Source organism: Oncorhynchus clarkii, chromosome 18, assembly GCF_045791955.1.
Source record: "Oncorhynchus clarkii lewisi isolate Uvic-CL-2024 chromosome 18, UVic_Ocla_1.0, whole genome shotgun sequence".
Taxonomy (NCBI): Eukaryota; Metazoa; Chordata; class Actinopteri; order Salmoniformes; family Salmonidae; genus Oncorhynchus; species Oncorhynchus clarkii.
Genome location: NC_092164.1, coordinates 50,730,496 through 50,801,216, shown reverse-complemented (window position 1 = coordinate 50,801,216; position 70,721 = coordinate 50,730,496). Strand labels below are relative to the sequence as shown.

Below are 70,721 nucleotides of genomic sequence, written 5' to 3'. Positions count from 1 at the left end.
GTCATGGCGTTCAACCAACGTTTTCCCCCCTCCATAAGGCCACGAAGCAATTCCTCGTGCCTACCTATGGTGGCTACTTGGGAGGAGATGACATTGTGCAGCTGCCCCGGGTCTGCTGGGTCAGTCATGGCCGGTTCGCACTATCAGGTTTGAAGGTAAGATCCAGATGCAGACAACGTTGATTTGACAACAGTTTAATAATCCAACAGGGGCAGGCAAAATACAGGTCAAGGGCAGACAGGGGTCAGTAATCCAGAGGTGGGGCTAAGGTACTGGACTGCAGGCAGGGTCAGGGTCAGGGGCAGGCAGAGTGGTCAGGCAGGCAGGCTCAGAGTCAGGACAGGCAAGGGTCAAAAACCAGGAGGGCGAGAAAAAAGAGACTGGGGAAAAGCAGGAGCTGAAACAAAAATGCTGGTTGACTTGACAAACAAGACGAACTGGCACAGACAGATAGAAAACACAGGTATAAATACACAGGAGATAATGTGGAAGATGGGCGACACCTGGAGGGGGGTGGAGAGAAGCACAATGACAAGTGAAACAGATCATGGTGTGACACCCTCTGTGTTCTGTTAGACAGGTAACTCTATATCCACAATATAGCAGGGGGTGTAAAGCCATAACACATTTTCCAGCAGCAGACTATGATCAATAAAGTCAAAAGCCGCACTGAAGTCTAACAAAACAGCCCCCACAATCTTTTCATCATCAATTTCTCTCAGCCAATCATCAGTCATTTGTGTAAATGCTGTGCTTGTTGAATGTCCTTTTCAATAAGCATGCTGAAAGTTTGTTGTCAATTTGTTTACTTTAAAATAGCATTGTATCTGGTCAAACACAATTTTTCCAAAAGTTTAAAAAGGGTTGTTAACAGGCTTGTTACAGGCTTGTTAACAGATTGGTTGGCTATTTGAGCCAGTAAAGGGGTCTTTACTATTCTTGGGTAACGGAATGACTTTTGCTTCCCTCCAAGCCTGGGGGCACACACATTCTAGTAGGCGTAATTTTGACTGTGTGTTGTAGAGAGATCTTGGCTGTATTACATCCAGACAGAGGTTCCTGTCAGTTATGTCTGAATGGCAATATATTAACTGGACGCGGTGAAACACCACTTCCCACTCATTTCAATGGGTGGAAGTGGAGAGGGTGAGGCGAAGGTGGCATGGGAGGCAGTGAGAAAGATAAACTTTTCCCAACTTTATGCAAATCACCAGCGGCAACCACTGGGCGATGACCAATCATATAGAGTGGTTCCCATGACGAATTTGACGCTATGTGACCCAAGGCTGGGGACTTTCTTCAGCAAGGATGGCTGACAAAAATACTAGGATGGAAGCAAATGTAAGTGATTATAACATCATAACAAATCATGCAAAAATGTACAGTTGACAGGAATATGTTAGTTATTGTAGAGACAAACGATTCTGCATATTTTCTTTATCATAAAATTAATTTATGAAAATTGTGATTTAGCAAGCTAGCTGACTAGCTAACATTAGCCAGCTAGCTGGCTAGCTTTATTGGTCTTGTGACATGAGTATGAAATTGTAATTCTAGTTGTTTAATGTTTTAGGGACTCCTGAAACAACCAGCAAACCAGGCTGTCGTCTTGTGAAACAGTGGATGTACAGTGCCTTGCAAAAATATTCATCCCCCTTGGCATTTTTCCCATTTTGTTCCATTACAACCTGTAATTTAACAATTTTTTTTTATTTGAATTTCCTGTATGGACATACACAAAATAATCCAAATTGGTGAAGTGAAATGAAAAAAATGACGTTTAAAGAAATTCTAAAAAATAAAAAACAGAAAAGTGGTTTGTGTATATGTATTCACCCCCTTTGCTACGAAGCCCCTAAATAAGATCTGGTGCAACCAATTTCCTTCAGAAGTCACATAATTAGTTAAATAAAGTCCACCTTTGTGCAATCTAAGTGTCACATGATCTGTCACATGATCTCAGTATATATACACCTGTTCTGAAAGGCCCCAGAGACTGCAACACCACTAAGCAAGGGAGACCACCAAGCAAGCGGCACCATTAAGACCAATGAGTTCTCCAAACAGGTCAGGGACAAAGTTGTGGAGAAGTACAGATCAGGGTTGGGTTATAAAAAAATATCAGAAACTTTGAACATCCCACGGAACACAATTAAATCCATTATTAAAAAATTGAAAGAATATGGCACCACAACAAACCTGCCAAGAGAGGGCCGCCCACCAAAACTCACGGACCAGGCAAGGAGGGCATTAATCAGAGAGGCAAGAAAGAGACCAAAGATAACCCTGAAGTAGCTGCAAACCTCCACAGCGGAGATTGGAGTATCTGTCCATAGGACCACTTTAAGCCGTACACTCCACAGAGTTGGGCTTTACGGAAGAGTGGCCAGAAAAAGCAATTTCTTAAAGCAAAAAATAAGCAAAAGGCATGTGGGAGACTCCCCAAACATATGGAAGAAGATACTCTGGTCCAATGAGACTATAATTTAGGTTTATATCCATCAAGGAAAATGCTATGTCTGGCGCAAACCCAACACCTCTCATCACCCCGAGAACACCATCCCCACAGCAGGGGATGTTTTTCATCGGCAGGGACTGGAAATTGGTCAGAATTGAAGGAATGATGGATGACGCTAAATAAAGGGAAATTCATGAGGGAAACCTGTTTCAGTCCTCCAAAGATTTGAGACTGGGATGGAGGTTCACCTTCCAGCAGGACAATGACCCTAAGCATACTGCTAAAGCAACACTCAAGTGGTTTAAGGGGAACATTTAAATGTCTTGGAATGGTCTAGTCAAAGCCCAGACCTTAATCCAATTGAGAATCTGTGGTATGACTTAAAGATTGCTGTACACCAGCGGAACCCATCCAACTTGAAGGAGCTGGAGCTGTTTTGGGCAACAATCCCAGTGGCTAGATGTGCCAAGCTTATAGATGCATACCCCAAGAGACTAGCAGCTGTAATTGCTGAAAAAGGTGGCTCTACAAAGTATTGACTTTGGGGGTGTGAATAGTTATACACTCAAGTTTTTAGTTCTTTGTCTTAATTCTTGTTTGTTTCACCCAAAAATATTTGTAATGTTCAAAGTGGTAGGCATGTTGTGTAAATCAAATGATACAAACCCCCCAAAAATCTGTTTTACTTCCAGGTTGTAAGGCAACAAAATAGGTAAAATGCCAAGGGGGTGAAAACTTTCGCAAGCCACTGTAAAGAATCTAGCTAGCTAAAGCATTAACTGCAAATTGAATGTACAATTTAAGCTTCCCTTGCTGATATTTGCCATGCAATGCAGATAGATGAAATAACGTAGATAGCTATGTTCTTGCTTATTGTGAAGTGGAGGATAAAATCCCTGTATGCCTATGGATGTGTAGTTAGCTATCTAGCAGATCTGTGTATGTACCCACACGTTTGGTATACATATTAGTTCAGAACCTAGATATGAAACTCAGATATCATAGCCAGTTGTATCAACTTCAAAACAGTCTGAATATCATTACATTAATGAAGCCTATGGATTGAGTAGAATATAATATAACTTTGTGCCATGGATGCAAGTCATATATACAGTGGGTCAAAAAAAGTATTTAGTCAGCCACCAATTGTGCAAGTTCTCCCACTTAAAAAGAGGAGAGAGGCCTGTAATTTTCATCATAGGTAAAATTCAACTATGACAGACAAAATGAGAAAAACAAAATCCAGAAAATCACATTGTAGGATTTTTAATGAATTTATTTGCAAATTATGGTGGAAAATAAGTATTTGGTCAATAACAAAAGTTTATCTTAATACTTTATTATATACCCTTTGTTGGCAATGACAGAGGTCAAACGTTTTCTGTAAGTCTTCACAAGGTTTTCACACACTGTTGCTGGTATTTTGGCCCATTCCTCCATGCAGATCTCCTCTAGAGCAGTGATGTTTTGGGGCTGTTGCTGGGCAACACGGACTTTCAAATCCCTCCAAAATGTTCTATGGGGTTGAGATCTGGAGACTGGCTAGGCCACTCCAGGACCTTGAAATGCTTCTTACGAAGCCACTCCTTCATTGCCCGGGCGGTGTGTTTGGGATCATTGTTATGCTGAAAGACCCAGCCACGTTTCATCTTCAATGCCCTTGCTGATGGAAGGAGGTTTTCACTCAAAATCTCACGATACATGGCCCCATTCATTCTTTCCTTTACACGGATCAGTCGTCCTGGTCCATTTGCAGAAAAACAGCCCCAAAGCATGATGTTTCCACCCCCATGCTTCACAGTAGGTATGGTGTTCTTTGGATGCCATTCAGCATTCTTTGTCCTCCAAACATGACGAGTTGAGTTTTTACCAAAAAGTTATATTTTGGTTTCATCTGACCATATGACATTCTCCCAATCTTCTTCTAGATCATCCAAATGCTCTCTAGCAAACTTCAGACAGGCCTGGACATGTACTGGCTTAAGCAGGGGGACACGTCTGGCACTGCAGGATTTGAGTCCCTGGCGGCGTAGTGTGTTACTGATGGTAGGCTTTGTTACTTTGGTCCCAGCTCTCTGCAGGTCATTCACTAGGTCCCCCCGTGTGGTTCTGGGATTTTTGCTCACCGTTCTTGTGATCATTTTGACCCCATGGGGTGAGATCTTGCGTGGAGCCCCAGATCGAGGGAGATTATCAGTGGTCTGGTATGTCTTCCATTTCCTAATAATTGCTCCCACAGTTGAGTTCTTCAAACCAAGCTGCTTACCTATTGCAGATGCAGTCTTCCCAGCCTGGTGCAGGTCTACAATTTTGTTTCTGGTGTCCTTTGACAGCTCTTTGGTCTTGGCCATAGTGGAGTTTGGAGTGTGACTGTTTGAGGTTGTGGACAGGTGTCTTTTATACTGATAACAAGTTCAAACAGGTGCCATTAATACAGGTAACGAGTGGAGGACAGAGGAGCCTCTTAAAGAAGAAGTTACAGGTCTGTGAGAGCCAGAAATCTTGCTTGTTTGTAGGTGACCAAATACTTATTTTCCACCATAATTTGCTAATTAATTAATTAAAAATCCTACAATGTGATTTTCTGGATTTTCCCCTCATTTTGTTTGTCATAGTTGAAGTGTACCTATGATGAAAATTACAGGCCTCTCATCTTTTTAAGTGGGAGAACTTGCACAATTGGTGGCTGACTAAATACTTTTTTGCCCCACTGTATGTCCTAACCGACTTGCCAAAACTATAGTTTGTGTGGAGTGGTTGAAAAACTAGTTTTAATGACTCCAACCTAAGTGTATGTAAACTTCTGACTTCAACTGTATGTGCATGTGTAGCATGTGACAATAACAGGATCATATTAAGGATAGCATCACAAATGAATACATAAATACCACTTGAAGCTTGATGATGAGTTGATCATGTGAATCAGCTGTGCAGCGCTAAGACAAAAACAAAGAATTGGCACTCCTTTGAGTCCTCAGGACCAGGACTGAGAACCACTGCTCTTCATATGTAGACACGATTTCATAGCTGTCTTTATCTGAGGACGGAAAACCTCACAAGAAACAGACTTCATTATAGTCAAATTACACCGAACTGAATATTATGTTACTATTATCTCCGTCCTCACTTATAGGGACAGGAACTACACAAAAGTACCTGCCCTGTCCAGAATAGCCTACTCTCTCACTTTGACAGTTGGGGCTGCTATCCTTTCACCCTCCTCCATGGCTGTTAGCTCGCTACCTATAAATGCATTTGGAGTTTGTTTTTTACAGTGGTAAATACATCAAGATAGCTAGCTAATATGAAGTTAGGTAGCTGGTGATATTTAATTAACTTATATCTATCTATACAGTATGCGAAGTTTGCTAGATAGCTAGCTAGCCAACTATCTGTCTCATTTGAGTTTTAGATGATATTACTATTGAACTATGTACCCATTTAATAACCAGACCATACAAACGTGATATGATGCATTTTTGACACACGATCCAACATGCTGCGGTCAGCACGCCCACCAGCGAGTCACAATGGTGGGCGTGCTGGAGCGACACGCAGCAATTTACAGCTATCTAGTATACATGCACCACTAATCCTTATGAAGGACTTCCTGGCAGAAGGGGGTAACCCGACCAGTCAGCAGCAGATATACCAGTTAAATAATTGCTGAAACGTTGCTTGATTATATATTGTTTAAGGTTAATATCAATAGTGGGTAGGTGCTCAGTATATATAATCAGTATCCTACAATGGTGTTTATCACCAGCGTTGTTTGGCGTGATGGTAACACATTTACGTTTTGATTATACGACCGGAGTTCGAATCGCAGACAGCGTCATGATTCATGAAATCTCATTCTAACCAATAATGGGGCGTGTTCATTATAAATACATTGTGATTTTGTTTGCAGAGCACACAGGCTGGCAGTTTATCGCCAGTTCACACTATGGGCACAGGGGAGAATTGAACGAGGTGAACGCCGTCTCATCCCTGCGTGTGTCGTTTCTTCCATAAGGCACGCAACGTAGAAACAAAGGCATTTACATAGGGTTTGAATAAAACCAGTTAATTTAGTAAATCTAGCCTGCTGTAATTTTTTTTCAAGACCTAATGCCGGCACCTTATGTAAAAATAGTATTAGTTAGCTTGTCCACTATAACAACTGGTTCAAGCATAACCAGATAAACTTGCTTTGAAGATAAAACGACTTTCAACGCGCACTAAACCCGTGTCCCTGTGGCTATAGTGACTTCAACTAGCTTTGGCTGCCATCTATTGGAAAGGAATGGTAACTACACTGGGCAGCCAGTTGGCACAGTCAAAGTAGACTTTAATAATGTATGCCATTTAGCAGACGCCTTTATCTAAAGCAAACTGGGTAGATGGTGGTGGAAATAGATCACAGAAACAGGATTTCAATTTTGATATCATGGATGGTCAGTCCTTGCATCTATAGCTCTGTCTATACATTTGAGAGGAGCTACATTTCTCCAGCCCCATCCCTCAGCGTTTTACTGAAAGAGGAATAGGGAGACACTTTGTTATTGCTTCTACTGCAGATTGCCACTTTAAGAAGTTAAAATGCAGATTAAATACGCACAAATATATGTTACTGATACTATAAATGTCCCATCACTCAGACAGTTAGTGAATACACAGCATCGAGCACAGCATACAACCAATCAATCAATCAATCAATCAATCAAATGTATTTTACAAAAGCCCTTTTTACATGAAAATAATAACCACAGTGGTTATATAGGGTGCAACAGTTCAGCACCTCAGGAGCAAATGGCTTTTCATAGCTGAGCATTCATAGGTTGAGAGAGAGTCGAAACAGCAGGACCGGGACAAGGTAGCAGGTCTGTTGAAACAGCAGGACCGGGACAAGGTAGCAGGTCTGTTGAAACAGCAGGACCGGGACAAGGTAGCAGGTCTGTTGAAACAGCAGGACCGGGAAAAGGTAGCAGGTCTGTTGAAACAGCAGGGCCGGGACAAGGTAGCAGGTCTGTTGAAACAGCAGGACCGGGACAAGGTAGCAGGTCTGTTGAAACAGCAGGACCGGGACAAGGTAGCAGGTCTGTTGAAACAGCAGGACCGGGACAAGGTAGCAGGTCTGTTGAAACAGCAGGACCGGGACAAGGTAGCAGGTCTGTTGAAACAGCAGGACCGGGACAAGGTAGCAGGTCTGTTGAAACAGCAGGACCGGGACAAGGTAGCAGGTCTGTTGAAACAGCAGGACCGGGACAAGGTAGCAGGTCTGTTGAAACAGCAGGACCGGGACAAGGTAGCAGGTCTGTTGAAACAGGTAAAAAAAATGGAAAAACAGTGGGAAAACAATTCCACTCTGATTCCCTTTATGGATGGGTGTATCTTTTAATTCGCTGTTGAATGGCCTGGTCCTTCCCCATTTTTGGAACACCAGGCCGCTCCCCCAAAGTGATCCATAGTATATTTTGGCTCGCACTGTGATGATTGTGATTCTGAGCTCTCAGGTTCACACAGCGAGTTCTGGTCTTCACTGATCTCACTCTCCGTCAGCTCCATCTGTGGCATATAGGGGCAGGACTCGGTTGTATACTGATGGTTGTGAGCACAATCTAGCTGGGCCCGAGCCCTTTAGTGATGGTCCTGGTGGACCTCTTCTCCACTGCAGCACAGGAACACTCTGGCACCCAGTGGTCAGTTTGGCATGCTGTACTAACCGTTCTTTCCTGTTGGTAGAAAATAATTAAGGCGGTGTCTTGAAATAAACAATAGCCTTAGAAATAACATGGATTTGAATGTACCTCCTCTGTCTCCTGCACAGTCTCCTCCAGGATGAAAACCTTTTCATGGATGAAGATGTCATCCTGAAAACACACAAACGTTTTGTTAAGACAACTGAACCCAAATATATCAGTTGGCATTAACAAGCTACCTGTCTTGTATGGTTTACACACACACACACACACACACACACACACACACACACACACACACACACACACACACACACACACACACACACACACACACACACACACACACACACACACACACACACACACACAGGGACATTTACTTTTCAGCAAACATTAGCTATGTCAACTTCAGTCTAGCTAAATGAGGTGGAGCTATCAAAACATTACAAATTCAAATCTGTCAACAAAATGTATTACAGTACTTGACTATCTGAGGTGGAAGGTCGCTACAGTAACTACCTAATAACAGGAGTACACGGATAAACTATGTAGCAATTTTAGTTGCAGTTGAGTTGCTTGCTAACATTATTTGCTGGGAGATGTTACACAAAACACTACAGACGCAATTAGCTAGTTTCCTAGAGTTGTAACAAAGTTGTCCAGTGTCTAATGCTAGCCTAGTCAACAACAGTCATGACAGCAGTCGCATTTGCTTCAAATCAAATCAAAGTTTATTTGTCACGTGCGCTGAATACAACTGGTGAAATGCTTACTTATAGTCTCTAACCAATAGTGAAAAAAGGTATTAGGTGAACAATAGTAAAAAGACAGGCTATATACAGTAGCGAGGCGATAAAAGTAGCGAGGCTACATACAGACACCGGTTAGTCAGGCTGATTGAGGTAGTATGTACATGTAGACATGGTTAAAGGGACTATGCATAAACAGTGAGGGAAAAAAGTATTTGATCCCCTGCTAATTTTGTACGTTTGCCCACCGATGAAGAAATTATCAGTCTATAATTTTAATGGTAGGTTTATTTGAACAGTGAGAGACAGAATAACAACAAATGACTTAGTATTTGGTGGCAAAACCCTTGTTGGCAATCACAGAGGTCAGATGTTTCTTGTAGTTGGCCACCAGGTTTGCATACATCTCAGGAGGGATTTTGTCCCACTCCTCTTTGCAGATGTTCTCCAAGTCATTAAGGTTTCGAGGCTGACGTTTGGCAACTCGAACCTTCAGCTCCCTCCACAGATTTTCTATGGGAATAAGGTCTGGAGACTGGCTAGGCCACTCCAGGACCTTAATGTGCTTCTTCTTGAGCCACTCCTTTGTTGCCTTGGGTCATTGTCAGGCTGGAATACAGATCCACGACCCATTTTCAATGCCCTGGCTGAGGGAAGGAGGTTCTCACCCAAGATTTGATGGTACATGACCCCGTCTATCGTCCCTTTGATGCGGTGAAGTTGTCCTGTCCCCTTAGCAGAAAAACACCCCCAAATCATAATGTTTCCACCTCCATGTTTGACGGTGGGGATGGTGTTCTTGGGGTCATAGGCATCATTCCTCCTCCTCCAAACACAGCGAGTTGAGTTGAGCTCCATTTTGGTCTCATCTGACCACAACACTTTCACCCAGTTGTCCTCTGAATTATTCAGATGTTCATTGGCAAACTTCAGAAGAGCATGTATATGTGCTTTCTTGAGCAGGGGGACCTTGCGGGCGCTGCAGGATTTCAGTCCTTCACGGCGTAGTGTGTTACCAATTGTTTTCTTGGTGACTATGGTCCCAGCTGCCTTGAGATCATTGACAAGATCCTCCCGTGTAGTTCTGGGCTGATTCCTCACCGTTCTCATGATCATTGCAACTCCACAAGGTGAGATCTTGCATGGAGCCCCAGGCCGAGGGAGATTGACAGTTATTTTGTGTTTCTTCCATTTGCGAATAATCACACCAACTGTTGTCACCTTCTCACCAAGCTGCTTGGCGATGGTCTTGTAGCCCATTCCAGCCTTGTGTAGGTCTACAATCTTGTCCCTGACATCCTTGGAGAGCTCTTTGGTCTTGGCCATGGTGGAGAGTGTGGAATCTGATTGATTGATTGCTTCTGTGGACAGGTGTCTTTCATACAGGTAACAAACTGAGATTAGGAGCACTCCCTTTAAGAGTGTGCTCCTAATCTCAGCTCGTTACCTGTATAAAAGACACCTGGGAGCCAGACATTTTTGACATGTTTTTCTGGATTTTGTTGTTGTTATTCTATCTCTCACTGTTCAAATAAACCTACCATTAAAATGATAGACTGATCATTTCTTTGTCAGTGGGCAAACGTACAAAATCAGCAGGGGATCAAATACTTTCTTCCCTCACTGTATGATGAACAGAGAGTAGCAGTAGCGTAAAAGAGGGGGTGGTGGGTGGCGGGACACAATGCAGATAGCCTGGTTAGCCAATGTGCGGGGGAGCACTGGTTGGTCGGCCCAATTGAGGTAGTATGTACATGAATGTATAGTTAAAGTGACTATGCATATATGATAAACAGAGAGTAGCAGCAGCGTAAAAAGAGGGGGGGGGGGGACACAATGCAAATAGTCCGGGTAGCCATTTGATTACCTGTTCAGGAGTCTTATGGCTTGGGGGTAAAAACTGTTGAGAAGCCTTTTTGTCCTAGACTTGGCACTCCGGTACCGCTTGCCATGCGGTAGTAGAGAGAACATGTAGAGAAATGTAATCTCCATATATGGCCAGCTATGTAAACTTTAACATTGAATTATCCTGCAGTAGATGTGGTTCAATTGGTAACATACATTTTTGTCTTCTAATGCCTCTTAAGGGGAAAGTAATCTAAAAGTAACTGAATGTAATCAGATTACCTTACTGAGTTTGGGAAGTCCAAAAGTTATGTTACTGATTACAATTTAACAGGTAACTAGTAACTGTAATGAATTACATTTAGAAAGTAACCTACCCAACCCTGTATAAAAGTGATAATGCCCTTGAAGCCAGTGTTTGAAGGATATATTGGCACGGTTTGCCGGTCCTCGATGACAACACCCAACACGGCTTCTCGGCATTATCACTTATTTATACTTCAAATGGAGCAAACTTTGTTAATAACATGTATTAAATCATATGAAATAATGTCTATAAAAATAAGTTGATTCACCCATATAAGTATACCTGGATGCACAAACATTGTTTTCTTTGTTTGGGCTAATGGCTAGGCTAGGCTAATGGCTAGGCTAATGGCTAGGCTAGGCTAATGGCTAGGCTAATGTGGATTCTAGGCTACCTGTCACATAGCAGTGGTAATGGCATGCAATTCACACCTCCAACGTAAATGTAGATAATTAGCATAACTCTTGATGCTCCGCTCTGTTTTTCCGCCAAAAAATCCTTTGGTCATTGAGCAGCCTTGCTGCATGAGCTCAGCGGTTGAGACCAAGGGCCCAAGGTTCCAGTCTGGAAGCACGCTTTTGACTACACCTACAGTATTGCTTCGGTGCTGCAGTTTAACTGAATCATGGCTGAAAAAGACAATTCCAATAGAGACAATCCCACAGAGAAGTCAAATTCCAAAATTATTTAAATTGTCACCAAGGCCGATTTTTTGTCATCACTCACAGTTGAAGATATTAGCATTTTATATTCATGCTCTAAGATTATGACCCCAGCTGGGTCTGGTCTACTTAGTTCATTGACTTTCATTGAACTTTCATTGAACCAGAAAATAACTTTTGAGAGGGGTGTCTCACTTTCTCTTCTGTCTCTGGATACCTTTTTTGGTCTATGCGTGAACCGGTAGAGTTCGCCCATTGGTTGTTGCATCGCCTCGCCTTAATTGAGGAAAGCGCCCTATGTGTGTACGCGTGTGTGTTCTGACACTTCACAAAGAACATCATGAATATTCACACTGGGTTATAAATATTTAAATCCTCCATTCAGGACACCCAAACCTCTCCCTTTTTTGGGCTCAGGAAAATAACTTCACGTGTGGTGTGTGTATTTAAGGATAGACACTTTCTCACCACTTTATTTCCCTTAAAACCTTCTGTGGGATATGCACATTGGCAAACAGATGATGAACCTTTGCTAAAGCCACTTCTCTCACAGCCTTTAGCTTCATGACCACAGGCAGAGGGGAAATGTCAATCATATCAAGCCTGATTGAATACTCATGGTCAAGCTCTTCAACTTGTTCTCTCCACCCACCAGCTACCATCCCATGTACCAGAATGCTGCAATTGGCGAGGACACTCACACCACTGTTAAGGCTTCAGGTTCTACCAACAAAATACAACCTAGCACTCTGGTACCCTGCAAACCATGATCCGTTTTGTATCTTACATGAGTCAAATGTAATGGAGTCTGTTTCACATATTGTTAGTGGTTGCTGTTCATACAAGGACTTATACATCGTTAGACATGACCGCTTTGTCAACCTGATAGCTAATGAGGTGAGATAGGCAGTAACACCATCAGTGCATATTCCTGCATGTTGATGATGTTTTCTTGTATACCAAATATGTCAGATGTTGTTGTTGCTGTGGGGGAGGCTGGAGGGAGGTGCTGGAGGGAGGCCAGAGGGAGGGGTTCAGATAGTGTTGTTGTGAGGGAGGCTGGAGGGAGGTGCTGGAGGGAGGCCAGAGGGAGGGGTTCAGATAGTGTTGTTGTGAGGGAGGCCGGAGGGAGGTACTGGAGGGAGGCCAGAGGGAGGGGTTCAGACAGTGTTGTTGTGAGGGAGGCTGGAGGGAGGTGCTGGAGGGAGGCCAGAGGGAGGGGTTCAGATAGTGTTGTTGTGAGGGAGGCCGGAGGGAGGTACTGGAGGGAGGCCAGAGGGAGGGGTTCAGATAGTGTTGTTGTGAGGGAGGCTGGAGGGAGGTGCTGGGGGGAGGCCAGAGGGAGGGGTTCAGATAGTGTTGTTGTGAGGGAGGCTGCTCTGTGTCAGGTGTCATGGGTAGCCTTTCTGAATGGAGAAGAAGTATCTTTCTGTATCCATGTGTCCATACTGTATATCAGTGGAGGCTGCTGAGGGGAGGACGGCTCATAATAATGGCTGGAACGGCGAAGGAAATGGCAATGTATTTGATACCATTCTACTTATTCTGCTCCAGCCGTTACCACGAGCCCGTCCTCCCCCAGTTGAGGTGCCACCAACCTCTTGTGTTGTATATCCATTACCTATGAAATGTTTGAATCCTTCTCAACTGTAATGTGATTTGTGGATTCATAGAAAATATTTAAAATGTTTGTGTAGGTCAATGGCTTCTCCCACAGGTCCACATTTTTCAGGTTTACAGTCATCCACCATGTTCAAGATCCTTCTGAAAAATCAAAAGATGAGTGGAGCTGGATTGGACACCCTTCAGAAACCGACCACCATCATCACTCGCAGTCCTGCCCACTGGTTGAACCAACGTTATGTCCACGTCATTTCAATTCAATTACATCGAACCAACGTGGAATAGACGTTTAATTGACATCTGTCCCAGTGGTTGAAATGGAACCCACAGGGAAGAAGAAAGAGAGGGCGACCCAGAAACCCAGAAAGTCCAGGCAGAAATGGCTGAGAGCGACCTCAACTGGTGTGACCTGGGAAAACTTGCTCCAAACCGAGATGCAGGACAATTGTCAACAGGCTTAAGTCAAGTACGTCTGTGTGTGTGTGCACATGCATGCGTGCGTATAGAAAGAAGGAGACTCCACTTCACTTTTAGTACAAAATAAAGTAGTTTTTATTTAGGAAGTAGAAAAAGACAACATTCATACATTTTATTTTAAAAAACATTGGCAAACTCAAACCTTTTCAGAGATAGTTGAGGTGCCTTTTACAGTATTAGTGCAAACCCTTTATAAGAGTTTAAGAGTCCTTCAAGTTACTCTGCATTTGACCTTTGGATCACCGACAGCAGCATAGTATAGTCCCACCAAGGACCCAGATGAATTACGATAGTTGCACCTCTGTGATTGCATCAGAGTGGATTGTCTTCATGTTAGTTGAGGATGAGGCACATGATGAAATTATACAGTACATCAGGTCTCACAGCCAATGACAGAGCTTATTCCAGCTGACTACAAGATGGCTGCCTTCTGGAACAGTACATTCTGATTGCTTCTTATCTGAAGTGCAAGTGATGATGAGGATGTGCTATTTGTATGCGTTACAGTTATATGGGACAGTATGTGTGTGTCTATGTGTGTCTCCATCCTACACGTCAACAGGCCTGTGTGTGTTGTGTGTGTGTCTGTGAGGACAGCAGGCGTGCAGCAGCACCTTGCGTATGTCTCTGTTCCTCAGGCTATACAGCAGAGGGTTGAGCAGAGAGTTCCCCGCAGCCGGCACTAACGTAGCGTACGTATACAGGGGCGAGCTAGATGCGTCGCCCAGCAAACCGTAAAGGGCGAAGGGCGTCCAGCAGCTGACAAACACTCCGAGGACTAACAACAGCCGAGATAGGCCCTTCCCCCGGCCCCCGTGCTTGCTCTTGTACGATTGGTCGTCAGGCAGGAAGTGCCTCTGCGTGGCAATGGCATGGGCGTGCCGCCTAGCGACGCGGCAGATCCCGGTGTATAGCTGCAGCGTTACCATGATGACCAGCAGGAAGCCGCCACAAAGCAACGACAGGTACGTCCGAGTCAGGGGTCGCGCCACGGAACAGGATGTGATGTCATTGAGGCAGTGCCACCCCAGCATTGGGCCCAAGCCGATCAGACATGACCCCAGCCAGACGAGTGCCAGCAGACCAGCGGCGCATCGACGCGAGTGGCAGGAGCCGTAGGTGAGGGCGTGGCTTAGCGACAGGTAACGGTCCAGCGCCACGCCCATCAGGCTGAGGAGGGAGGCGGTCAGTGATGTCGCCAGAAGCCCTGACGTCATCAGATCTGACCAATCCGTGGGCTCCACACAGAACAGGAAGAGGAAGTGCAGGATCAAGGCCACGCCCGCCAGCAGGTCGGCCAATGCCAGGCTGGCGAGGAGCAGGAAGACAGGAGCACGGAGAGAAGGTGTGGCCAAGATGGCCGCCACTACGATGGTGTTCTCGGACACAATGAGGGTTCCGGAGACGCACAGTGCCACTCCCCATAGGCTGAGAGAAGAGGCCTCAGGAATGGTTGTGGGATCTGATTGGTCCAGCTGGGAAAGGGGCGAAGTCATCCCTGAACCTGAAGACTCCTCGAACCAGATGTCCGAGTCATTCTGGGTCATCATGAGTCACACACACGACACCTGAGAGAGAGCGAGAGAGAGAGAAGACAGAGATGTTAACAAACAATGTCACAGACTAGTAGCAAGTCTCCCTCTCCCTCTGTTCCTGCATGTGGTTTGTTATTGTTAATTAACAGCAGCAGACAGACACCCTGCACTGGGGCTGCATCTACTCTACAGTAGCTTCCTCTCCTCGTCTCCTCTCCTGCATCTCAATAGTCTACAGTGGCTTCCTTTCCTCGTCTCCTGTCCTGCATCTCGATAGTCTAAAGTGGCTTCCTCTCTTGGGTCTTAGGCCACTTCGGCATCTGCCAAAAGGTCTGAGCATTTATGGCACAGGAGGTAGTGCACTTGAACCACAGTGATACATACTGGTTCATCTCAAAGGAGAGACTTTGCATGCTCCTCACATTACTATGGGACCATTCCATTTCATTGCCTGATATCTACTCTTCTCTCTCCAAAGTGTGCACTTGTTCACTCCCCTCAAGAAATGTAAGAGATATATGATGACGAAGCCCTGTCTAGCCTATATGTATGTGTAGCCAATGCTTTTAAATATACAAGGGGGAGTGAACGAGTACACACTCCAGATAGAAGGTGGAGAAGACAGAATTGGAATGCAGCCCTTCTGGTGTCACTTCTCCACTCTTCTCCTACAGTGCCTTGTGGTGTGTTGTGTAACAGATGCCCACTAGCTTGGAAAACCATGTCCTCATGCTTTATCTCTGATATAAATTGAGGTTTACATACACTGCCCCCACACACAGACTGACAGACAGACAGACAGACAGTACAGAAGATCTTACCTTCTAACAAGACCTTGATCACGATTCTTTCAAATCAGCTCTGTTGACAGAGAATCCAGGAAACTGTGATGCCGTGATGCTGTCTGTGTCCAGCTTGTCTCGTGGTATATCGATGGTCGGTAATATCTCAGTAAGGCTTGTCTGTCCCCATCAGAGTAATAACATATCCTCCTTGCGAATAGGTTGTCTCCGTTTCTCCGGTGGTGAACACCGGAATGACTGGATGGATCTCCTGCGCGAATGTTCCTTCACTAGGGAAGGTCTGACTGACGTCAGTCATGGCAGGCTTTAGCCAATGAGGCGCTCGGAGAGACGGGAGTGTGGGGTGGGATGGGGGGGCTCCTGTAGAGTAATTTCATTCAGAAAAATGCGGCAGCTTCCCGCCCCTCCCACTGCGGCTTGCCTCGCGCGCAACTTTTCCTTAAAAATTTCGGACAGGCGCTTCCGAAACTCTCGCATGCACGCACGCACGCGCACACACACAAACACACACGCACACACACACCGCAGTAAATATTACTGTAAGTGTAAATGGTTGAGAGCGAGAAAAGGGCGTAGAGGGGGGGGTGGCTCGCAGCGTAGTGGGGCTCGCACCTAGAGGAGCTGTCCAAGGTTCTGAAACGTAATTGTATGCTAGAATTTGCTTGCATAATCGATTGTTGTCATTTATTTTTTGGCAGTATTGAATAAGACTATAAGAAAACATTTGAGGTCATAAGTGTAGTTGTCTCTGCAGAATTGGAAAAGTAAACAGAAACGTGTACGTCATTCAATAAGCAAGAGCAAAATAGGATCTCAGTGCGTGAATAGCCTACATGCAGTGTACTAAGGTGAGTCACTGGCTAAGCACCCTTTGTCTCGGGATGAATCATACATGATAATTTCTTGACCTATATGCGCAAGGCATAGTTCTGAGATATTGAGCATCAAAGTTTTCACATCCCAGAATTCAAAACTGTTTTGTAGTGTTTTGTTTTTTCTCAAAGGTACCTAAAGTGCAAAGTATCAAAATCTTGTAACATTTGTAATCCGTTTTTTTAGGGGGGGTGCAATCACAGATCGATCCTGGCCCCCGAAATGTCAGTCTAAGTTCAGCTATAAGGTTCTATATGACACTTCTGAATTGGACATTAAGATATTAAGACAACTGTAGCTATTTGAATACATAAATGATAGAATAACACTATTTTACCAATATAGAGTCAGAGCACATTATTAAGAAATGTATTATGATCGTCAGACGAATTACTGTCGTCACTGAACAAGCACGTGACAACATCAACTTTCTAGTTTTTCATTTTTTCACTTAAAATGTATTTTTTCAAACATCTATCTTCACAGATATATGAAGAACCATCTAAAGATCAATTAAATCTGACTATACAATTGTTTTTTTTAAATGTCAGATAGAACCTTATAGTCCCAAGGTCTCGCGTAGGCTATATATCTATCTCTCTCTAGGCCTACATGGCCTTGGGTGTTTTGAAAAGCACGAAATTGAACATGTATAGGCTTACTATCTATTTTGAAACATGAACAGCTGATTAATGTTGATTGGTTAATGATGTAGGCTATCTGATGAGAGATGATTGATAGATATATCTGGGAAACCCGGTCATGGATGATTTACCTGGCAACTGAGATTCTCGGTTTCCCCGGTAATACAAAACAGCGTGCGTGGGCTGCAGTGGTTGCTGCAATGTGTCTACGTGATTACGCACGGGCCACGGCACTGCGCAGAGAGGGGGACCCTCGTTTTCTCGTTGACATAGAACCATGTAAGGAAACTGACTTCCGGTTCTCTTTGGGAGAAATATATAGCATTACGTCATTTACACATTAGAAGGAAAAACTGAGAGAGGGAGACGAGGGAGAAGGAGATATTATAATTCAGCCACTGAATATGACACTGAACAAAAATATAAAGGCAACTTGCAATAATTTAAAATATTTTACTGAGTTACAGTTCATATAAGGAAATCAGTCAATTGAAATATATTCATTAGGCCCTAATCGATGGATTTCACATCACTGTGAATAGATATGCATCTGTTTTTCACAGATACCTTTAAAAAAATGTAGAGGCGTGGATCAGAAAACCAGCCATGCAGTGTGACACATCTCCTTCCAATACCGTTGATCAGGCTGTGGATTGTGGCCTGTGGAATTTTGTCCCACTCCTCTTCAAAGGCTGCTCGAAGTTTCTGGATATTGTCAGGAACTTGAACATGCTGTCATACATGTCGATCCAGAGCATCCCAAACATGCAATGGGTGACATGTCTGGTGAGTATGCAGGCCATGGAACAACTGGGACATTTTCAGCTTGCAGGAATTGTGTACACATCCTTGCAACATGGGGCCGTGCATTATCATGCTGAAACATGAGGTGAGAGCAGCAGATGACTGGCACGACAATGGGCCTCAGGATCTCGTCAAGGTATCACTGTGCATTTAAATTGCCATTGATAAAATGCAATTGTGTTCGTTGTCTGTTATGCCTGCCCATACCATAACCACACCACCACCACGGGGCACTCTGTTCACAACGGGGACATCAGCAAATGGCTCGCACAGTTGAAAATGAGGTTAATCCGTGAAGAGCACACTTCTCCAGCGTGCCATCGAAGGTGAGCATTTGCCCACTGAAGTCAGTTACGACGCCGAACTGCTGTCAGGTCAAGACCCTGGTGAGGACGACGAGCACGCAGATGAGCTTCTCTGAGATGGTTTCTGACAGTTTGTGCAGAAATTATTTGGTTATGCAAATCCACAGTTTCATCAGCTGTCCGGGTGGCTGGTCTCAGACTATCCCGCAGGTGAAAAAGCCGGATGTGGAGGTCCTGGCTGGACTGGTTACACGTGGTCTGCAGTTGTGAGGCCGGATGGAACTACTGCCAAAATCTCTACAATGACGTTGGAGGTGGCTTATGGTAGAGAAATAAACATTAAATTATCTGGCAACAGCTCTTTTATTTCAGCTCATGAAACATGAGACCAACACTTCTACATTTTTGTTCAGTGTACTTCAGCGTGTTGCACCACAGTAACCCGATGAGCTAAAGCCTAGGCAGCAACAAGGGGAGCTTACGCAAGTGTTCAGGTTTCAGGCGTGATTAACCTCCTAATCAGGTATATGTGGTTCACCGAACCACCTTTGTTACACTACCTTTTAACACCTAGATGGGATAGATAGAGAGGAGACAGGCAGTTAGATCTGTTCCTTACCGTCTGACTGCCCTCAGGTGGGATTTATTAGCTGTTAACGGGAAGCTCAAGCTCGTGCTCATATGACTGCGGAAATTCCTGGTTATCTAACAGGCACACATACTGCCTCTCCTCATACACACACACCCATACACACCTCTTTGACGCTCCAGCTCAAATCGATGTGTGAGAGGAGGGAGAGGATGGAGAGGAGGAGAAGGGAGAGGAGGAGAGGAGAGGAGGTTGGGTTGTGTGTGTGGGAGGAGTGTATGTGATGGAGAAGGCATGGGTTTGTATGAGTTGAAGGTGACAAGTGTTTATTGACTTAAAGCATTATTCATTGCAATGTGTGTGTGTCAATCAACATGTTAATTATACAGTTAGAAAGCAATGTATAGACAGGAATTAACAACACATTGTATATATACACCACATAAATACGCATTTGACAAAATACACATGTCCTTGTGTGACAGTGTCTATACAGTACCTGTAATATATGTGTCAGTATGATAATCAGCGTGTGTGGGCACACATGCCTGTGTGTGTGTGTGCACATTCCTGTGTGTGTGTGTGCGGGCATATGAGTGTGTGTTTGTGTGCCTGTGTGCGTGCTTGTGAGCATGCTTTTGTGTATGTGTCCTGGGGCTCTGAGGTAAAAAGGTGTCAATCTGTCTCAGTGGTGTGGGTTTCAGGGTGGTGGAGAAGGGGAGGGGGATGGCAAGGTAACCAAGTAGACTAGGGTCGAGTTACACCGGTTCCTGTCTCTCTCTTTCCCAAATGCAGATAACTCCTCTCCTCTTCATTTCATCTTTTCTAAAGCTAGAACCCCATTTATTTTTTGTTGAGTTTGAGGCCTCTGCAAGGGATCTACAACCAACTGAAAAGTACTTAATCTTACATTTGGAATGTTCTGAAACATTCTGGAACCTTCTGGAACCTTTTAGAACCTTATGATTGATCCCTGTTGACATCTTGAAGCCACCTGAGGAACTGAAGCTATTTTTTGTTTTTCTCTGACTAGTCTGTGGTCTCTACCTGTCTGTACTGGTCTTTGCTGGTCTGTACTAGTCTGAACTGGTCTGTAGTGGTCAGGATGCGAGGGTTAGAGCTAAAGGCCCTCGGTGCAGCGTTGCTGGTCCTTTCAGTGGTTATCACCTCTCATTGTCAGTCGGACTCTTCAGGTAGGTATGTGAGCATGTTTGTGTGTGTGTGTGTGTGGTCTGTCACCCTTTGAACTTCCTGACTCTCAACTTTGGCCCCTCTGTTCCTCTTGGCCCAACTTAGATTTATAGTATTGTTTCCAACCTTCCCTTGACTCCTTCCCTTGTCTCCTATTATTCATGACCTCTCATTTGAAATGACATGATATGTGTAAGCAAATGAATCATTGGTAGTTTGGCAAACAATGCTCAGACCCCCTAAATGCCTAGGGCTAAGCTCAATGAGTTTAGCTCAATGCCTAGGGTTTAGCTCAATGACTTTAGCTCAATGCCTAGGGTTTAGCTAAAATCGTTTAGCTCAATGCCTAGGGTTTATCTCTTTGCACTTAGCTCAATGCCTAGGGTCTAGCTCAATGAGTTTAGCTCAATGCCTAGGGTTTAGCTAAATGAGTTTAGCTCAATGCCTTGGGTTTAACTCATTGAGCTTAGCTCAATGCCTAGGGTTTAGCTCAATGCCTAGGGTTTAGCTCAACGGCTAGGGTTACACTCAATGCCTAGGTTTTAGCTCAATAACTAGAGTTCAGCTCATTGTCTAGTGTTTAGATCAATGCCGAGGGCTTAGCTCAATACCTAGGGTTTAGCTCAATGAGTTTAGCTCAATGCCTAGGGTTTAGCTCAATTCCTAGGGTTTAGCTCAATGCCTAGGGTTTAGCTCAATGCATACGGTTTAGCTCAATGCCTAGGATTTATATCAATGCCCAGGGTTTAGCTCAATCCCTGAGGTTTAGCTCAATCCATAGGGTTTAGCTCAATGCCTAGGGTTTAGATCAATAACTAGGATTTAGCTCAATAACTAGGGCTTAGCTCAACGAGTTTAGCTCACTGCCTAGGGTTGTAACTCAATGCCTACGGTTTAGCTCAATGCATAGGGTTTTGATCACTGCCTAGGGTTTAGCTCAATACCTTGGGTTTAGCTCAATACCTACGGTTTAGCTCAATGAATAGGATTGAGCTCAATGCCTAGGGTTTAGCTCAATAACCAGGGTTTAGCCCAATGCCCAGGGATTAGCTCAACACCCAGGGTTTAGCTCAATAAGCAGGGTTTAGCTCAATGCCCAGGGATTAGCTCAACGCTCAGTATTTAGCTCAATACCTAGGGTTTAGCTAAACACCCAGGGTTAGCTCAATACCTAGGGATTAGCTCAATTTCTAGGGTTTAGCTCAATGCCTATGGTTTGGTTCAATGCCTAGGCTTAAGCTCAATGCCTAGGGTTTAGCACAATGCCTAGGGTTTAGCTCAATTCCTAGGGTTTAGGTCTGTATTTGGGGATTAGCTCAATACCTGGGGTTTAGCTCAATGCCTAGGGTTTATCTCAATGCCTCGGGTTTAGCTCAATGCATAGGGTTTAGCTAAATGCCTGGGGTTTAGCTCAACGAGTTTAGCTCAATGCCTAGGGTTTAGCTCAATGCCTAAGGTTTAGCTCAATACCTACGGTTTAGCTCAATGCCTAGGGTTTAGCTCAATTCCTAGGATTGAGCTCAATGCCTAGGGTTTAGCTCAATAACCAGGGTTTAGCCCAATGACCAGAGATTAGCTCAACACCCAGGGTTTAGCTCAATAACCAGGGTTTAGCTCAATGCCCAGGGGTTAGCTCAACGCTCAGTATTTAGCTCAATGCCCAGGGTTTAGCTCAATGCCTAGGGTTTAGCTCAATGCCTAGGGTTTAGCTCAATAACTAGGGTTTATCTCATTATCTAGGGGTTTGCTCAATGCCTAGGGTTTAGATCAATGCCTAGGGTTTAGCTCAATACCTAGGGTTTAGCTAAACACCCAGGGTTAGCTCAATACCTAGGGATTAGCTCAATGCTTAACCTCAATGCCTGGGGTTTAGCTCAATTCCAAGGGTTTAGCTCAATTTCTAGGGTTTAGCTCAATGCCTATGGTTTAGTTCAATGCCTAGGCTTAAGCTCAATGCCTAGGGTTTAGCTCAATTCCTAGGGTTTAGGTCTGTATTTGGGGATTAGCTCAATACCTGGGGTTTAGCTCAATGCCTAGGGTTTATCTCAATGCCTGAGGTATAGCTCAATGCATAGGTTTTAGGTCAATGCCTAGGGTTTAGCTCAATGCCTAGGGTTTGTCTCAATGTCTAGGGTTTAGATCAATGCCTAGGGTTTAGCTCAACACCTAAGGTTTAGCTCAATGAGATTAACTTAATGCCTAGGGCATAGCTCAATGCCTAAGGTATAGCTCAATGATTAGGGATTAGCTCAATTCCTAGGTTTTAGCTAAATGCCAAGGGTGCCTAAATGCCTAAGCACATTGCTTAGGGTTAATCTCAATGAGTTTAGCTCATTGCCTAGGGTTTAGCTCAATGCCTAGGGTGTAGCTCAGTTCCTAGGGTTTTGGTCGATACTTGGGGATTAGCTCAATGCCTAGGGTTTAGTTCAATGAGTTTACCTCAATACCTAGGGTTTAGCTCAATGCATAGAGTTTAGCTCAATGCATAGGGTTTAGCTCAATGAATTGGGTTCAGCTCAATATCTAGGGTTTAGCTCAATGGGTAGGGTTTAGCTCAATGAGTTTAGCTCAGTGCTTTGGGTTTAGCTCACAGCCTAGGCTTTAGCTCAGAACCTAGGGTTTAGCTTAAATCCTACAGTGTCTAGGGTGTAGCTCAATGCCTAAGGTATAGCTCAATGCCTAGGTTTTAGATCAATGCCTAGGTATTAGCTCAATTCATAGGGTTTAGCTAAATGCCAAGGGTTTAGCTCATTGCCTTGGGTTTAGCTCATTGCCTAGGGTTTAGCTCAATGAGTTAAGCTCAATGCCTAGGGTTTATCTCAATAACTAGGGTTTAGCTCAATTAGTTTAGCTCAATGCCTAAGGTTTAGCTCAATGCCTAGGGTTGAGCTCAATTCCCAGGGTTTAGCTCAATATCTAGGGGTTAGCTAAATTCCTAGGGTTTAGCTCAATATCTAGGGTTTAGCTCAATGATTTTAGCCTAATGATTTTAGCTCAATTCCTAGGGTTTAGGTCAATGCCTAGGCTATTGCTCAATGCCTAGGCTATTGCTCAATGCCTACGGTTTAGCTCAATGCCTAGGGTTTAGTACAATAGCTAGGGTTTAGCTCATTGATTTTAGCCTAATGCCTAGTGTTTAGATCAATGCCTAGGGTTTAGCTCAATGCCTAGGGTTTATGTTGATACTTGGGGTTTTGCTCAATGCATAGGGTTTAGCTTAATGAATTTAGCTCAATACCTAGGGTATAGCTCAATGCATAGGTTTCAGCTCAGTATCTAGGGTTTAGCTCAATGAGTTTAGCTCAATGCCTTGGGTTTAGCTCAATGCCTAGGATTTAGCTCAATATCTAGAGTTTAGCTCAATGAGTTTAGCTCAATGCCTTGGGTTTAGCTCAATGCCTAGGGTTTAGCTCAACACCTAGGTTTTAGCTCAATGCGTAGGTTTTAGCTCAATGGCTAGGGTTTAGCTCAATACCTAGGGTTTAGCTCAATACCTAGGGTTGGCTAGGGTTTAGCTCAATGCCTTGGGTTTAGCTCAATGCCTAGGGTTTAGCTCAACACCTAGGTTTTAGCTCAATGCGTAGGTTTTAGCTCGATGCCTAGGGTTTAGCTCAATGCCTAGGGTTTAGCTCAATGTTTCGGGTTTAGCTCAATGTCTTGGGTTTAGCTCAATGCCTTGGGTTTATCTCAACTCCTGGGGTTTAGCTCAATGTCTAGGGTTTAGCTCAATGCCTAAGGTTTAGCTCAATGATTAGGGATTAGCTCACATCCTAGGGTTTAGCTCAATGCCAAGAGTTTAGCTCATTGCCTAGGGTTTATCTCAATGAGTTTAGCTCAACACCTAGGTTTTTACTCAATGCTTAGGGTTTAGCTCAATGTCTAGAGTTTTGCTCAATCCCTAGGGTTTAGCTCAATGCAGAGGGTTTAGCTCAATGCCTAGGGTTTAGCTCAATGCCTAGGGTACAGCTCAATTCCTAGGGTTTTGCTCAGACCCTAGGGTTGAGCTCAATGCCTAGTGTTTAGCTCAATCACTAGGGTTTATTTCAATGCTTTGGGTTTAGCTCAATGCCATGGGTTTAGCTCAATGCCAAGAGTTTAGCTCATTGCCTAGGGTTTATCTCAATGAGTTTAGCTCAATACCTAGTGTTTAGCTCAACACCTAGGTTTTTACTCAATGCTTAGGGTTTAGCTCAATGGCCAGAGTTTTGCTCAATGCCTAGGGTTTGGCTCAATATATTGGGTTTAGCCCAATACCTAGGGTTTAGCTCAACGAGTTTAGCTCAATGCCTAGGGTATATCTCAATTCCTAGGGTTTAGCTCAGTGCCTAGGGTTTAGCTCAATGCCTTGGGTTTAGCTCAATGCCTAGGGTTTAGCTCAACACCTAGGTTTTAGCTCAATGCGTAGGTTTTAGCTCGATGCCTAGGGTTTAGCTCAATGCCTAGGGTTTAGCTCAATGTTTCGGGTTTAGCTCAATGTCTTGGGTTTAGCTCAATGCCTTGGGTTTATCTCAACTCCTGGGGTTTAGCTCAATGTCTAGGGTTTAGCTCAATGCCTAAGGTTTAGCTCAATGATTAGGGATTAGCTCACATCCTAGGGTTTAGCTCAATGCCAAGAGTTTAGCTCATTGCCTAGGGTTTATCTCAATGAGTTTAGCTCAATACCTAGTGTTTAGCTCAACACCTAGGTTTTTACTCAATGCTTAGGGTTTAGCTCAATGTCTAGAGTTTTGCTCAATCCCTAGGGTTTAGCTCAATGCCGAGGGTTTAGCTCAATGCCTAGGGTTTAGCTCAATGCCTAGGGTACAGCTCAATTCCTAGGGTTTTGCTCAGACCCTAGGGTTGAGCTCAATGCCTAGTGTTTAGCTCAATCACTAGGGTTTATTTCAATGCTTTGGGTTTAGCTCAATGCCATGGGTTTAGCTCAATGCCAAGAGTTTAGCTCATTGCCTAGGGTTTATCTCAATGAGTTTAGCTCAATACCTAGTGTTTAGCTCAACACCTAGGTTTTTACTCAATGCTTAGGGTTTAGCTCAATGGCTAGAGTTTTGCTCAATGCCTAGGGTTTAGCTCAATATATTGGGTTTAGCCCAATACCTAGGGTTTAGCTCAACGAGTTTAGCTCAATGCCTAGGGTATATCTCAATTCCTAGGGTTTAGCTCAGTGCCTAGGGTTTTGCTCAATCCCTAGGGTTTAGCTCAATGCCGAGGGTTTAGCTCAATGCCTAGGGTTTAGCTCAATGCCTAGGGTACAGCTCAATTCCTAGGGTTTTGCTCAGACCCTAGGGTTTAGCTCATTGCCTAGTGTTTAGCTCAATCACTAGGGTTTATTTCAATGCTTTGGGTTTAGCTCAATGCCATGGGTTTAGCTCAATGCCTAGGGTTTAGCTCAATGCCTAGGGTTTAGCTCAATGCCGAGGATTTAGCTCAATGCCTAGGGTATAGCTCAATGCCTAGAGTACAGCTCAATTCCTAGGGTTTTGCTCAGACCATAGGGTTTAGCTCAATGCCTAGTGTTTAGCTCAATCACTAGGGTTTATTTCAATGCTTTGGGTTTAGCTCAGTGCCATGGGTTTAGCTCAATGCCAAGAGTTTAGCTCATTGCCTAGGGTTTATCTCAATGAGTTTAGCTCAATACCTAGTGTTTAGCTCAACACCTAGGTTTTTACTCAATGCTTAGGGTTTAGCTCAATGTCTAGAGTTTTGCTCAATGCCTAGGGTTTAGCTCAATATATTGGGTTTAGCCCAATACCTAGGGTTTAGCTCAACGAGTTTAGCTCACTGCCTAGGGTATATCTCAATTCCTAGGGTTTAGCTCAGTGCCTAGGGTTTTGCTCAATCCCTAGGGTTTAGCTCAATGCCGAGGGTTTAGCTCAATGCCTAGGGTTTAGCTCAATGCCTAGGGTACAGCTCAATTCCTAGGGTTTTGCTCAGACCCTAGGGTTTAGCTCAATGCCTAGTGTTTAGCTCAATCACTAGGGTTTATTTCAATGCTTTGGGTTTAGCTCAATGCCATGAGTTTAGCTCAATGCCTAGGGTTTAGCTCAATACCTAGGGTTTAGCTCAATGCCGAGGGTTTAGCTCAATGCCTAGGGTATAGCTCAATGCCTAGGGTACAGCTCAATTCCTAGGGTTTTGCTCAGACCCTAGGGTTTAGCTCAATGCCTGGTGTTTAGCTCAATCACTAGGGTTTATTTCAATGCTTTGGGTTTAGCTCAATGCCATGGGTTTAGCTCAATGCCTAGGGTTTTGCTCAATCCCTAGGGTTTAGCTCAATGCCGAGGGTTTAGCTCAATGCCTAGGGTATAGCTCAATGCCTAGGGTACAGCTCAATTCCTAGGGTTTTGCTCAGACCCTAGGGTTTAGCTCAATGCCTAGTGTTTAGCGCAATCACTAGGGTTTATTTCAATGCTTTGGGTTTAGCTCAATGCCATGGGTTTAGCTCAATGCCTAGGGTTTAGCTCAATGCCTAGGGTTTAGCTCAAAGCCTAGGGCTTAGCCCAATGCCCAGGGTTTAGCTCGATGCCTAGGGTTTAGCACAATGCCTAGAGTTTAGCTCAATGTTTCGGGTTTAGCTCAATGTCTTGGGTTTAGCTCAATGCCTTGGGTTTATCTCAACTCCTGGGGTTTAGCTCAATGTCTAGGGTTTAGCTCAATGCCTAAGGTTTAGCTCAATGATTAGGGATTAGCTCAAATCCTAGGGTTTAGCTCAATGCCAAGAGTTTAGCTCATTGCCTAGGGTTTATCTCAATGAGTTTAGCTCAATGCCTAGGGTTTAGCTCAATACCTAGTGTTTAGCGCAACACCTAGGTTTTTACTCAATGCCTAGGGTTTAGCTCAACGAGTTTAGCTCAATGCCTAGGGTATATCTCAATTCCTAGGGTTTAGCTCAGTGCCTAGGGTTTTGCTCAATCCCTAGGGTTTAGCTCAATGCCAAGGGTTTAGCTCAATGCCTAGGGTTTAGCTCAATGACTTGGGTTTAGCCCAATGCCTCGGGTTTAGCCCAATGCCCAGGGTTGATCTCAAAGCCTAGGGTTTAGCTCAATTCCTAGGGTTTAGCTCGATGCCTAGGGTTTAGCTCAATGAGTGTAGCTCAATGCCTAGGATTTAAGTGAATCCTAGGTTTTAGCTCATTTTGTATTTTTCTGTGTTACCCTCCCCATCTACTATTGGTTGTATTTGTTGGATGAGAAAACAATTTTTGCGACTAAATATTTTGTGATTAAAGTTCAATTTATCTTGAATGATTCATTGATTCCTGTTATGAGGAAAGCAGAGGTCCGCCCTGAGTGTGTTTATGTGTGTTATTCTGCACTGGCTGATTGATTGACAACTGTTGCCTCCAATAGACTGCTCCCAGGCTGAGTCATGTGACCTGTGTGTCGGAGACTCCACCCTAAATCTGACTGGCTGTGTCTGGAGGGTCTGCGGGAACAGTGAGACACATACACACACACACACACACACACACACACACACACACACACACACACACACACACACACACACACACACACACACACACACACACACACACACACACAGGTAAGACAACCCTCCAGGTCTTTACCAGATTATTAAATTATTCAGTGTGTCAGGATCTGACCCACACACACACACACCATCCCTCCTCTCTCTCGTAGGTAATGATACTGGGTGTGTATCTGATCAGGGTGATTCTCAGAACTGTAATGTGACAAACGACCCAGCCATGTGCACAGGTGAGTAACACACACACACACACACACACACACACACACACATACACACACACACACACACACACACACACACACACACACACACACACACACACAAAACACACACACACACACGCACACACAAAATAGACAATGTGAGTAAAAACTATTTGCTAAATAACAATAACATTGATTACATTTCCTTATGTGTTTTTAGTCATAGAGATAGCGGAAGAAGGTGAAGGGGACTCAGGTGAGATTAAACTCAACATTCCATCACTTTATCCATCCCTTATTGATCTCTCTATTATTACTCATCCCTCTCCCCCTCTCTCTCTCTTCCCATATCTCTCCTTCTCCCCCCCCTCCCCATATATCTCCGCCTGTCAGATGAGTCTCCTCCAGAGCCATCAGAGTTCTCCCAGGCCAGCTTTGACATGTCCAGTTTCATAGGAGGCATCATCCTGGTGCTGTGTGTGCAGGCTGGAGGATTCTTCGCCATGCGCTTCCTCAAGAAAGATACCACCTACGACCCCATGTGAGTGAGGGTGTGTGTGTGTGTGTGTGTGTGTGTGTGTGTGTGTGTGTGTGTGTGTGTGTGTGTGTGTGTGTGTGTGTGTGTGTGTGTGTGTGTGTGTGTGTGTGTGAGAGAGAGAGAGCAAGAGGCAATTAGGCAACAACAAATTCAATCCCTTTTAGACAACTTCCTGGACAAAACTTGTAATACTGAAGGTGTAAACCTAAAGGTGTAAACCTAAACCTAAACAGTACATTCGACCTCAGCTTCACTATCAAATCTAAAAATGTCAAACAGAAAACCCGAAGAAAATTAACAACAATGACAAATGGTTTGATGAAGAATGCAAAAACCTAAGAAAGAAATTGAGAAAACTATCCAACCAAAAACAGAGACCCAGATAACCTGAGCCTACGCCCTCACCATGGTGAATCACTAAAACAATACAGAAATACACTACGGAAAAAGAAGGAACAGCATGTCAGAAAAGATCGCAATGTAATTAAAGAACCCATAGAATCTAACCACTTCTGGGAAAATTGGAAAACGCTAAACAAACAACAACATGAAGCGTTATCTATCCTAAACTGAGATGTATTGATAAACCACTTCTCCAATCTTTTTGGCCCTATAACAAAGAACAAACAGTAAAAAAATATACATGATCAAATACAAATCATAGAATCAACTATTAAAGACTACCACAACCCACTGGATTCTCCAATTACTTTGAATGAACTACAGGACACCATACAAACCCTCCAACCCAAAAAAGGCCTGTGGTGTTGATGGTATCCTCAATGAAATGATAAAATATACAGACCACAAATTTCAATTGGCTATACTTAAACTCTTTAACATCATCCTTAGCTCTGGCATCTTCCCCAGTATTTGGAACCAAGGACTGATCACCCCAATCCACAAAAGTGGAGACAAATTTGACCCCAATAACTACCATGGGATATCCGTCAACGGCAACCTTGGGAAAATCATCTGCATTATCAATAACAGCAGACTCGTACATTTCCTCAGTGAAAACAATGCACTGAGCAAATGTCAAATTACCATATGACAGACCACGTATTCACCATGCACACCCTAATTGACAAACAAACAAAACAAAACAAAGACAAAGTCTTCTCATGCTTTGTTAATTTCAAAAAAACTTTTGACTAAATTTGGCATGAGGGTCTGCTATACAAATTGATGGAAAGTGGTGTTTGGAAAAAAAAGTGATGTGACTATCATTAATGTGATGACTGCTATTTACCGAATATTTACCTACTACGTTTACTTATTACTCAATTAAATTAATCATGTAACAATTAACTAATTCATAATTTGGAACACCACGGGAACAGTTGTTTACCGAGTTACTATCTCCTGAATTAAACTCTAAAGATTATCTAAATATCTCTTACATCAATTATAGAAAAATATTAATTATTACCTCATCAGTCACATTCTGAATGTCGCATAAACCTTGGATATCTGCACGAACTCTAACCTAAGTGATGAATCAGCGATACACAAATTGGCTTAATTATTTATCAACTGACTAAATCATCACACCAAATACGTAAACACACATACAATGAAAACAGGTCCCTAGTTGACTAACAAAAGCATGACCGTTTGGTTACGCAATGGAAAGGGAGGGACAAAGAGTCAACTTATCATACATATGGAAACTGTGCTCACTGTAAACAGAATACTTAGCACACTAACAACCACAGAAATGCAATATATATTTACGTGTAGATGTCTTTCTCTGTCGTCACCACTCGATCCATCTATGGGAAGTGGTTTGATGTAAGTCTCTGGTTTTCCACCATAGGTTACAATGTCCTTCTTAGTTGTAGACTTCTTTTCTTCTGGAGTGTTCTTTAGAATATGTACTTCAGATGTACCACACACAGTGTTCTGAGGGATCTATTTATTTAACAAGGCAAGTCTGTTTAGAGCAAATTCTTAATTACAATGACGGTCTACCAGGGAACAGTCGGTTAACTGCCTTGTTCAGGGGCAGAACGATAGGTTTTTACCTTGTCAGCTCGGGGATTCAATCTAGCAACCTTTCTGTTACTGTCCCAACGCTCTAACCACTAGGCTACCTGCCGCCCCTTCTTCTCTCTTGTCTTTGGTCAAAATGTCCTAGACTACTTCACATGCACGGCTGCAGACGGTGCATGTTTTAGTCTAGTTTACAAAGTTCTAAACATTTCAACGTGTGGACCACGGCCTCACATTCCCTGGTCTCAATGGTTGATTATTCAGGGTACAGCTAGGACCACAGCAACCCGGCATGTTTTGGTCTAATATACATTTCGTTAGAAAGTCCTTTTAAGCACTTTGGTCTTAGGGGCATTCCAACACGCCGACGCAGTGTCTGTGCTCACGTGTGCGTGGTTACTGACTGGGCCTATGTTTATATGAAAAGTCATTATCTCATTTAGAAGGCTAAAATCACATTGCTATCTTTTCAAAAATAGTTTCATATTTAATCATATAATTTCTACAACATGTAGCTGTAAATCTGACATATACAGTGTGAAAGCTCTTAATGTTACAATATTTCTGTTATAAGGTCTTGCTGATCATTTGAATGACATCACAAAATATACATTCATTTTCCATATTCCATCTCTCATCATTCGGATGTTGAAATATATTGTCCCAGTGTCCATTGTTTGATGGTAAAATGTTGGCGGCAAAGTCTCTCTGTCTAACAAAGTATTTTCGGTCTTCCCATACTGCAGAGCCAAAGGGAAAGTGTCTGCAAGGTATTTAAGTAATAAAACAGGCCAAACTCCCCCCCTCTCCTCTCCTGTTGGAGGGGAGGGGGCTATCCTCAAACATTTGCCAAGCTGATGGGTCCTGATGGGGTCACCAAGGAGAGAGAGTCATGACACATACGACATTATAAAATCCATCTACACAAACAACAAGTGTGCGGTTAACTTCTTGGTGACTGGGGGGCAGTATTGAGTAGCTTGACTGAATAAGGTGCCCAGAGTAAACTACCTGCTACTCAGAATATGCATATAATGCCTGCTACTAGAATATGCATATCATTATTATATTCGGATAGAAAACACTTTGAAGTTTCTAAAACTGTTTGAATAATGTCTGTGAGTACAACAGAACTCATATGGCAGGCGAAAACCTGAGAAAAATCCAACCAGTTTGTAAGTTTTCAACTAATAGCCTATCGAAGATACAGTGGGATATTGGCCATGTTGCACTTCCTAAGGTTTCCACTAGATGTCAATGAGAATTTTATCTTTAAATGGTGTAAAATACTTGAGGAATTTTAATTATGAGATTTTTGTTGTTCTGAATTTGGCGCCCTGCACTTTCACTGGCTGTTGGCGGGGTGGGACGCTACCGCCCCGAATATCCCAGAGAGGTTAAAAGTTATTTCCACAGGGCCGTGGGGTGAGACAGGGATGCAGCTTAAGTCCAACCCTCTTCAACATATATCAACAAATTGGCGAGGGCACTAGAACAGTCTGCAGCACCCGGCCTCACCCTACTAGAATCTGAAGTCAAATGTCTACTGTTTGCTGATGATCTGGTGCTTCTGTCCCCAACCAAGGAGAGCCTAGAGCAGCACCTAGATGCTTCTGCACAAATGCTGTCAAACCTGGGCCCTGACAGTAAATCTCAGTAAGACAAAAATAATGGTGTTCCAAAAAAGGTCCAGTTGCCAGGACCACAAATATAAATTCCATCTAGACACTATTGCCCTAGAGCACACAAAAAACTATACATACCTCTGCCTTAACATCAGTGCCACAGGTAAATTCCACAAAGCTGTGAATGAGCTGAGAGACAAGGCAAGAAGGGTGTTCTATGCCATCAAAATGAACATAATGTAACATTGTGTGCTGAGAGTTGAGAAGCAAGTTCAGGGAGTGAGTGTTTTAATAAACACAACATAATATAAAATAAGAAACACGAACAACGCACAGACATGACGATCCCGGGGATCAGAAGCGGACCAGTCACCTCTGCTGAGGCGTGGGAAACCTGTCAGTCCGGCTGAGATGTGGGATAATGGCGACCTAAAGCCCTGGAGAGAGAGCATACGTGATGGTACCCCCTCCCCGGCGCGTTCGGCTCCAGCCACAGGACGCCAACCAGGATCAGGAGCGGACCGGTCACCACTGCTGATGCGAGGGAACCTGACAGACCGGCTGAGGCAGGGGAGCATGGCAAACCGGCTGAAGCATGAGAACCTAATGAGCCGGTGGAAACAGGGGAGCCTGGCGATCTGTCTGAGGGATGAGAGCCTGTAGCGGTTCCCGGACCCAACGTCATTCCCGCTGATAAACAATCAAAAAACACTCCCTGATGCTTCCCTTAGGTGAGACGTTATTTTGTAACGTTGTTCGCTGAGAGTCGGGAAGCAAGTTCAGGGAGTGAGTGTTTTAATAAATAAACACAACATAATACAAAATAAGAAACACGAACAATGCACAGACATGAAACAGAAACAATAATGCCTGGGGAAGGAACCGAAGGGAGTGACATATATAGATAGGGAAGGTAATCAGGGAAGTGATGGAGTCCAGGTGCGCGTAACAATGGTGACAAGTGTGCACCATAACGAGCAGCCTGGTGACCTAGAGGCTGGAGAGGGAGCACACCTGACACATAAAATTCGACATACCAATTATGATCTGGCTAAAAATACTTTAATCAGTTATAGAACTCATTGCCCTTCATGGTTGTGAGGTCTGGAGTCCACTCACCAATCAGGAATTCACAAAATGGGACAAACACCAAATTGAGTCTCTGCATGCAGAATTCTGCAAAAATATAATCTGTGTACAACGTAAAACCCCAAATAATGCATGCAAAGCAGAATTAGGCCGATACCCGCTAATTATCAAAATCCAGAAAGGAGCCGTTAAATTCTACAACCACCTAAAAGGAAGCGATCCCCAAACCTTCCATAACAAAGCCATCACCCACAGAGAGATACACCTGGAGAAGAGTCCCCTAAGCAAGCTGGTCCTGGGGCTCTGTTCACAAACACAAACACATCCCACAGAACCCCAGGACAGCAGCACAATTAGACCCAACAAAATCATGAGAAAACAAAAAGAGAATTACTTGACACATTGGAAAGAATTTACAAAAAGAACTGAGCAAACTAGAATGCTATTTGGCCCTAAACAGAGAGTACACAGTGGCAGAATACCTGACCACTGTGACTGACCCAAACTTAAGGAAAGCTTTGACTATGTATAGATTCAGTGACCAAAGCCTTGCTATTGAGAAAGGCCACTGTCGTGACTTTACTTTCATTAATCTGATGACTGTTATTTATCTAATCAACTAACTGTGTTTAATCTTTACCCGATTAAATTAAACATGTAACTATTAACTCATTAGGATTTGGGGCACCACGAGAGCGGTTCTTTAAAGAGTTACCATCTCCCGAATTAAACTTTTAAGGTATATACCTATCACATCCATAAACAGTCAACTTATTAATCAGAACTTTGTATCCTCCTTGCATCTGCAAATACCCGGCCTTACTTATGATTCAATACTACACCAATTCAATTGGTTTAATTATTTATTTACTAGCTAACTAAAATATAAACATACACACTTAATACATTAGAAACAAATCCCTAGCGGACTGACACAATATGCCAGCTTCTTACAAAAGACATGTAGAGAGCGAGAGATAAAGACACTTAATTTTGGTACATTTTAGAACCTACTCTCAAAGTAATCATATACTTTGCACACAAACCACCGCCTGTTTGGAGTAAGAAATCATGAATGTATTTACATGTAAATGCTTTGTTTCACTGTGTATTTCTGATGGAACCAGGCCTTCTTGGAAAAGGTGTTGGACCGTTTGTGGCACGCTTGTAAAGCTCTGATTGTCCAAAAGGGGTCCCCACCCATCTCTTCTACTGTTGTTCTCCTCTGCTGTCGTCCGGTATCTGGCGACCCGTCGTGTAGTCCTGAACAGAGCTACAGTGCTCACTCTACTTTCACTTGCTTTGGAAGATGATTCTTTGTAGATAGGCTAGCCAGCCGTGTCGATGGCTCTCAGTGGGGTGAGAGTAGTAGAATGGTCCCACTTAAATAAGCTTTTCAACATATTTTACTTAGGACAGCTAATCAGCCATACCAGTGATTGTCTGGGAGGTGACTTCATCATCTCTACCTCGTGTTGAGATTTCAGAGTTCAAACCACTTTGGACGTAAGCTGCAGAGCAGCGTCTTTCTGGTCTGATTTGTTAATTCTTAACCCATCATTTTATACAGTTTATTCAAAAGGGGTGGTTCGTGTGGCTGACACTTTCTCTGACCTCACTTAATTGTGATTAATTACTTGTACAAAGTTATAGAAACAATTTCCTCTTATAGTTACTAAGATCACATCCCTCTCTAAACAAAAATACTTTATAATTGTTCCTATTTCATACACAACGTAGAGGATGGAAACTTCACACATATAGTGTCTACTTTTCAAGTTACAATATTTCCTTTATGACATTTTTAATGACATCGCAAAATAACAACCAACTGACGTTAGTGGTCTTTGGATCGCCTCTGTCCATTCCACAGGTTCTATGTAGAAATATTGTTCCAGTATTCGCTTTAGAACATGTTAGAGTTTTGGTGGAAAAATGTCTGTGAACATTTTTCCCTCAGAGATCCACAAAGAATCCACAAAGAATTCGAAAACACCCATATCTACTGGGTGAAATACCACAGTGTGCCATCACAGCAGCAATATTTGTGACCTGTTGCCACAGGGAAAGGCTCCCTAAATTTTATCAGCATATCGAATGCGCGACCCGGGCTGGCAAAACCCTGGATCATTGTTATTCTAACTTCCGCGACGCATACAAAGTCCTCCCCCGCCCTCCTTTCTGAAAATCTGACCACGACTCCATTTTGTTGCTCCCAGCCTATAGACAGAAACTAAAACAGGAAACGCCTGAGCTCAGGTCTGTTCAATGCTGGTCCTACCAATCGGATTCCACGCTTCAAGATTGCTTCGATCACGTGGACTGGGATATGTTCCGCATAGCGTCGGACAATAACATTGATGAATACGCTGATTCGGTGAGCGAGTTTAATAGCAAGTGCATCGGTGATGTTGTACCCACAGCAACTTTTAAAACCTTCCCCAACCAGAAACCGTGGATTGATGGCAGCATTCGAGCAAAACTGAAAGCGTGAACCACGGCTTTTAATCAGGGCAAGGCGAACGGAAACATGACCGAATACAAGCAGTGTAGCTATTCCCTCCTCTAGGCAATCAAACAAGCTAAGCGTCATTATAGAGACAAAGTAGAGTCACAATTCAACGGCTCAGACACAAGAGGTATGTGGCAGGGTCTACAGTCAATCACGGACTACAAAAAGAAAACCAGTCCCGTCGCGGACCACGATGTCTTGCTCCCAGACAAACTAAACAATTTACTTGCTCGCTTTGAGGACAATAAAAAAATAAAAAAACCTGTGGGCTTTCCGTCACTGCAGCCAACGTGAGTAAAACATTTAAACGCGTTAACCCTCGCAAGGCTGCCGCCCAGACGGCATCCCCAGCCGTGTCCTCAGAGCTTGTGCAGACCAGCTGGCTGGTATGTTTACGGACATATTCAATCAATCCTTGTCCCAGTCTGCTGTCCCCACATTCTTCAAGAGGGCCACCATTGTTCCTGTTCGCAAGAAAGCTAAGGTAACTGAGCTAAACGACTACCGCCCCGTAGCACTCACTTCCGTCATCATGAAGTGCTTTGAGAGACTAGTCAACGACCATATCACCTCCACCCTACCTAACACCCTAGACCCACTCCAACTTGCTTACCGCCCAAATAGGTCCACAGACGACGCAATCACAATCACACTGCACACTGTCCTAACCCAACTGGACAAGAGGAATACTTGTGTAAGAATGCTGTTCATTGACTACAGGTCAGCATTTAACACCATAGTACCCTCCAAACTCATCATTAAGCTCGAGACCCTGGGTCTCGACCCCGCCCTGTGCAACTGGTTCCTGGACTTCCTGACGGGCCGCCCCCAGGTGGTGAGGGTAGGAAACAACATCTCCACCCTGCTGATCCTCAATACTGGGGCCCCACAAGGGTGAGTTCTCAGCCCTCTCCTGTACTCCCTGTTCACCCATGACTGTGTGGCCATGCACGCCTCCAACTCAATCATCAAGTTTGCAAACGACACTACAGTGGTAGGCTTGATTACCAACAACGACGAGACAGCCTTCAGGGAGGAGGTGAGAGCCCTCGAAGTGTGTTGTCAGGAAAATAACCTCACACTCAATGTCAACAAAACAAAGGAGATGATCGTGGACTTCAGGAAACAGCAGAGGGAGCACCCCCCTATCCACATCGACGGGACAGTAGTGGAGAAGGTGTAAAGTTTTAAGTTCCTCTGCGTACACATCACGGACAAACTGAATTGGTCCACCCACACAGACAGTGTGGTGAAGAAGGCACAGCAGTGCCTCTTCAACCTCAGGAGGCTGAAGAAATTCAGCTTGTCACCAAAAACACAAACAAACTTTTACAGATGCACAATCAAGAGCATCCTGTCGGGCTGTATCACCGCCTGGTACGGCAACTGCTCCACCCACAACCGTAAGGCTCTCCAGAGGGTAGTGAGGTCTGCACAACGCATCACCGGGGGCAAACTACCTGCCCTCCAGGACACCTACACCACCCGATGTCACAGGAAGGCCAAAAAGATCATCAAGGACAACAACCACCCGAGCAACTGACTGTTCACCACGCTATCATCCAGAAGGCGAGGTCAGTACAGGTGCATCAAAGCTGGGACCGAGAGACTGAAAAACAGCTTCTATCTCAAGGCCATCAGACTGTTAAACAGCCATCACTAACATTGAGTGGCTACTGCCAACATACTGACTCATCTCTAGCCACTTTAATAATTAAAAATTGGATGGAATAAATGTATCACTAGCCACTTTAAACAATGCCACTTATATAATGTTTACATACCCTACATCACTCATCTCATATGTACAGTATATACTGTACTCTATACCATCTACTGCATCTTGCCTATGCCGTTCGGCCATCGCTCATTCATATATTTTTACGTACATATTCTTATTCATTCCTTTACACTTGTGTGTATAAGGTAGTTGTTGTGAAATTGCTAGATTACTTGTTAGATATTACTGCATGGTCGGAACTAGAAGCACAAGCATTTCGCTACGCTCGCATTAACATCTGCTAACCATGTATATGTGACATTTTATTTGAAATGGCAACCAGTGAAGAACAACACCATTGTAAATACAACCCATATTTATGTTTATTTATTTTCCCTTATGTACTTTAACTATTTGCACATAATATAACATTTGAAATGTCTTTATTCTTTTGGAGTGTAATGTTTACTGTTAATTTGTATTGTTCATTTCACTTTTGTTTATTATCTCCTTCACTTGCTTTGGCAATGTTAACATATGTCTCCCATACCATATGTCTCCCATACCCTTAAATTGAAATAAAAAAATTGAGAGAGAGAGAGTGTGTGTGTGTGTGTGTTTGCATCACAGTGATATCTAGAGAGCTGAAGTAATATAATAGGCTGAACAATAATCTCTGTCTCTCATTCTCTCTCTCTCCCCTCCACAGAGAGCAGCCAGCCTAGAGGAGAGGAGAGAGAGAAGAGGAGGACAGTGAAAGATGAAGGAGGGAGGGATGAGGGGGAGTTGTGACTCACCATGCTGTCACGATGCTTTGCATGACGTCAATCTACCATACTCCAGTGTGTGTGTTATACTTTTTTGTGTGTCCCAGATGTGCACCTGTCGGTCATTTTGTTTGTTTGACTGACCCTCCATTATGTTGTGTAACTCCTGTTTATGTGTGTGTGTGTGTGTGCCCATGTGTGTGTGTGCCCATGTGTGTGTGTGTCCGTGTGTGTGTGTGTCCATGTGTGTGTGTGCCCATGTGTGTGTGTGTGTGTGTGTGTGTGTGCCCATGTGTGTGTGTGTCCATGTGTGTGTGTGTATTCCCTTTTTTCCTGTCAGTTGGCCTAAATGCCTTCTGAATTTACAGTTGGCAAATAGTATTGTCTTAGAAGCTTGTAGTTATGTGAATGTGTAATGATTTTCAATCGTGTTTAAACATGTTCGTTAATTTGTGTTGTTGAACTGGTTTGGCTTGAGCTGCGTTCAGGAGGGAGGGATCTGGGATCTGTTCTGTTGTTGTGTTGTTTATGAAAATAAAGATCATGCAAAATAATAGGTTTATGTGAGTGTGTGTGAGAGAGAGAAATAAAGAGGGAGAGAGAGTGAGTTAAAAAGGAGTGTGTGTGTGTTTAGATGTGATGATACGGATATGAAGTGACATTGAGCTGGGTCTGGGTCTGGGTTCCTCAACATGGGGCTAGTAGAGCTGGGTGTGTCTGTGTGCCTCAACATGAGGATAGTAGAGGGAACAGAGCCTGGATCGGGGAACAGTTGCCAGGTTCAGTTGGACAAAATGTAGAAAGTCCAGTTGGTACCTCCCTGTTTCATTCCATTTCAAAACACTTTATCCCATTTAGTGCCCACTGAACATGACCCAGTCCTGGTGCTATTGGTTGGTTGACTGGTTGGTTGATCAGTGGGTGGTTGGTTGGCTGGCTGGCTGATTGGCTGGTTGGTTAGCTGGTTGGCTGGTTGGTTGATTGGATGGCTGGTTGGGGCTGTTTTGGGTTGTTCAGACAGAATGTAATTTCTCGACTGATTGGTTATAAAACCTCCCAACTCAGTGAACTGAAATCCCACAAACAAACTGGCTGTCCTCCAGTTCTACTGACAAAGAACTGAATGCTGGACTCTCTCTCTCTCTCTCTCTCTCTCTCTCAAAATCACACATACAAACACACACACTGACAAAAGGCTTGGTGGTGGAGTCACACACACACACACGCACGCACGCACACACACACACACACACACACACACACACACACACACACACACACACACACACACACACACACACACACACACACACACACACACACACACACACACACACACACAAGCAGTCTCTCTTCCTCTCATTCTGAAACACACTCACACTCTCTTTAAACAACAAAGACTGTCAGTACACAGTGTTCTGTACTGGTGTAGCTGTGTTTGTGTGAGACTGTGTAAGTGTATCGATTTCTCTGTGTGTTTGAGACTGTGTAGGCTTACCTATGTGTGTTTAAAAGGTGGGGCAGCTACTGTAAAGTACCCCACCTAGCCATATGGCCAGATATCTCTGAATGAAATGTTCTAACCTCTATCAAATACAACTATTTCTCTCTTTCTCTTTCACACACACACACACACACACACACACACACACCTTTTCATCAAACACAGCACGATACTGTCTGATAACCCTTATCATGATGTACCAAAAAATATACACACAGCAAGCCACATCAGCTTTGTCTCTACCACCCTATTCAATTTCCCTCTCCTTTCCGCAACTAATTAAACTTTTACTATGTTTATTCAAATATTATGAATAGAGTTCTGGGGTGTTGTGACCACCACAGTTGAGACACTGTGTTTTTCTTATGCAAATGCAACTAAGCAAATTAACCGGCTCACACAAACTGCTCCTGTCGGATCCGATTATTGATTATTATTAAGCCTACGCCGATTTCGCGTAAATAAAGAGCAAGATACGAGTAAGCATATGTATAGGCTACGTGTCTACAACATCCCATTATATAAATGTGTTGTAAACTTCGTATAACACTCTAATAGCCTACAGGTTTATCTGATGTTATTTATTTTTTAGCTCCAGTTCGTGTTTTGCATCCTGCCTGAAAGAGAAGGCGTGTTCGCGTTTATTCAGCAGTCTACCGTGTCGCGTCAACCTCGCCAAGTTCCACCACACCGCTTGGACTTTTCAGACACCAACCTTCTCCTGGAGAAAATATCCACCAACACTGGAGAACATTGATGTAAGTATGAACTGTTATTTGTATTTTTTTCCCCAGCGTGTTTGGAAACTTTTTACCAGTTTCATTCCAGTTTAAGAGCAAGTTGGGACAGGTAGCCAGCCTTCTCTTGCGCTGTTTGTTTCATGTGTATTCTGCATGTTTGCTTTTAGAAGGTGTGTACCGAGGTCACAGGTGCCTAACATACTTTTTTACTAACAAGTTAAAACAGGCTGTTGGGGAAGTGTTGTACTGTGGAAAGCTCGCGCTCCGCGGATGTTGCGCTTTGTATCCTGATTGCAAAACAAACCTAAAAAACACACGGAAGCTCTGAGCGCATGCACTAATCGCCCAGGTGAGACCACCGTTTACATGCTGTCAGACCATACAGTACAAACACACTATAGAGATTCTACAATAGCCTCATTTTAGGAGGAAGTGCCAACTGATAAACGTAGTAAACCGATCCCTGAGTCCGGAATTCTGTCATACTAGTAGTACTGTATTTTACAATGTAATCTCCCTCTCGCTCTCTCGCTCTCAGGGTGATGGAGGGAGAAGGGGAGTTGTTGGACCTGAGTCACCTGTCAGAGGCAGAGCAGTCTTCCATCTTGGAAGTGTTGCTAAGGGACTCTGAGCTGCGTTCCCGTGATGATGGTCGTTTAAGGTCAGAGGTGATTATTATTTAACCCTTTAGGTCCCTTATGGGCATCAAGTTGACTGATTGATTGAGTGACGTTTTTCCAAATATAGAGGTCTGTCAAACCCAGGGGCTGTTAATGTTATCCACAGAGAGCCAGTGTGGGCGTAAGCTTTTTATTTTGCCCAGCACTTGATTCATTGTTTTATTTGACATTTTAGTCATTTATCAGACCCATTTGTCTAAGATGACTCAGTCAGTGCATTCAACTAAGTTTGGTTGTGAAAACAACCACATCTGACTGTCATTGCAAGTAACCCTCATTAATTAATAAGCTGTATTATAAATGATATTATAATAAACTGGGTGGTTCGAGCCCTGAATGCTGTTTGGCTGACAGCTGTGGTGTTTCAGACCATATACCACGGGTATGACAAAACAATACTTTTTTACTGCTATAATTATGTTGGTAACCAGTTTATAATAGCAATAACCACCGCTAAGGGATTTATCCAGGCTCTTCGCGGTGCGTCTTGACTGAGATCAGCCCTTAGCCGTGGTATATTGGCCATATACCACACCCCCTTGGGCCTTATTGCTTAAATATAGTGAACATGATGTTTAACCCTCAGGGCCCTGCAGCAGAAAGAGGCAGACCCAGTGCGTTTGAGGTCACTGTCGGGGGCGTGGTTTAATGAGGAGAGAAGCAAACGCCACCGAGACACGAAGAACGGCGTTGACATCGTACAGGCCTCTATACGACGCAGGAAGCCAAGAACAGGTCAGACTACACACACACACCAATAATAACCAAGAAGCAGGACATCTGGTATAGATTGATTAATTTATTGATTGACAGATTTGCCTCTGAGTGGGGTGTTTAACGGGCAGACAGAAGATGCTCCTCCCACTAACAACAAAGACCCAACTTGTCAGATAAATGACAAGAAAGACGAGGATGACAAGAGAAGGTAAAGGCATTTATAATAAAGAGGGGTTGGATTGTGCTGTTATATGTACAGTAGAAGTTTACATACACTTAGGTTGGAGTCATTAAAACTCGTTTTTCAACCACTCCACAAATTTCTTGTTAACAAACTATAGTTTTGGCAAGTCGGTTAGGACATCTACTTTGTGCATGACACAAGTAATTTTTCCAACAATTGTTTACAGACAGATTATTTCACTTATAATTCACTGTATCACAATTCCAGTGGATCAGAAGTTTACATACACTAAATTGACAGTGCCTTTAAACAGCTTGGAAAATTCCAGAAAATTATGCTTCTTATAGGCTAATTGACATAATTTGAGTTAATTGGAGGTGTTCCATCAAACTCAGTGCCTCTTTACATCATGGGAAAATCAAAATAATTCCGCCAAAACCTCAGAAAAAACATTGTAGACCTCCACAAGTCTGGTTCATCCTTGGGAGCAATTTCCAAATGCCTGAAGGTACCACGTTCATCTGTACAAACAATAGTACGCAAATGTAAACACCATGGGACCACGCAGTCGTCATACCGCTCAGGAAGGAGATGCGTTCTGTCTCCTAAAGATGAACATACTTTAGTGCAAAAAGTGCAAATCAATCCCAGAACAACAGCAAAGGATCTTGTGAAGATGCTGGGGGAAACAGGTATAACATTATCTATATCCACAGTATGACGAGTCCTATATATTGACATAATCTGAAAGGCCGCTCAGCAACGAAGAAGCCACTGCTCCAAAACCGCCATAAAAAAGCCAGACTACGGTTTGCAACTGCACATGGGGACAAAGATCGTACTTTTTTGAGAAATGTCCTCTGGTCTGATGAAACAAAAATAGAACTGTTTGGCCATAATGACCATTGTTATGTTTGGAGGAAAAGGGGGGAGGCTTGCAAGCCGAAGAACATCCCAACCGTGAAACACGGGAGTGGCAGCATCATGTTGTGGGGGTGCTTTGCTGCAGGAGGGACTGGTGCACTTCACAAAATAGATGGCTTCATGAGGAAGAAAAATTATATGGATATAATGAAGCATCTCAAGACATCGGTCAGGAAGTTAAAGCTTGGTCGCAAATGGGTCTTCCAAATGAACAATGACCCCAAGCATACTTCCAAAGTTGTGGAAAAATGGCTTAAGGACAACAAAGTCAAGGTATTGGAGTGGCCATCGCAACACCCTGACCTCAATCCCATAGAAAAAGCATTTGAAAGCAAGGAGGCCTACAAACCTGACTCAGTTACAGCTCTGTCAGGAGCAATGGGCCAAAATTCACCCAAAATATTGTGGGAAGCTTGTGGAAGGCTACCCGAAACGTTTTTCCCAAGTTAAACATTTTAAATGCAATGCTACCAAATACAAATTGAGTGTATGTAAACTTCTGACCCACTGGGAATGTGATGAAAGAAATAAAAACTGAAATAAATAATTCTCTCTACTATTATTCTGGATTAAATGTCAGGAATTGTGAAAAACTGAGTTTAAATGTATTTGGCTCAGGTGTATGTAAACTTCTGACTTCAACTGTATGTTTGTGTGTTTATGTGTTTTCACACATCCACCCCCATTCTGATGTATTCAAATATGTGATACATACAGTATCTGATCTTTTCCCCAATGTGTAAACAGCAAAAAGCATGTAGAATCTGATCTTTTGAGTTCTGAGTCATACCACATCCATTACCATGACAACCATCCAACATTTTCAAGAAACAGGAGCATTGCATCTGCTATTTGAGAGGCTACATCAGTGTGAATGTGCAAATCTGATATGATTCACATGTAGAACTGAGTGTGGACATTCAAACAAAAATGTCAGATATGTAAAGATAATGCTTAAAGAAGTGCATGTATGGTTGAAGAAGTACTTGTATGTACAGTTTTAATGTATGTCGTTTTAGTTTTAAAATTTCAGTTACAGGAGTCAAAATCGTCTCACACCTACACCCAGAACCAGGAGCCCAAACACACAGGTTAGTCGTGTGTGTGTGTGTGTGTGTGTGTGTGTGTGTGTGTGTGTGTAGGAGGAGGAGGAGGATTGTCTGTCTAGTTGTGGAGAGGTAATCTCTCTCCTCTCTCTTCCCTTCCAGAGTCTCCAGGACAGCAACAGCATCTCATCTTCAGGTACACATTCCTCCCTGTCTCTCTCTTCACCCTCTCCCCCCGTTCATTTCTCTCACCCTCCTCCACCGCACTCTCCCTCTCTCATTCTGTCTGATTAATGTGTTTTTGTCTGCGCCTTCCAGACTATTACAGCAGGAGGAATGTACACATAGAGGAGACAGGGGAGGGAACACTGCAGGTACAGTCTACAGACACTCACTCCTTGTTTGGGGATAACGTTTTATCCTACTATTGCCTCTTTCTGTTCTAGAAACATGCTGACTGTGTGTGTGTGTGTGTGTGTGTGTGTGTGTGTGTGTGTGTGTGTGTGTGTGTGTGTGTGTGTGTGTGTGTGTGTGTGTGTGTGTGTGTGTGTGTGTGTGTGTGTGTGTGTGTGTGTGTGTGTGTGTGTGTGTGTGTGTGTGTGTGTGTAGGACTCGGAGGACACAAACTCGGTGTCCAGTGGTGTGACAGATGCTGTTCCGACACCTCTAAGGCCTGGGAGTTCAGTCAGCAGTCTACAGTCTAACTACACAGTGAGCCACATACATACATACAGTTGAAGTCGGAAGTTTACATACACCTTAGCCAAGTACATTTAAACTCAGTTTTTCACAATTCCTAACATTTAATCCTTGTAAAAATTCCCTGTCTTAGGTCAGTTAGGATCACCACTTTATTTTAAGAATGTGAAATGTCAGAATAATAGTAGAGAGAATTATTTATTTAAGCTTTTATTTCTTTCATCACATTCCCAGTGGGTCAGAAGTTTACATACACTCAATTATTATTTGGTAGCATTGCCTTTAAATTGTTTAACTTGGGTCAAACGTTTCGGGTAGCCTTCCACAAGCTTCCCACAATAAGTTGGGTGAATTTTGGCCATTTCCTCCTGACAGAGCTGGTGTAACTGAGTCAGGTTTGTAGGCCTCCTTGCTCGCAAACACTTTTTCAGTTCTGCTCACAAAATGTCTATGGGATTGAGGTCAGGGCTTTGTGATGACCACTCCAATACCTTGACTTTGTTGTCCTTAAGCCATTTTTCCACAACTTTGGAAGTATGCTTGGGGTCATTGTTCATTTGGAAGACCCATTTGCGACCAAGCTTTAACTTCCTGACCGATGTCTTGAGATGTTGCTCCATTATATCCATATAATTTTTCTTCCTCATGAAGCCATCTATTTTGTGAAGTGCACCAGTCGCTCCTGCAGCAAAGCACCCCCACAACATGATGCTGCCACTCCCGTATTTTACGGTTGGGATGGTGTTTTTCGGCTTGCAAGCCTCCCCCTTTTTCCTCTAAACATAACGATGGTCATTATGGCCAAACAGTTCTGTTTTTGTTTCATCAGACCAGAGGACATTTCTCAAAAAAGTACAACCTTTGTCCCCATGTGCAGTTGCAAACTGTAGTATGTCTTTTTATGGAGGTTTTGGAGCAGTGGCTTCTTACTTGCTGAGCGGCCTTTCAGGTTATGTCAATATATAGGACTCGTCATACTGTGGAAATAGATACTTTTGTACCTGTTTCCTCCAGCATCTTCACAAGATCCTTTGCTGTTGTTCTGGGATTGATTTGCACTTTTCGCACTAAATTACGTTAATCTCTTGCCAAATCTAAAGTTTGTTAACAAGACATTTGTGGAGTGGTTGAAAAACTAGTTTTAAAGACTCCAACCTAAGTGTAACGGATGTGAAACGGCTAGCTAGTCAGCGGTGGTGCACGCTAAATAGCGTTTCAATCGGTGACTTCACTTGCTCTGAGACCTTGAAGTAGTGGTTCCCCTTGCTCTACAAGGGCCGCGGCATTTGTGGAGCGATGGGTAACGATGCTTCATGGGTGACTGTTGTTGATGTGTGCAGAGGATCCCTGGTTCTAGCCCGGGTATGGGCGAGGGGACGGTCTAAAGTTGTACTGTTACATAAGTGTATGTAAACTTCAAACTTCAACTGTACATGCATACATACAAAACACGTGTGTGTGTGTGTGTGTATATGTAGTTGAGTGGCAGTATGATGAGTCTGTTCAGTTCGGGGGAGTTCGGAGCAGTGGAGGTGAAAGGGCGTGTCCTATTCTCATTGGACTATGACACTCAGAGGGAGGAGCTGCAGATCAGAGTGTGTCGCTGTGAAGACCTGGCCGCCGCACGCAAGAACCACTCCGACCCGTAAGTAAACTAGGGTTGCTGTTTCGAGGATGCTTACAGGCATCATTAATGTGAACTATCCCTTTGAGAAGCACTTGTTTTGTGTTAAGAAGTGTGTGTGTGTGCGTGTGTTGTAGGTATGTGAAGGCATATCTCCTGCCTGATAAGTCATCTCACAGTAAGAAGAAAACATCAGTGAAGAAAAAGACTCTCAGCCCAGTCTTTGACCAGACACTGAAAGTGAGAGCACACACTCTTTCTCGATCCTTTCCCTCAGCATCTGTCTTGTTTGTTACCTCTCTGTCTACTTGCCGGTCTGTCTTCTGTCTGTCTTGTCTGATGTACATGTGAATGTATGAACCACTTGCGTCTCTCAGTATAATTGTGTTTGTTTCAGTATAAAATCAGTGTGTCAGAGGTGCGTGGCAGGACTCTGAACCTGTCTGTGTGGCACGCTGCCCCACTGGGCAGAAACCTGTTCCTAGGAGAGGTGGAGCTTGAGCTGGCTCACTGGGACTGGAAACATACATGCTCTGACTGGTACCAGCTACAGCCACGGGTAAGAGCTGGTATACACACACACACACCACAGCATGCAGTAAGTCTTAAATTGTATGTGGTCTTAACTGGCCAGGAGAAGAGAAGGTGCTGAGAATTTCAACAATCTCTTATATAACCCTTCTAACCTAATCTCTCTTCTCTTCAATCTCCCACTCTCCTCTTTTTCTGTTCTCTCTCTCTCAGGTCCAGTGTAGTCCAGAGTCTATCAGTAGTCGAGGAAACATCCTGCTCTCTATCAAGTTCATCCCAGCAGGGTCCGAGGGTAAACTGAGCTCATTATGCTCGTCACACACACCCAGCACTTTCTCTCCTTCTCTCTCTCATACTCACTCACTCTCTCTGTCTGAACTTACTCTGAACGTATTCTGTGTAGGTGGAGGTCTACCTCTAACAGGGGAGCTACACATCTGGCTGCGGGAAGCGCAGGGTCTTCTCTCCACCAAAGGGGGTGTCGTTGACTCCTTCATCAAGAGGTGGGTTAGAGCTCAGAGGTCAGGAGTTGGAAGAAAACCCGCAGTGTGGCCGTTCTCAAGGTCTGGATTTGTGGAACGGGGGTCTAGAGTTAGTGGGATAAGACTGTGTTTACAATATAGTGGAACGTGTATAAGAACTGTTCTTTAACCCTACTTTGACTTTAATCCAAGTTACGTGCTGCCGGACACCAGCCGGTCGAGCGGTCAGAAGACACGCGTGGTTAAGCGGTCGGTCAGTCCGACCTACAACCACACCATGGTGTATGACGGGTTCCAGCCTGCTGACCTGAAAGAGGCCTGTGCCGAGCTGACTGTCTGGCTCCGTGAAGGGTTAAAAACACACCTGCTGGGAGGGGTCCGACTCAGTCGTGGGACAGGTGAGATACACACAGATAGATACGCACTGTGTACGCACAGATGACATTGTAATAAGGTGTGTGTTACAGGTCTGAGCTACGGAGTGGCAGTGGGTTGGATGGATTCAACAGAGGAAGAAGCATCTGTTTGGAATTCCATGATCCTGAACCCCAACCACTGGATGGATACTACACTACCTATCAGAACTAACCTGGCTGATCGCCCAGAATAACACACACACACTACACTTCCCACTAGAATCTGTACATATAAAAGGTAGTGCTGCTGGTAGTATGTGTTGGGTTTTGTTGCCTACAGTAGGATACGTATGGGTATACTTTTAGCTTACCTGTAGGGCTAGTTTTAGAGACCCAGATCAATCAAATACATTTCAGTCAGGGCAGTGTAGGGCTATTGTTTTAAATTAGGATAGGGTCAGCTATACTTCCTCAAGCCTAGCTAGTGGTTTATAAATGCCCAAACGATCACGGTTGAATTCCACAATAATAAGGAACTAGAAAGAGGAAACTAGGGGGAGGAAATACATATGACAGTGTGTTAGTTAACAAAGACATTAATTCTTAATCATGTTATGTTAAAACTGCTGTATAAAATGTGTAATCTAAAAACTTGTGTCATACATATGTCAAGTAAACAATTTAAGAGTATTTGAGCTGCACTTAATTTAGCTTGGAGTTGGTACTTTTTGGACTATTCCACAGTATGAGTCATAATAGCGATAACCTAGCTGTCAAACAAGGAAATGGTTCCAATCGTTTTTCCACCATTCATTTTTCCCATAGGGGATTTTAGAAACACTTAAAATAATGGCTGTGTTTCGTGTAGATCTACCCTGGCGTAATGTTTTGATAACCGTCTAAATCTCTTTCGGACAAGGTGACTTTTATCAATATATTTTCTTGAATTTACCCCCCTCCCCCAAAATGAAATGATAATTAGTTGCTAATGTGGGTATCATAAAGAACTACAAATGTCATGATGATCTGGACGAGACTGCCGAATCGAGGCAATGATAAGAATCTAAGGGATTAACTATCTAATGTTAGCTAAATGTAGTAATGACTAAATTGACATATTCTGTGAACTGTCTTGTGCACGTTTTTAATGGCAGAATACCTGTTAGCAAAGGTGTCAGCTAGGGATAAAATGCAGGAGCTTGTAGGGATTTGTAATCTACATTTTCGTATCTGAGTGGAATATATTGATAAATCAATTTGGCCAGGAGAGATTTACATGGTTATCAAAACGTCACGCCACGGTAAGCCTACACGAAACTCAGCCCTTATTTTAAGTGTCTCTAAAATCCCCTATGGAAAAAATGAATGGTGGAAATATGATTGAAACCAGTTCCAGATTTGGGTTTTGTGGGTATTCTGACACCTCCACCGTTTGTTTAGACGACTTCAAGCCCAACTCAGGTATTTGACTAATATATTATGACGCAGTTCTGGTTCTCTGTTGTGAAGTTAAATTTACTGTACGAATCAACCTTTATGAATGTTTCTGTGTAATAATGTTATTGTACATTATCAATTAAATTTCAATACCTCGATTAAACTACAGTTTTGTAATCTCGTGGACAGAGTACACTACTCATTTGTTATCTGACTCAATTAGGCACAATTTTAGTTATGTATTTCCGAAATCGTGTCCTTCTCACATATAATCACTGACATTAAGAACATGGATCTACATAGTGTCGCAGGTTCGCAATTGTATTTGTCGTTTTATGAGGCAATGGCATTCTGCCACACTGCGGAATACAGCCATAGAAGACCAGGGGCATGTTATCAAATGCGATAAAAGCTCTGACAGTAAATGCACATGATTATGTCATTTTCTCTCTGACAGACTCTAAAGATGCCGAATAATGCCAAAATATCTGTAGAAATCCACAATAAATACCAAAAATTATCATATGACCGAAATCACATGACTTGCCCAAATCACCCACCCCTGTCCTGTGATTGGAGGGCTTCTATCAGGACTTCCATCTGATTGGCCAACATAGATGCCAATCATTAACAGCATGGACTTAAATTCAATACATGTTGTATCACTCGAGTCGTTGCAGAACGCAATACGATATGTTTATGTCTTTCTGACTGATCTCATATACGCGCAGAACAACCTACGAAAAGAAGCTATGAGGGACTGGTACATTGTAACTGTGCTATTGTGGAGCGTAGTAGGTAAGATCTCGAGATGTTTTTGTTAAGACAGTTAATTAAAAGTTGATAAATTCTGATCGTTTTGTTTATGTTTTGCGTATTCGACGAGTCCTCTTTACTCAACCAAATGTAGGCCTACTATACAATTATTTATAATGTTATTGTATGAACTGAATTGTTTTGGATAAAATGCTAATTGGGAACATAACTGTTGACGCGCCTGTACAGATCTCGTGACACCGGGGCGACCTGACCGCACTGCTAAAACTCCCAGTCAAATATCTTGGAATGAACGAGGTCACAGAAGTTACTATAATTTGAAAAGACCCTGCATGTTGCACTGGTAAACAAATGTTTATTCTGATTCACGGGTAGGATACTGCTCTGTTGTAGCTGACTAAACTCCAATCCATGGTGAATGAACCCAGACTGGAGTTTAGTCGGCTAGCTCTATGTAGCCTAAGTAGTCTACTATGTCAAACTGATTTAGGTACAACATCGTGATAAACATGTGTTATTTTTTAGAGTCACTGTAAACTGGCATAAAATGAACACTATCTCTAAACTGGATTCGTGTATCCCGAGTGGCGCAGCGGTCTAAGGCACTGCATCTCGGTGCAAGAGGCGTCACTACAATCCCTTTTTCGATTCCAGGCTTTATCACATCCGGCCGTGATTGGGAGTCGTACAGGGCGGCGCTTAGCATTGCCCGGGGTAGGCCGTTATTGTAAATAAGAATTTGTTCTTAATTAACGGACTTGCCTAGTTGTGTGTGTGTGTGTGTGTGATCTGATCTGTGGACCTCGACTGTTGACTCGCGTTGCTTCTGACTAGAGTAGGTAACACTTATTATTTTTCAACAATAGTGAGTGAGAAAAGCAAAGCTCATGTCTGTCTGTCTGCCCAGTCTGATAAGTCCTCAAAGGTCATCCAGCCAACCACACCACCAGCGTGAGACTTTGGCACGTGGTGGTCACAAGCCTGGTCTCTACTGTTATCATATGTGTTGTTTACTTTGTAATCCTGCAACAAACACAAACTCCACTCCACATCTGTAACCCACTTTCTTCTCTTAGGTCACAGCGGAGGGGTAATGTTAGCAGTAATAGTATGAGACGGGTTAAGGGTAGACTCTGGAATATAACCTCTTCGTACACCTCTGGCATTGACATGCTCTTTCTCCACAGCCACAGAGGGAAAAGCTCTCCCTTCAGTCCCAGACTTTGGGAAGGCATACCATGTCAAAGGTGAGTGAGACCTATTGTTATTGAACTGAGTGGTCACTTAATGTATGGTAATAATATATATCCTGTACTTTTACATGACTTGTCAGTAACTACAAGATTACACCATTTACATTTTAATAATTTAACAGACACTCTTATCCAGAGTGCCTTACTGTTAGTTTATTAATTACATTTGTGTATCAGGTGTGATCTCCCTGCCCTATGCTGAGATAAAGGAACCATTCGAGGCCTGGTTCGACCTGAAGGGGAGGACCAGCCGTATTGACTATTACCACGGTAACTATTTACACACTTGCTGTACAATAGTCAAGCAATATGGCTCCGTGTTCTCTCAGGCAAGCTGGAATATCCACCTTATTGCTTATGTCAATAAAATCCTAGCAGATTTTTAGAAGTTGTTCTTGGGTGGACAGGACCTGTGGGTTTTTTTTGGTCTCAAATGACATCCTTTTGAGGAGTCCCCTGTGCTGCAGCTTTGATCAGAAGTAGTGCATGTTAGCAGCAGGGTTGTAGTGGATGTCATTTGAGATGCCCTGTCAGTGAATCACGTGTGGAACAGAGGCCTTTCTACTGAGTCAAGGTCAGTAGACTGAAACCTCAGCACTTCTAGACAGCGAAACTTGTCAACTAAGCAGTGAACTACAGCTTCTTTTAAATCACGCTATAAAATCCTGGAGATGAGAGGGCCACTAAGACCAGGGATCTCTAACTCTATTCTAGGTTGTGCAGACTTTTGTTAGTTCAGCACTAACACGCAGTCCACTTCAGTTCTTATTTTCTGTGTGTTGTCATGGTGACCTGTAGGCCAGGTGTCGACGTACCAGATGGGGATGGAGCTTCCTTGGGGATCATCCTATAAGATCACTCCTGAGACCACAGAGGTGGAGCTAAACATTATGAAGTGTTTCCAGGTCAATGGCACAAAAGAAGAGCCAGTCACACCTCAAGGATCCCTACCTGACCTCCAGGGGTTCATGGTGTGTGTGGTTGAGTTTTTCAAATAATACAGGTAGTTTTGAAAAGTTATTTGTAATAAGTGGTCTTTGTGTGTAGTTCCTCAGGATGGAGTACTATGGAGGTGTGCTCTGTGAGGTCTGGCAGAATGTGACAGTAGTCGGACACAAGAAGAATACCTACACACTCTGGGTGACACGCCCTGAAGGAGGGGTTATGGGAGGAGCTGAGCTGACCACTCCCCTACACTACGAGATGATGGGCTACAACACCCTGCTGGGGTCCCATTATGATAAATATCTGGTCGACTACAAGGAGTTCAGCTCAAAGTTTGACCCCAAAGTCTTTGCCCTGCCTGATGGTTCGCATGCGCAAACACACAGCTCTCAAGCCATGTGACAATTAACAAACAATCTTAATCACTTTCTTGTCGGTCACATCTCTCTTTTCAGGGATGAGCTGTGGTTCATTTCCTGGTCCGGGTGTGGAGCACCACCTGCTGGCCAATCCGATGAAAGATCTGATTCACACTTCCTCGTTAGGCCATGCCCAGCGGTTGTTCGGCCACTTCAAGGAGCAGTTTGGGCGTCGTTATGGTGACGAGAGAGAGCATGAGAAGAGAGAGCACGCATTCGTTCACAACCTCCGGTGAGGGTGCTGGGGAAAGCGGGAGAGGGCAAGAGAAACAAATGAAGGCTTGAAAGTTTTAGGTGAATATAATTTGGTGGTTACAAATTCTGTTTTCCTCTATTCCCCTCTCGCTCTTCCCTCCATTATTCCCTCTCCCAGGTATGTCCACTCTATGAACCGTGCTGGCCTGTCGTTCTCCCTGGCGGTCAACTCTCTGTCTGACCTCTCCATGTCGGAGCTGTCTGCTATGAGGGGCAGAAATGGAGGGAATAGGCCCAACAACGGCTTGCCGTTCCCCATGCACCTATACACTGGAGTACAGGTCCCTGATCAGCTGGACTGGAGGCTCTATGGTGTGTGGAGCAGAGAAGGCTGGTGGAAGGAGCTATAGGAGGACGAGTTCATTGTAACTGCTGGAATTAACTGAATGGCGTCAAACGTGGTTTCCATATGTTTGATACCGTTCCATTTATTCTGTTCCATAGACTTCTCAGCCCGTTCTCCTATAGTTCCACCCACCAGCTTCCATGTGCGTGTGCATGCATGTGTGACAACATTGTGTGTATTTTCTAGGTGCTGTGACTCCGGTGAAGGACCAGGCCATCTGTGGTTCATGTTGGAGCTTTGCCACCACTGGAGCAGTAGAGGGCGCTCTCTTCCTGAAAGTAATATCTCACAGTGATTTTTAGAATAACTTCAGTTGGAGTGGTGTTATAGCTGTTTATTTGAATCCCCATTAGCTTTTGCAGCAACTATTCTAACTGTGGTCCACAAACACACTGATAGACGGACAGTCACAATATTGTAAAATACAACAAAGTGTCTGCCAGGGTTTCTGTTTGGAAAAGGTGGACCATGTTAATGCATCTTAACAGAACATGCAACTCATTTAATGACGCAGCCAATAAAACGTCATTTTCAAATGTTTGCCAAAATGCAATTGTGAACAGGGCACCTGGAACACCCCCATTCTGAACAGGGCATGTGATAGCAGTTTGAATGGGGGGGGGGGGGGGGGGAGAGAATCTAAAGATGCAATAACTAGGATGGGTTGCTAATATGACTAGGATGTTGCCTTTGGCTTCTGGACAATGAAATAGAGTTGACATGAAAACCAGGAGAGGAATGTCATAGCGGTGGGTCCAACAGGGAATTAAATGGAAAAGCATGTGCCCAAATTATATATTTACTCCTGTCTGTACAGAAATAAAATACTTCACCAGAAAGCATGATTTAGCATCAGAGGAATCAAGGATTATTAGATTCTTTAAGAAAATTGCTGTGGATTGTTTCAAATCACAAGCTCGTAGGCCCATGCCTATTGGAAGTCCACAATTTGGGTAGCACGCGTGGCAATGGGCCAAGCTGGTTGAGTTGCGGGTGTCAGTGAAAAACATCTCATGTGTGACGGTAATGTCTTGAGTATAATTTTAAATGTGACAAGGGGAGGGATGTGTGGCGTAGATATAGGCCAGTCTCTCCAGAATGTTGTGACAAGGGGAGGGATGTGTGGCGTAGATATAGGCCAGTCTCTCCAGAATGTTGTGACAAGGGGAGGGATGTGTGGCGTAGGTATAGGCCAGTCTCTCCAGAATGTTGTGACAAGGGGAGGGATGTGTGGCGTAGGTATAGGCCAGTCTCTCCAGAATGTTGTGACAAGGGGAGGGATGTGTGGCGTAGGTATAGGCCAGTCTCTCCAGAATGTTGTGACAAGGGGAGGGATGTGTGGCGTAGGTATAGGCCAGTCTCTCCAGAATGTTGTGACAAGGGGAGGGATGTGTGGCGTAGGTATAGGCCAGTCTCTCCAGAATGTTGTGACAAGGGGAGGGATGTGTGGCGTAGGTATAGGCCAGTCTCTCCAGAATGTTGTGACAAGGGGAGGGATGTGTGGTGTAGATATAGACTAGTCTCTCCAGAATGGCTCAGCTGTATCCTGCCAAGTCTTGCTCATTGTTCACCCTTTGAGAATTGTTTTTCTCCTTTTGTAATGGGGATTGTCACCAGTAGTAAATGTACTGTAAATCCTTGTAATTTGATTAGATTAATTAGTAATTTACAATGTTCTTTGCAGAGTTCAGAACCTGCTACACTGGTGAGAAACAAGTTTAGGTTTTTCATAACCATTTAAGAGATTTGTTTCATTGAGCCCTTCTCCCTCTCCTGATAATGTTGAGGGAGCGTGCGTGCGCCTGAGCACACAGAAGTACCTGGCCATAAGATTTTATGATTAAGCACATGACAATGATTTTGAGAAATGAAAAACATTATTGAAATGAAACTTCCATGAGAAATGCGCATATGAAAATCATACCTGGCACACAGAATAGTAGGCTAAATTGTAAGCTTCCTCAAACTTAAAAAAAAAACATAATTGCCTCCATGTTGCCATGGTCAGATTTTGCCTATAGGCTACTTTGACACAATGTAAGACGAACATTCAGGTGTCAAACAATTAAGAATGTTTTCAAAATGCAGCTCCAGCTCACGTAAAGTGGTGGGTGACGCACTGATAGTAGTTGCCTGCACTTGATGGTGAATGGGAGATGCGCTTCAATTACCAGTTTAGATACAAATAGCTTTTTTAATAAAATAAATCAATCATGCACCATAACTGTTTAACACATTATTGGATTTTAAAAATGTGCAATGAATGGGCTCATAAAAGCACAAGTCTTACTCCTGCAGAGAAGCTGCAGGAGAAATCTCACTCCAGCTATGCTCTGTATGCTGTGCACTTGTGATAGTTGTTTGATAAGTAAAATGCACAAATTAGAAAACCCTTTGTGTCCCATGAAATGTTGACTCTGTTTTTTTTTTTAAAGGGAATTTTGCTGTTTGCTTGAGTAATTTGCTATGAATCCTGTGCGTCGCTGTGAATGTGTATCGGACTTTGGTTAATGGTGTCTGAGCTGAATGTTATTTGCCAACCTCAACCAGGAGAGACTATCGTGCATGTTAGTGCTGGAGAGGGCAAGGCATGCAGCTCTGTTCTGAGCCAGCTGTAGCTGGTCAAGTTGATCTGTGTTCTACACATGTTTTTCTAACACCCCTCTTCAGAACAGGTGACGTAAAGCAAGTTAGGTTTTTTTCAATAACGTCTTAGGCTGCACTGAAAGGTTATAAATTACCCAACTTAACTTAATGAATGATGGAAATTAATTGGATTTTCTACCCATAATATCAGCAGTCAGCGCTGTAGCTCATCCCTAAGGAGGATGATAATTAATATTGTCCTTTTATTCAGACGGTAAAATGGATGAAAATAAATGTCAACTTGTTCACAATTAGCTGTAGCTTGAACACTTTTTTTCCTCTCACGTGTTTGATTATGTGGTTGAGGTGTTTTAAGATCTCTAGCTGTAATATACTTGCATGTATCACCGCCATCTCTGGTCTCCCTGCACCCCATAATCCATATCCACAGGCGTTCCTTCCTCACTGGTGTTGCCTAGCAACTCTAGAAATGTTCAAGACAGGTTTCTTATGGGCTGTCGCGCTGAGTATTCACCATTCCCTTGAACAACACGCACTCATTAGCAGTAGTAGCTGATTGCAGTTCAGGAGATTTTTAATGAGCCACGTGTGGTGGTTCATGGAGTTTGTTGAACTTACATAGGAGGCCATTTAAGCTGAAGTTGGGACTTATTTGGGAGAGTTGAGGGGATGGTTGTTAGTCTTGTCAGTGGTCCTCCTTTGTACCTCTGCCAGCTCTAAGGAAATGAGCTTGTCCTCTCAGTAGGAAGTGACCGGGAGGTGCTGTGTCCTGCTGCACTGGCAGGTTCATAAACATACTACTTCCCAGGGGGCCAATCAGATTCCTCCCATCTGACCTCCTAGCAACCCACAGATGCAGCTGTGGAAGTTGCTGTGAAAAAACAGTAATTGGTCTCTCCCCCCCCCCCCTTCTCACCCAGTTATAATTGTCAGTTCTTCTCTTTTCTCCCTGTAGTCAGGGTCCCTCCAGGTCTTGTCCCAGCAGATGTTGGTAGATTGTAGCTGGGGCTTTGGTAATAACGGATGTGATGGAGGAGAGGAGTGGAGGGCCTACGAGTGGATCATGAAACACGGAGGCATCGCCACTACGGAGACCTATGGTTCCTACATGGGCATGGTGAGACACACACAGAGCGCTTGTCTAGATGTAATCCACAGGGCTCTATGCTTTGCCTGCTGCTTTTCATGTCTTACACACACTTGTTTATAAACTCATATACTCTGACAAACGGGACATGTAAATCTTTACAATATACTGTACTTGAACCTAGTGTATGACTCTCTCTCCTAACAGAACGGCCTGTGCCACCTCAACACTTCTCAGCTGACAGCTCGTGTCCAGAGCTACACCAATGTGACGTCAGGTGATGCCGAGGCGCTGAAGGTGGCGTTGTTTAAACATGGCCCAGTGGCCGTCAGTATTGACGCAGGACATAGATCCTTTGTCTTCTACAGCCACGGGGTCTACTATGAACCCAAATGTGGTGAGTTATATACTATAGTGCCCTCAAACTCAACTCTGGACCTCAAGCCAGTTCCACTGCGGTTTTTCATTGTTCCCCTCTAATCAGGGACTGATTTAGACATGGGACATCATGTGGGTGCAATTAATTATGAGGTAGAACAGAACCAGCAGGCTCCAGACTTCGTAGCGTAAGAGTTGAATACGCCTGCTATAGGGTAAACATACACAGCTATTCTTCAAATCTGTCTGAGGTATTCCCCAGGGCTGTTCTCATTCTCTCGCGATCACTCACGCAATCTCTTTCTTTTCCCTCACGCCTAGGAAACACAACTGACTCCCTGGACCACGCGGTGCTTGCAGTGGGTTATGGTGTCATGGAGGCGGAGCCTTACTGGCTGGTGAAGAACTCCTGGTCAACCTACTGGGGAAACGATGGGTACATACTGATGTCTATGAAGGATAACAACTGTGGTGTTACCACTGATGCTACGTATGTTACGCTGGCATAGAGCGAGGGAGAAACATGAAACGCACGCACAGGAGTTACCACTCCTTTTTAAATGATAGGAGGCGGTATTTGAAATTGGATGAATATCAGAAGTGTGTGGTGCATGGGATGAAGTAATATCGTTCAGGCAGTAAGATTTTTAGACATGTTTATTGCTGGTTGGCGCACGGTGCCTTTCTCTCCGGTCATATACACACTTTGTCACACAAACGTGCGCACACACTGAATACGCACACTTGTGCTCTGGAATCGTGGAGTCATGTCAATAAATGTGGAATGTTTTTGTACTTGCTGTGTTTTTTTTTTTTTTTTTCATGCTGACTCAAGTGTTTTGCTAACTCATGACAAATAAGACCTTACTCTTCCCAACACACTCAGTCGTTCTAAACACATGATGAATACATGTATGCCTTGCTGTTGCTAGCAGTAGCACCACATGTACATTATATATCAACGTTTTTTTTATTTTATTTCACTAGGCAAGTCTTAAGAACAAATTCTTATTTTCAATGACGGCCTAGGAACAGTGGGTTAACTGCCTGTTCAGGGGCAGAACAACAGATTTTGTACCTTGTCAGGGATTTGAACTTGCAACCTTTCGGTTACTAGTCCAATGCTCTAACCACTAGGCTACTTCTGGGGCGGCAGGGTATGTGGACACCCCTTCAAATTAGTGGGTTCTTCTATTTCAGCCACACCTGTTGCTAACAGGTGTCTAAAATCGAGCTCTGACTTTCAACATGGCACTGTCATAGGATGCCATCTTTCCAACAAGGTAGTTTGTCAAATTGATGCGATGCTAGAGCTGCCCTGGTCAACTGTAAGTGCTGTTATTGGGAAGTGGACACATCCTAGGAGCAGCAATGGCTCAGCCGTAGACACGCGCTCACAGAATGGCACTGTCATAGCATGTTTAAACATCTTGGCCTCAGTTGCAAAAATCAGTTACAAAATGCCTCTGGACGTTCCAGTAACGGGAAAGCTTCACGCTACAACACACAGTGACATTCTAGATTCTGTGCTTCCAACTTTTTGGCAACAGTTTGGGGAAGGCCCTTTCCTGTTTCATCATGACAATGCCCCATGCGGAAAGAACTTGACTGGCCTGACCTTAACCCCATTAAACACCTTTGGAATGAATTGGAAAGGCGACTGCAAGCCAGGCCTAATCGCCCAAAATCGTTGCTGGACCTCATTAATGCTCTTGTGGCTGAATGGAAGCAAATCTCTGCAGCAATGTTCCAACATCTAGTGGAAAGCCTTCCCAGAAGAGTGGAGGCTGTTATAGCAGCAAAGGGGGGGACCAACTCCATATTAATGCCCATGATTTTGGAATGTATGTTCAACAAGCAGGTGTCCACATACTCTTGGTGATGTAGTGTATATAGCTATGGATCAAATCTAACCTTTGTCAATGATGCCCTCAGAACAAAATACACATCAGCCAAAAAAAGCTGTAGCAGTTAATGTACTACATTTCAACACATATTCCTATCAACCAAAATGCTTGCAAGCCTCTGAATTATACCTGCATAATAGACTATAAGAGCTACATAATGGGTATTGTAAAAAGCTAGTGCATGTGTTCACATTTATGAACAATATTCTGATGTACTCTCAAGATAGCATTCTCCAGTAATAGTGATCTGGGAAAGAACATAAGGCAGTAAGATAGTAAGTACCAAAACGGCATAGAGACATATTGCATAGATATACCACACGCGATTTAGATATGTGATGACAGATGTACAGTACCATGAAAATAGTTAATTGGTTCTCAAAAACGTTTTAGAAGGTTGACAGGTCATCATTGTGCAATAAAAAGTATAGCTTACTGAACTAAAGGCAGTTGCTCAGGGAGTTGATGCAAATCTTCAGGTCTCAGACAAGGTTACTCATCAGATGAGCATGTTTCACCAAACAATCTAAAATCTTGTTGGCATGTTTGTGTGTGTTTTGGGGTAATTCATTTGTTTTTACCACCCCAGTAATGTTATCAAATTTCTGAAAACCAAAACCAATGTTTGAATGAAGAGCGCTAAAAAGTTCTTTTTTTATGGATGGGAAACCTGGGCAATTCATTCCCTGTAGAATTTATGAATGACCCCCGTATTGTGTGTGCAAGTGTATAGGAGCACATGTTGGTCTGCTCCTATTTTTTTTTTTTTTAACTAGGCAAGTCAGTTAAGAACAAATTCTTATTTTCAATGAAAATAAGGGGGTTAACTGCCTGTTAAGGGGCAGAACGACAGATTTGTACCTTGTCAGCACGGGGGCTTGAACTTGCAACCTTCCGGTTACTAGTCCAACACTCTAACCACTAGGCTACCCTGCCACCCCTGGCATGGCATAATGCTTCTATACAGACCTTCTGTATGGTATGTGGTTTTGAATCTTGTAACGAGTGAGAGGTTACCTCGAAAGTTTACATACACTTAGGTTGGAGTCATTAAAACTCGTTTTTCAACCACTCCACAAATGTCTTGTTAACAACCTATAGTTTTGGCAAGTCGGTTAGGACATCTACTTTGTGCATGACACAAGTAATTTTTCCAACAATTGTTTACAGACAGATTATTTCACTTAGAAATTCACTGTATCATAATTCCAGTGGGTCAGAAGTTTACATACACTAAGTTGACTGTGCCTTTAAACAGCTTGGAAAATTCCAGAAAATGTCATGGCTTTAGAAGCTTCTGATAGGCTAATTGACATCATTTGAGTCAATTGGAGGTGTACTTGTGGATGTATTTCAAGGCCTACCTTCAAACACAGTGCCTCTTTGCTTGACATCATGGGAAAATCAAAAGATATCAGTCAAGACCTCCACAAGTCTGATTCATCCTTGGGAGCGATTTCCAAATGCCTGCTCTGTCAGGAGCAAGTATAAACACCATGGGACCACGCAGCCGTCATACCGCTCAGGAAGGAGACGGGTTCTGTCTCCAAGAGATGAATGTACTTTGGTGCGAAAAGTGAAAATCAATCCCAGAACAACAGCAAAGGACCTTGTGAAGATGCTGGAAGAAACAGGTACAAAAGTATCTATATCCACAGTAAAACGAGTCCTATATCGACAAAACCTGAAAGGCCGCTCATCAAGGAAGAAGCCACTGCTCCAAAACCGCCATAAAAAAGCCAGACTACGGTTTGCAACTGCACATGGGGACAAAGATTGTACTTTTTGGAGAAATGTCCTCTGGTCTGATGAAACAAAAATAGAACTGGTGGCCATAATGACCATTGTTATGTTTGGAGGACAAAGGGGGAGGCTTGCAAGCCGATGAACACCATCCCAACCGTGAAGCATGGGAGTGGAAGCATCATGTTGTGGGGGTGCTAGCTGCAGGAGTGACTGGTGCACTTCACAAAATAGAAGGCATCAAGAGGCAGGAAAATGATGTGGATATATTGAAGCAACATCTCAAGACATCAGTCAGGAAGTTAAAGCTTGGTCGCAAATGGGTCTTCCAAATGGACAATGACCCCAAGCATACTTCCAAAGTTGTGGCAAAATGGCTTAAGAACAACAAAGTCAAGGTAGTGGAGTGGCCATCACAGAGCACTGACCTCAATGCTATAGAACATTTGTGGGCAGAACTGAAAAAGCGTGTGCGAACAAGGAGGCCAGAAACCTGACTCAGTTACACCAGCTCTGTCAGGAGGAATGGGCCAAAATTCACCCAACTTATTGTGGGAAGCTTGTGGAAGGCTACCTGAAACGTTTGACCCAAGTTAAACAAATTAAAGGCAATGCTACCAAATACTAATTGAGTGTATGTAAACTTCTGACCCACTGAGAATGTGATGAAAGAAATAAAAGCTGAAATAAATCACTCTCTACTATTATTCTGACATTTCACATTCTTAAAATAAAGTGGTGATCCTAACTGACTTAAAACAGGAAATATTTACTAGGATTAAATGTCAGGAATTGTGAAAAACTGAGTTTAAATGTATTTGCCTAAGGTGCATGTAAACTTCTGACTTGAACTGTATTTGTGTTTGTGTGTGGATTGCTGGGATGTGTGTGAGTGGTCAAGACTCTGTTGCTAGGCGCTGTAGTTCCTGCCCCTCTGTGCTGCTTGCTGATTGGATAATGTCCTCTCCTTGGCCCTTCTTTGGAGGAAACCTGAAGTAGAAAACAAACTCATAAAACGTTTTAAACAAAAACAGTCAAGAAACACAGGTTATGGTTGGCAATAGGGGTTAGTTTGTGGACTTGATTGTGTGTGCGCGTGTGTGTGTGTCAGGGTTGGGGTCAATTCCAGTTCATTCAGAATGTTAACCAAATTCCAATTCCACATTTTCCTCATTGAAAAGTTTAAATTTCATTGTACTTCCTGAATTGACTGGAATTTAAATGGAATTGACCCCAACCCTGATGTGTGTTTGTGTGTCTGTCTGTCAGTAGATATAGTACCTAGTATCCCAGTTCTCTGCGTCTTCTACGGTATCCGGTAGTGGTCTGTTGGCAGTCTCTGGCAGTGCCAGGGCGAGAACTGCACCAAGCAGGGGGGTGCAGCCAAAGATGAGCATGGGTAGAGAGGGGTTTCTGGTATGGAGCATGTTGATAAGGGGGGCTAACACACCCCCTACACGGGCAAACATACTGGACACCCCTATTCCTGTCTGCCTGTAGACACACACACTGGTATTAGAATGGATTCACACAAATGAATGTGCACACACACACACACACACACTTCTTACCGTAGTACAGTAGGGAAGATCTCAGCTGTATAAACGTAGATAACGGCGAAGGAAGCAGTGATACCAAACTTTCCTACCATGGCTAGACCTGTTATCAGGTTGGGATGGTCTGAGAGAGAGAGAGAGAGAGGGATGGAGAGAGAATGTTTATTACATGATTTTGTCATTTAGCACAACGCTCCTAACCGCTAGGCTACCTGCCGTGGTGTTTTGTAGACAGACTAGCAGCTGTTTTGTGGACCCAATATGTTACAACCCCCCCCCCCCCCTACACACACACACACACACACCAGTGGCGGTCAGTGCATGGACAGACAGAATTCAATACCACCTTGCACACGCTTGCCTGCATCTAGCTGATATTGGGTGTAATCATAAGTCTAACAGTTACAAATGAGAGTTTCTATTGGACAAATTCAGGTATGTTAATCTCCGTTTTGTTCAGTTTGCTTCCGTTTAAGAAATGTTTTTCAACAAGATCTGTGGAATGAATACACCCCTGATCACGAATAAACACAGTTCACAGTTTCATATCAGCCACGTTGTATTCCTTCTCGCATCTAGGTAATGCCCTCTCCTCCTTTCACCTCTTCTCTTCGCTTGTGGACTTCAATGCACAACACATCAGCTGAAAAAACCTTTCCAAGCCAAACCGCTACACACAGCCTACATTGTTGTCACCTTATTAGCTAAAGTAACGTCATAGTTCTATTAGCATAGCTAATAGAACTAATGCGTTAGTAAATCCGCTACAATCATGCAGTAACGTTACAGTGTACAGCCAGTAAGCAGTTACACCACCGGGCCCCAGTGGCAATAAATTAGTAAAACCAAAAGCTTACCTTGACTTTAAGAGTTTCAGTTGTGTTGGATAGTCATAGCCAGCTAGCTAACATAGCATCCCTCTGTTTGAGCAGTGTGTTTCGGTAGGCTAAACTAGCTCGCTGCATTTACTAGCTAAATAAGTGAAACTGAAAAAAATGATAATCTCTCTATTTCTCTTGCTTCTCCTTCATTTAGGAATAAATGTTCAACTATTTTCTTTCTCTCGCTTCGAGTCAACTACTCACCACATGTTATGCACTGCAGTGCTAGCTAGCTGTAGCTTAAGCTTTCAATACTAGATTAATTCTCTGATCCTTTGATTGGATGGACAACATGTCAGTTCATGCTGCAAGAGCTCTGATATGTTGGAGGAAGGGGGTGAGAACCATGAGCCTCTTAGGTTTTGTATTGAAATCATTGTACTCAGAGGAGGATGGAAGCTAGCTGTCCTCCGGCTACACCATGGTGCTACCCCACAGAGTGCTGTTGAGGCTACAATAGATCTTCTTTGCAAAATAGTGTGTTTTAATCAATTATTTAGTGACGTGATTATATTTAGTATAGTTTTATCTAAAAAGGATAACCTTCCTCCTATGAGGAGTTTCCACTGACACACACACACACACACACACACACACACACACACACACACACACACACACACACACACACACACACACACACACACACACCTGTAGGTACAGTTAGAGTGAGCAGACAGGCCACGCCCCCCAGGGCCAGAAAGACACTCTGGGATAGGCGTCTGCTCCAAGGGAGGAACAGGAGAACCAATGACCTGGCAGGGATCTCCACCAATCCAAAGATGAACTGAGTCAGGTAGAGGTCTGAGCCCAGTTTAGATACACCTAGAGACAGTCCATAATATACCAATACATTCACAAACCTAGAGAGAGAAAGAGCAGGGTTAGACACACACATACACACAGTCTTGTATTACTAATATCCTGGGGACACACAATTCAGTCCCATTCAAAATCCAATTTTCCCTAACCATAAACCTAACCCTAACCTATACCCTTATTCAAACCCTAACACGCAACCCAAACTGGCTGCGCACGTGCGCCATCGTGCATAAATGTATTTTGTCCCCCCACACCAAACGCAGGTTAAAATATCAAAACAAACTCTGAACCAATTACATTCATTTGGGGATAGGTCGAAAAGCATTAAACCTGGCAATTTAGCTAGTTAGCTTGCACTTGCTAACTAATTTGTCCTATTTAGCTAGCTTGCTGTTGCTAGCTAATTTGTCCTGGGATATAAACATTGAGTTATTTTACCTGAAATGCACAAGGTCCTCTACTCCGACAATTAATCCACACATAAAACGGTCAAACGGATTGTTTCTAGTCAAACGAATTGTTTCTAGTCATCTCTCCTCCTTCTAGGCTTTTTCTTCTCTTGACTTTATATTGCGATTGGCAACTTTCATAAATTAGGTGCATTACCGCCATCGACCTTGTTCGTCTTTCAGTCAACCACGTGGGTATAACCAATGAGGAGATAGCACGTGGGTATCTGCTTCTATAAACCAATGAGCAGATGGGAGAGGCAGTACTTGCAGCTCGATCTGCGTCAGAAATAGAACTGACTTCTATTTTAGCCCTTGGCAACGCAGATGGCACACGCGAGCAGTGTGGGTGCAATAATTGAATAATATAGATTTCTAAATGTATTTTGCAACGCTCGCGCATGCGACGCGAGCTGTGTAGTCAGCCTGTAACCCGAAAAACTAACCCTAGCTCCTAAACCTAAACCTAATTATAACCCTAACACTAATTCTAACTTTAACCAGAAACCCCCGAGAAATAGTATTTGACCTTGTGGGGACTAACAAAATGTCCCCAGTTTCAAATTTTTGTTTGTTTACTATTCTTGTGTGAACTTCTGGTCCCCACATGTATAGTTAAACACGTCCACACACACACACTTCTTAGTTACCAGACATAGAAAAGGATAAGAGCTCTTTTCCTCATCTGGGGTGTTCTAACAAGATCTGCAGCTGAGTGACTCCTTCTACCTTCCATGTCACACCAGTCCACCTAAACATACACACACATAAAATATTTTATTTGCATGCTCAAACACTGTGAAAAACATAAGATGTGTCTGTGTGGTACCTGTATAGTAGGTGGTAATACACGTCCGTTGACTGTAGCAGCTTTGCGTAGTAGAACAATGGCCTCCTCTCTCCTGTCATTGGCTAGCAACCACCTAGCTGACTGAGGAAGCACCCTGAGGGTAGAGAGAGAGTATATAATATCATATTGTATACAAAATGATTGACGCATTTGTCTCACCCATTTTTTAATTCTATTGCACACCTACAGTGCCTTTGGAAAGTATTCAGACCCCTTGACTTTGTCCAGCCTTATTCTAAAATGTATTTTTTTTAAAACAAATCCCTCATTAATCTTCACACAATACCCCATAATGACAAAGCAAAAATAGGTTTTTATTTTAAAAAACAGAAATATCACATTTATATAATTATTCAGACCCTTTACTTAGTACCTTGTTGAAGCACCTTTGGCAGCGATTACAGCAGAGTTTTCTTGGGTATTACGCTACAAGCTTGGCACACCTGTATTTGGGTAGTTTCTCCCATTCTTCTCTGCAGGTCCTCTCAAGCTCTGTCAGATTGGATGGGGAGCGTCGCTGCACAGCTATTTTCAGGTCTCTCCAGAGATGTTCGATTGGGTTCAAGTCCGGCCTCTGGCTGGGTCACTCAAGGACATTCAGAGACTTGTCCCGAAGCCACTCCTGCATTGTCTTGGCTGTGTACTTAGGGTCGTTGTCCTATTGGAAGGTGAACCTTTTCCCATGTCTGAGGTTCCCAGTGCTCTGGAGCAGGTTTTCATCAAGTGTCTCTCTGTTCTTTGCTCTGCTCATCTTTGCCTCGATCCTGACTAGACTCCCAGTCCCTCCCACTGAAAAACATCCCCACGGCATAATGCTGTAGAAATGATGCCAGGTTTCCGCCATACATGACGCTTGGCATTCAGGCCAAATAATTCAATCTTGGTTTCATCAGACCAGAGCATCTTGTTTCTCATGGTCTGTGAATCTTTAGTTGCCTTTTGGCAAACTCCAAGAGGGGTGTCGTGCCTTTTACTGATGAGTGGCTTCCGTCTGGCCACTCTATCATAAAGGCTTGATTGATGTAGTGCTGCAAAGATGGTTGTCCTTCTGGAAGGTTCTCCCATCTCCAAAGAGGAACTCTAGAGCTCTGTCAGAGTGACCATCAGGTTCTTGGTTACCTCCCTGACCAAGGCCCTTGTCCCCAGATTGCTCAGTTTGGCTGGACGGCCAGCTCTAGGAAGAGTCTTGGTGGTTCCAAAAATCTTCCATTTAAGAATGATGGAGGCCACTGTGTTCTTTGGGGACATTCAATGCTGCAGAAATGTTTTGTTACCCTTCCCCAGATCTGTGCCTCGACACAATCCTGTCTCCGAGCTCTACGGACAATTCCTTTGATGTCATGGCTTGGTTTTTGCTCTGACATGCATGGTCAAACTGCGGGACCTTATAGAGACAGGTGTGTGCCTTTCCAAATCATGTCCAATCAATTGAATTTACAACAGGTGGAATTTACAACAGGTCCAATCAAGTTGTAGAAACATCTCAAGGATGATCAATGGAAACAGGATGCAGCTGAGCTCAATTTCGAGTCTCATAGCAAAGATGCTGAATTCTTATGTAAATAAGGTATTTCTGTTTTTATTTCGAAAAACCTGTATTTTCTTTGTCAATATGGCGTATTGTGTGTAGATTGCTGAGGATTTGTTTTATTTAATCAATTTTAGAACAAGATTGTAAAGTAACAAAATGTGGAAAAGTCAAGGGGTCTGAATACTTTTCGAAGGCACTGTATATTTACATGGATACAAGACAAAATGTATTTATGTTTTTCCATCATGTCTACTGTGTAATATTTATTGTGAGGTTAAAGTATTATTTGTATTCAAGTGACCAGATGTTAATGCATCTAGAGATTTTTTAGGTAGGTGTGTTTCACAGTGGTGTACGATGATGACCTGACGAAGATCCAACTCGAAACGAAACGTCTTTATTGTGCGTCTGATTAAATCACCATGGGAGAATACCAGAGTTGCGGACATTACTTTTTTCTTCTGGGAGAGAGAAAGAGACATGAATAGTGAAGAGCAACCGGCCAAGCATTAGTGTGTGTGTGTCCTCACCATATATAGAAGATGAACAGAAAGCCAGGAACAGATATAGCCAGCTGTAGTTTTCTCCAGTCTCGTATGAGGTAGGCTAGTCCAGCTATTAGCATGTAGCCCAGGCCAAAGAAGTAGTCAGTGAAGACACCAGCTAACATACGACGCTGGACACACGTCCACTCTGTACCTGTGGAGAGAATGAGGGATGGAAGGAGAGGGGGAGAAGAGGGTGGAAGGAAAGCAGAGGAGAAAGGAAGGACAGGTATAATAAGGGTTAGGTTAAGGGGAAGGGGAAGGGGAGATTAAGGTTTGAGTGGATCGGGTGGTGTGGAACTAAGGGGTTTAGGTTTCTGAGAATAGAGCTAGGGTTCAGGGGTTAGGAATAATGTGTGTTCTGGGGTTGGAAAGAAGAAATATAGGTGATGTCATTGTGGTACTGTTTAAATTCTAATAATGGATTGAATGTTTGGCATAATGGTCTCATGTAAATTACAGTCCTGTGTAAATAGCAGTCATATAGATTACAGTTAACATTTTGGGGGGGTATACATGTGTGTGTGTGTACCCAGTACAAAGGCGTTGATGATGACTCCAGAGATAGTAGTCCCCAGAATAAATCGCAGCAGGACATACACAGGGAAGTTTGGAGCGAAAGCCCCAGCCACTCCAAACACTGTCTGTAGTGCTAGGGAGAGGAGCAGGGCATTCCTCCTACCAATCCTACAGAGAGAGGGAGAGGGGGACAGAGAGGGAGAGAGGGAAGGGAGGGAGACTGTGAGTATTTATCAAAATGTATGACATTGAAGTTATAAATTCAGTATTGTACCTGTTGACCATGGGTTAGGTTTTAGGTAGGGGTCAGAGCCACTGACATTTCCTAGGTGGCTAAGGTCCGGATGGATATTGTCATTTATATGCGTAGTAACAAACCCCCACCTCGCGACCCCAAACTGTTCACACCCCTCTTTTTGGTTGAGAGAACATTTTGCAGTTTTAAAGATAAGTTCCTGCAATTATACACATTTTGCCATGGGGCAAATAATACACAGGCCCCCATGGGCAAATAATCTGGCCATGGTAACTACAAGATTTAGATAGCTGCTTAGTTAGCCTGACTTACCTACCTAGCTAACATCCTACCTGGCTAACATCCTACCCTAGCTATCATCCTACCTAGCTAACATCCTACCCTAGCTAACATCCTACCCTAGCTACCATCCTACCTAGCTAACATCCTACCCTAGCTAACATCCTCCCTAGCTAACATCCTACCTAGCTAACATCCTACCCAGCTAACATCCTACCCAGCTAACATCCTACCCAGCTAACATCCTACCTAGCTAACATGGGCTGGTACTTAATAAACTGTAAATTCCTGACAGGTTATAAATAGCTCTCTCTAAGGTCTGTTAGTGAATGACATAACAAGAGGAAAACTGCCCATACATTACCAAATTTTGAATTTGCACCTTGTGCATTTTACTATTACAACTCATAACAGCATTAAATTGAAAGTCCGACTTAGTTCCTTTAAGTCAGGACCTGTGGTCCTTTTGACCCCGTTCTGGGAGTATGGCTGGTTTAGGGTCTGGTGGTAGGGGTCAAGGTTTATTGAAGATTCTACAGATGTAGGATCTTAATCTGATCACCCTGTTGCCAGAGAACATTCCTGCAATGAAGAAACACTTGTAGTGCATTTGATGTTTAAAAATGATTCTAACGTTTGTATTTTCCACAACAAATGTATCAACCCCTACAAAAATGTAAATTAATTATAATCCACATAATAATTCAAATTTCTGTTGCTGTAGTTTTTTTTCCCCCTGCTGTAGTAAACTGTCTCAAATTAAGAACCTACATCTATACCTGTCTGTCATAGCTTCAAAGACGACAGTTTCCTCCAGCAAACCCAACATGTAGAGAGGGTCAGAGGTTAGAGGTTTGGGGCCAAGGGTTATGTTGTGTACCTGTCTGCCATAGCTCCAAAGATGACTGCTCCCACCAGCAGACCCAACATGTAGACAGAAGACCCCAGACTGTTGAGCCATGCCTTGTCACACACCAAGTCCCACTGAAGGAGAGAGAGAGAGTGTGTGAGTGAGTGTGGTGAGACAGGGAACAACAGGTCTGATGAGAGAACTGTTCATAACATCTTCCCCTAGCACAGCTGAGGTTCCACCTAGTCTCCATCCATGGTACCCTGTTGACCATGGCGCTGTAGTAGGGAAGTGAACAGATGAAACTAACATTTTCCTAGTAACCCCATTAATCTGAACACAATATAAGGGAAAGGCATGATTTACCTCAGTGATGGTAGTGCTTTGATAAATCTCCTGGCTGTACACCCATCCGTTCTCGCAAGGCGCGCGCACAGTCCCGTTCTCTGTTAGAATGTCCACGAGGACGCAGGAGTCGTCCACCTGTGGATCCACCGGGATGCTGAGGTTCAGCTTTGCAGTAACAGTAACGGCTGAAGTCAAAGCCAGGCTACCATTATGAACGTTATTACCGGGGCCTGAGCTCGGGCTGTCCCGGCAGCGATGTCCTGGTGTAGCCCCGGTAAAGATGCTGGCCATCATATGAAAACCCAGTAGTATCTGAGGCAGACAGATCCACACATACAAAATCTTCTGGTACTTTCCAAACCCTCCTACAGCTGTTAGAATCTGGTCGAAATTCATTTTCAATCAATTCAATGCTCCTTTGAAGAAGGGATTATTTAAATCTCAATGAGACATTAGGCCTATTGCTGCTATTCGACCAAGTCTCGTTTGCAAAATAGATTTTATCTGAGACTAAAGTGATCTGAATAGATACACATTTAAAAATTGAATATATTTGGGTCCAAGTATCTCCTATTGTATCCTAGGCTATAGGTTGGACAAAAATAAACCGAATCACTATAGCCAGCAAAAGGCTGTAAATCATATGTCTCCTAGAGAGAAGACCAGACAAAAACACACCACCATGTGCCACGGAGTGACAGTGGA

At 43.5% G+C, this 70,721-nt stretch overlaps 5 protein-coding genes across 5 annotated transcripts; 3 read left to right on the top strand and 2 right to left on the bottom strand.

Annotated features, from left to right (window-relative positions):
• Positions 1-14,353: 14,353 nt before the first annotated feature.
• LOC139372702 (G protein-coupled receptor 3) lies at positions 14,354-15,355 on the bottom strand. Its single transcript, XM_071112491.1, has one exon. The coding sequence runs from the start codon at positions 15,353-15,355 to the stop codon at positions 14,354-14,356; it is 1,002 nt and encodes a 333-aa protein (XP_070968592.1).
• Positions 15,356-20,313: 4,958 nt separating this feature from the next.
• LOC139372701 (CD164 sialomucin-like 2) lies at positions 20,314-38,481 on the top strand. Its single transcript, XM_071112490.1, has 6 exons — positions 20,314-20,551; positions 27,896-27,982; positions 28,190-28,267; positions 28,464-28,499; positions 28,637-28,784; positions 38,432-38,481. Exons 1-6 carry the CDS (start codon positions 20,464-20,466, stop codon positions 38,445-38,447), a joined length of 453 nt encoding a protein of 150 aa, XP_070968591.1. The 5' UTR covers positions 20,314-20,463; the 3' UTR covers positions 38,448-38,481.
• A 2,150-nt stretch (positions 38,482-40,631) lies between these two features.
• LOC139373640 (synaptotagmin-like 1) lies at positions 40,632-49,595 on the top strand. Its single transcript, XM_071114370.1, has 17 exons — positions 40,632-40,751; positions 40,951-41,082; positions 41,272-41,394; positions 42,000-42,148; positions 42,227-42,338; positions 44,272-44,329; positions 44,447-44,480; positions 44,603-44,658; positions 44,894-44,995; positions 46,462-46,628; positions 46,745-46,847; positions 47,005-47,166; positions 47,352-47,430; positions 47,542-47,641; positions 47,813-48,018; positions 48,088-48,261; positions 48,305-49,595. Exons 3-16 carry the CDS (start codon positions 41,276-41,278, stop codon positions 48,228-48,230), a joined length of 1,590 nt encoding a protein of 529 aa, XP_070970471.1. The 5' UTR covers positions 40,632-40,751; positions 40,951-41,082; positions 41,272-41,275; the 3' UTR covers positions 48,231-48,261; positions 48,305-49,595.
• A 450-nt stretch (positions 49,596-50,045) lies between these two features.
• LOC139373638 (digestive cysteine proteinase 1) lies at positions 50,046-58,439 on the top strand. The gene is made up of 11 exons (XM_071114368.1): positions 50,046-50,211; positions 51,378-51,437; positions 51,621-51,713; positions 52,242-52,414; positions 52,491-52,752; positions 52,844-53,039; positions 53,181-53,374; positions 53,595-53,686; positions 56,971-57,132; positions 57,310-57,499; positions 57,802-58,439. Exons 1-11 carry the CDS (start codon positions 50,049-50,051, stop codon positions 57,987-57,989), a joined length of 1,773 nt encoding a protein of 590 aa, XP_070970469.1. The 5' UTR covers positions 50,046-50,048; the 3' UTR covers positions 57,990-58,439.
• A 3,064-nt stretch (positions 58,440-61,503) lies between these two features.
• LOC139373639 (organic cation transporter protein) lies at positions 61,504-70,494 on the bottom strand. Its single transcript, XM_071114369.1, has 10 exons — positions 70,035-70,494; positions 69,699-69,802; positions 68,297-68,451; positions 67,750-67,918; positions 65,668-65,782; positions 65,489-65,589; positions 64,219-64,430; positions 62,702-62,810; positions 62,412-62,624; positions 61,504-62,120 (listed from the first exon to the last, which is right to left on the bottom strand). The coding sequence occupies exons 1-10, from the start codon at positions 70,410-70,412 to the stop codon at positions 62,027-62,029; spliced, it is 1,650 nt and encodes a 549-aa protein (XP_070970470.1). The 5' UTR covers positions 70,413-70,494; the 3' UTR covers positions 61,504-62,026.
• Positions 70,495-70,721: the final 227 nt, after the last annotated feature.

What these genes read in the sequence shown, in the direction of transcription:
- LOC139373639 (XM_071114369.1), bottom strand. Translation starts at nt 70,412, where the DNA reads ATGAATTTCGACCAGATTCTAACAGCTGTAGGAGGGTTTGGAAAGTAC. An exon ending in AAAGCACTACCATCACTGAG is followed by an intron (nt 69,803 to 70,034) that starts GTAAATCATGCC and finishes TCTCTCCTTCAG; the next exon opens with TGGGACTTGGTGTGTGACAA. An exon ending in GCAGAGAACTGGGATACTAG is followed by an intron (nt 62,121 to 62,411) that starts GTACTATATCTA and finishes TTTCTACTTCAG; the next exon opens with GTTTCCTCCAAAGAAGGGCC.
- LOC139372702 (XM_071112491.1), bottom strand. Translation starts at nt 15,355, where the DNA reads ATGATGACCCAGAATGACTCGGACATCTGGTTCGAGGAGTCTTCAGGT.
- LOC139373638 (XM_071114368.1), top strand. Translation starts at nt 50,049, where the DNA reads ATGGACTTAAATTCAATACATGTTGTATCACTCGAGTCGTTGCAGAAC. An exon ending in GCTGGACTGGAGGCTCTATG is followed by an intron (nt 53,375 to 53,594) that starts GTGTGTGGAGCA and finishes TGTATTTTCTAG; the next exon opens with GTGCTGTGACTCCGGTGAAG. An exon ending in CTACTATGAACCCAAATGTG is followed by an intron (nt 57,500 to 57,801) that starts GTGAGTTATATA and finishes CCTCACGCCTAG; the next exon opens with GAAACACAACTGACTCCCTG.
- LOC139373640 (XM_071114370.1), top strand. Translation starts at nt 41,276, where the DNA reads ATGGAGGGAGAAGGGGAGTTGTTGGACCTGAGTCACCTGTCAGAGGCA. An exon ending in GTCTACAGTCTAACTACACA is followed by an intron (nt 44,996 to 46,461) that starts GTGAGCCACATA and finishes GTGTATATGTAG; the next exon opens with TTGAGTGGCAGTATGATGAG. An exon ending in CCGACTCAGTCGTGGGACAG is followed by an intron (nt 48,019 to 48,087) that starts GTGAGATACACA and finishes TGTGTGTTACAG; the next exon opens with GTCTGAGCTACGGAGTGGCA.
- LOC139372701 (XM_071112490.1), top strand. Translation starts at nt 20,464, where the DNA reads ATGCGAGGGTTAGAGCTAAAGGCCCTCGGTGCAGCGTTGCTGGTCCTT. An exon ending in TTGTCAGTCGGACTCTTCAG is followed by an intron (nt 20,552 to 27,895) that starts GTAGGTATGTGA and finishes TGCCTCCAATAG; the next exon opens with ACTGCTCCCAGGCTGAGTCA. An exon ending in CTGGAGGGTCTGCGGGAACA is followed by an intron (nt 27,983 to 28,189) that starts GTGAGACACATA and finishes TCTCTCTCGTAG; the next exon opens with GTAATGATACTGGGTGTGTA.